The sequence below is a fragment of the Doryrhamphus excisus genome, chromosome 16 (genome assembly GCF_030265055.1).
Source record: "Doryrhamphus excisus isolate RoL2022-K1 chromosome 16, RoL_Dexc_1.0, whole genome shotgun sequence".
In the NCBI taxonomy this organism is placed as follows: Eukaryota; Metazoa; Chordata; class Actinopteri; order Syngnathiformes; family Syngnathidae; genus Doryrhamphus; species Doryrhamphus excisus.
The window spans coordinates 42172-114260 of NC_080481.1; the positions used below are offsets into that span (position 1 = coordinate 42172).

General features: G+C 44.3%; 2 protein-coding genes across 7 annotated transcripts in view; one reads left to right on the forward strand and one right to left on the reverse strand.

Moving 5' to 3' along the window:
* LOC131104045 (CLIP-associating protein 1-B-like) overlaps window positions 1-12744 on the forward strand; it is a 20932-nt gene extending 8188 nt beyond the window's left edge. Inside the window, exons 17-39 of one of the 6 annotated variants that reach the window (XM_058050757.1) lie at window positions 1-106; window positions 188-234; window positions 881-1078; window positions 1214-1240; window positions 1605-1700; window positions 1776-1961; window positions 2605-2709; window positions 3985-4082; window positions 4172-4195; window positions 4416-4663; window positions 4745-4808; window positions 5034-5197; window positions 5266-5488; window positions 5970-6122; window positions 6242-6348; window positions 7079-7226; window positions 7305-7542; window positions 7621-7674; window positions 7742-7941; window positions 8009-8137; window positions 8217-8423; window positions 8502-8618; window positions 9641-12744. The exon at window positions 1-106 is cut by the window's left edge and continues 62 nt beyond it. In XM_058050757.1, the coding sequence (XP_057906740.1) occupies window positions 1-106; window positions 188-234; window positions 881-1078; window positions 1214-1240; window positions 1605-1700; window positions 1776-1961; window positions 2605-2709; window positions 3985-4082; window positions 4172-4195; window positions 4416-4663; window positions 4745-4808; window positions 5034-5197; window positions 5266-5488; window positions 5970-6122; window positions 6242-6348; window positions 7079-7226; window positions 7305-7542; window positions 7621-7674; window positions 7742-7941; window positions 8009-8137; window positions 8217-8423; window positions 8502-8618; window positions 9641-9724 (3023 nt within the window). In that variant the 3' untranslated portion in view covers window positions 9725-12744. Of the gene's footprint in view, window positions 107-187; window positions 235-880; window positions 1079-1213; window positions 1241-1604; window positions 1701-1775; window positions 1962-2604; window positions 2710-3984; window positions 4083-4171; window positions 4196-4415; window positions 4664-4744; window positions 4809-5033; window positions 5198-5265; window positions 5489-5669; window positions 5766-5969; window positions 6123-6241; window positions 6349-7078; window positions 7227-7304; window positions 7543-7620; window positions 7675-7741; window positions 7942-8008; window positions 8138-8216; window positions 8424-8501; window positions 8619-9640 lie in introns of all 6 variants that reach the window. The other 5 variants (XM_058050756.1, XM_058050761.1, XM_058050759.1 and 2 more) reach the window with 5 other exon arrangements.
* An 8562-nt stretch (window positions 12745-21306) lies between these two features.
* Window positions 21307-46566, reverse strand: LOC131104046 (zinc finger protein GLI2-like). The gene is given in 14 exon segments (XM_058050762.1): window positions 21307-21396; window positions 21477-21799; window positions 23177-23437; window positions 24840-25004; window positions 25174-25323; window positions 25488-25618; window positions 27308-27437; window positions 27748-27940; window positions 28029-28173; window positions 29530-29715; window positions 31183-31379; window positions 32586-32691; window positions 39869-39966; window positions 46435-46566. Coding segments are annotated over 12 exon segments (1983 nt in total). The 5' UTR covers window positions 39957-39966; window positions 46435-46566; the 3' UTR covers window positions 21307-21396; window positions 21477-21568.
* Between the last annotated feature and the right edge of the window lie 25523 nt (window positions 46567-72089).

Below are 72089 nucleotides of genomic sequence, written 5' to 3' on the forward strand. Positions count from 1 at the left end.
AGTCGTCCTACCAGAAAGCTCTGCAAGCCCACCTGTGTAGTGGAGACACGTTGATGTCGCTGCCGGCCTCTGATCGCTCCTCGTCCTCCTCACAGGAGAGCCTCAAGTGAGACACACAAGCCAAAGTCAATGCAAGATTTGTCCTTCAGTTTCACATTGACAAATTTTGACCCTTTACTCTTTGCAGTCGACCTTTGCCTGCAAGAAGCGCCACTGGGAGGAGCATGACCAGATGTAAGAATACATTTGCTGCTGTACTAACAATATTTGCTTGGATTAACAGATTAACGGAAGAACACGCACACATGAAAACACGCCACAATCTCTCTTCAACAATTACATTTGATAACCTTTCACAGTAGAAAGCAATAGAATCCAAAGTAATCCACAGTGGGAATAAGGAGCTCACAACAAGACGGCATCATCAGATTTTCTCGGCCTGGCAGCCTTTAAAAAAAAAAAAAAAGCAAAAAAACTAAATGCTGTTGTGAGGATGAAAGACTGAAATGATAAAGTACTTTACAGTTTCAACTATGGATTTATGCTGACGATCTCAATCTCAATAATCAATGAATGAAATTGGCCGATATCAATACCGATCACCGATTACCAATACCGATTTGTATTTCACAATGCATTTATTTCTAGTCTTCTCACATTATTAACTGAACACCTGAATGAAAAGCAGGTTTGCCTGCCTCTGCTTTTTCACTGATATCGATCGAAAACTGACCGGATCACACATAGTTTTGACTTGAAAATGTTTCAGTGTTGACAGGCTTTCAAGTTTCTGTGCAGTTTAACCATCCAGAACTAAATTCTTACTTCCACAATAATATTTCAAATTAAGACTTAATGTCTCCTGTTGCCCCTCTATTAGCCAAAGTGGGCCAAGCCTCAAGACCACCCATTGGCCCCTCCTCTTCTGGATCCCTGCAGCGTTCTTGCAGCGACGTGGATGTCAACGCGGCAGCCACTGCTCGCACCTGGATGCCTGCTGTGTCCTCGGCAGTGCAGTTATCGAATTTGGCCTTCAGTTCGGCCTCTGCTCTTCCGCCTGGATCCTATGCTTCACTCGGTGAGTGGACTACGTGTCGGTGTGGTTAGGTGACACAATGAAATCCCCACTGCTCTCCCATGTTTGATTACTCACCTTGGAAGCCCTGACCTTTAACTCCCCGTTGTGTCTCTCCTGGGTCCCCTTGCCGGTCAGACTGCTTGTGGTGTGTTAAAGCAGATGGTAAGCTGTGTACGTCTGCAGGGTGATGCTCGTCCATTTGTCCCCTCCTCATGCCATCTACCCCCATTAGTACAGTCAAGTTGTCAGTCGTGACCCATGCAAGGTGCACGCTACTCCCAAAAGCAACCTGTATTTTGTTTTGCACAGGGCCGACTGTATGTTAATTTATACCCATCCATTCTGAGACCAACATGTGTGTTATACTGTACCTGTCTCACATGCTTTGTCTATGAGGAGGAAAATATTTCTTGAAGTTCAGGGACTTGACGAGTAGCATAGTGATGCTGAGTTCTGTATGTGTATACAACACCAAGGTAGTCATTTAACCAGCTTTTACTTTTCTTCTGTTGTTATGGCTTTCCAGGTCGAGTCCGAACACAGAAAACAAACACAAGGAACCGTCCAACCGTGCCAGACTGTCGGGGTCGCAGCAAAGGGAAAGTCGTCTCACAGTCTCAGCGTGAGAAAACTTAAATGGGACATCTGCACCGGCGCTGTTCACATGTTGACATTTATTTGAAGTTCTATGTTTTAGCCGGCAGCAGGTCTGGGTCCCCAGGCAGAGTGCTGAGCTCCACCTATGGGAGGATCCCCAGGACAAACATAGGGAGTACTAGCAATGGCAATGGCGCCAACAGCAGCCTGAGGGACAGCAGGCGACCACGAGGCCACCGCAGCCAGGGCTGCAGCCGAGAGACCAGCCCCAGCAGATTGGGCTCTGGTAAGGACTGCTGACCACCAGTCTTTGTGTCGGTTCCCAGAATACACATTGGAGTCCAGCATTCCAGCATGTGACTCAAACACATTGTTCTCACCCCCCCCCCCCGATTTAAAATACTGGCGCAACTGATAACATCTATTCATTTAGACTGTACTTGAAACTGAAACCATGAAAACTTCAAATGGAGAGCATACCAAATGTATTCAAAAGTCAAATTGCATGTTGAGTACATGGCAGGTCTGCACTGAAATGAAAGCCTCTCGCCTATACACAAACATTCACACCAATTTAGAGTTTACAATCAACCTTACGTGAATGTATTTGGACTGTGGGAGAGACTCGGGGAGAACATGCAAACTGCACACAAAGATTCAAACCCAGATCTCCTGACACTTTGGCAGACGTGTTAACTACTGGACCCACCATCCTACCCTGTATGTAGTGTAATTAAGTTGTTTCTTCTTGTGGGCAAGGGACGTGCACCACAACACCCCCTTTCTTACTTTCCTCTGATTAACCCCATCTTTCTTGTCTTGCATGACTAATGCTCTTCCATAGTTGAGCGTGCTAAGAGCTAAAGCTAACAGCTAAACTCTTGCCTGCGCTGCTTTCTGTCTGTCTGTCTGTTATCCTGCCACTCCAGTACGAAGCCGAATCCCTCGACCCAGCATGAGCCAGGGTTGCAGCCGTGAAACCAGTCGGGAGAGCAGCTGTGACACCAGCCCTTCCAGGGGTTTCTCCCCCCTGGGTGAGTACAGCACCAAAGTCCTCGCTTGGTGACTGACGCCATAATAGTTCATCAGTTTCTTATCTCTTTTTCCCCTGCTCTTTTTTTGTATCCCAGTTTTCCACTCTGATTGTCGGCATGCTCATATTTTTGTACCTTCTCCTTAAGTGTGTTTGGAGGAAAGTACAATCATTCTTAGCAGCATTACAGTTTCTCAATCTGTGATACCACTTTGTGTTATCGTCTGATCTACTCCAATAAAGAAAGTCTATCTATCTATCTATCTATCTATCTATCTAGCTCCTCTCCCTCACTGCCATTCAGCCAGATGCCCTACGTCTGGTTGACAGGGTCATGGTGCTGTGTTAAGTCCAGTCAATTATGCGTGTTAACCATAACCATGGCTGGAACAAACTGTTTCAGAAATTTTGATGAATAATATCAAAGTGTGTTTGCCTCTCAAAGCCATTACAGCCAACTAACCAAATCAAAAACTGAATACATTTTTCCCTAATAATACAAATTCCACACAAAAGATACAAACTCCACACAGAGATGGTCGAGGGTGGAATTGAACTCAGGTCTCCTTGCTCTGAGGCCTGCATGCAAAACACTTGTCCACTGTGCAGCCTAAATGAGACGTAATTATGCGAATATTTTTTGTTGAAAACTCAGCTGTACAAAAACCGTGGTACCTCTGTATTGAAAAGATAAATCTGTTGACATCCTAAGTTGTCACCACAATGCTAAGCCCCAAACTTTTGCCCACTGTTACCACAATAGAAACGTGGGGTGGACACAGCAGCATTGCTCCAGGGCTCCTGATCCCTGACATGGTCAGTCATTAACTAGCCATGCCAGATCCTCGAGGTTAGAGCCCTGTGATGTCCAGAACAGCTGGGTGGAAACACACTGCTGGGACAACAATGCAGCATTTAGGCCTGAACTTGGCTCAGTCGTCGCCAATATCCAATGTTTTGTACATTAGATTGCATGTCCTCATCAGTTGTTCATTTATAACAGGATATCATATGGTCTAGTTTTTGGAGGAGGGGAATGGGGTAAAAGCTACCATCTATCTTGATTCTGTGCGTCTCAATATACCTTATTCATGTTAGCATCTTTGTGATGGTGTATTTTACTTTTTACTTTTTTTTGATTAGTTGTAATGAAAAAAAAGACAATAAGCCAAGTGACCTGTGAGTTGATTGAACACTCATAGGGGACCAACAAGCTGAATACTGTGATAATTTGTCCTGCTTGCACCTACTAACACGCCAGCTTTTGCTCTGTCAGACCGGCTATCTCACCAGGCTCGGATCTCGGCCTCCGTCAATGCCATGAGGATCCTCAACACAGGCACCGAGGTGGAGGCTGCTGTCGCTGATGCACTGGTGAGAAACATTCACAATAACCTGATGTGTCTTGGATTGAATAAATTCTGCATTTTAACTTCCTCCCTCCTGGACTTTGTACATTGCAGCTCTTAGGAGACTTGAGGAGTAAGGTACAGAAGCTGATGTGTCTTGTGTCAGCATGAGCATGAAATTATGCCATCTATCATATCATGTATCATATCATACAATGACTGTGACCGTTGCCAGACAACCTGTGTTTTATACCATAGCTGCTAATGTGTCTCACTTTATCGCATGTCGACACCAGAGCAGCACACCTAGCCCTCCAGGTGTCGTTGGCACCAACTTTTGTGACTCTTCCCTCCACAGCGACGGTCGGGGCGACGGCGCTTTGAGTCGCCGGGTATGTACTCTGATGATGATGCGAACAGTGATGCCTCTAGTGCCTGCTCGGAGCGATCGTACAGCTCGCGCAACGGTGGCTTGGCGCCGCATCATGTGCGTCAGACGGAGGATATGGCTGAGGTTCTGAACCACTGCGCCAGCGCCAACTGGTCCGAAAGAAAGGAGGGCCTGCTTGGATTGCAGAACCTGCTGAAGAGCCAGAGAATTCTCAGGTTGGTGACATGATGTTGATCATATCATCAAACAGATGAGAGAAAGGATACGTTCCCAACCTGTGTATGTTTGTGCATCAGTCGTGTAGAGCTGAAGAGGCTCTGTGAGATCTTCACCAGAATGTTTGCAGACCCTCACAGCAAGGTGACAGATGTCAAGTACATACTCTGTCGTCGGTGATAACAAACTGATGGTGTTTCATTACTAATTGAAGGACAACTAACTGTGCTTTTATGTTGCATGGCTCCTCACTTGTATGGACTCTAACACACACCAGAGAGTAAGTCTTTGCTCTCTTCAACCACTCGCTTTGGCACTACATCCCAGATGTGAAGCGCTGACCTTGTCGGATAAACATGTTGCTCTCAGGTCTTCAGCATGTTCTTGGAGACTCTGGTGGACTTCATAGTTGTGTACCGGGAAGACCTGCTCGACTGGCTTTTCGTCCTGCTCACCCAGCTGCTGAAGAAAATGGGCGCCGACCTCCTGGGCTCTGTTCAAGCCAAAGTCCAGAAGGCTCTGGACGTCACACGGTTAGGAAATAAACTTTGGTTTGAAATGTGGGTGGTGCCCGTGAATAACATGGAAATGTTGTCTCCAGTGAGTCTTTCCCGTACGAGCAGCAGTTCAACATCCTGATGCGGTTCATCGTGGATCAGACGCAAACGCCCAACCTGAAGGTGAAGGTGGCCATCCTGCGGTACATTGAGGCACTGGCCCGTCAGATGGATCCATCTGACTTTGTCAACACCAGCGAGACACGCCTGGCTGTCTCACGCATCATCACCTGGACCACCGAACCCAAAAGCTCTGATGTCCGGAAGGTAGGGGCGCCAGTGTGCAGCATTTTAAACACCATCCCCCTCTTTTCCCCACATGCTTCTGTTGTCACTTTCACATTCTTCTTATTTTTATGTTTAGTTGAGGTCTTTGTCTGTTACTTTTTTGTTTTCACATGTTGATTTTTCTCCCCATTCAATATTTCTTCATTCACCAAACCCCCAGACCTTTCATAACTGGGTTGGGGAGGATTTGTCAGGCCGATGCGGCACGGTGACCTCTCTACCTGGAGAGGGCAACCTGGAGGAGAGGTGCAAGCAGGTAGAATCATCTGGCAATAGCATGAGGTTAACAATTGTAGCTCTGCTCCTTTTTTTTCTTATCAGCAGCTTTCACTTGTTTAAACTTCACTGAATGTGCTCTAGGATGGTGTATTGATAGACCACTGAGACCCACAAATGTGTAACACTACTGTAATGAGACCTCTAATGAAGTGTGTGTGTGTGTGTCCGTGCTTGCCTGCAGGCGGCCCAGGTGGTGCTCATCGCTCTGTTTGAGTTGAACACACCAGAGTTTACCATGCTGCTCGGCGCTCTACCCAAAACTTTCCAAGACGGGACCACCAAGTTGTTGCACAACCACTTGAGGAGCACGAGCGCCAACAGCGGCATCAACATGGTACCGCATGCCTTCATACACGCACATTCACACCGTCTTGTCCATCATGGTGAGAGATTATCTTGAGCCAAGTGTTTTGGTGTGTGTGTGTGTGTGTGTGTGTGTGTTGTCACATGCAGGCTTCTTCCAGTAGCCCCACGGGTCGAACAACTCCACGCCAGCCAAGCAGCCGCAGCAGCCCACTAACATCCCCCACCACATGCTCTCGTGGGGGGCTTTCTCCCAGGTACACATACCAAAATACAACAAAACACTTTTATTAAATTCAACATTATTTTTTTATTACCAACAATTGCTGAATTTGAAAAATCACAATCCAAAGGGCAAAAGTTGATCTGTTTATATTTGATAGTGTTCTTAATGTTATCATTCGCTTCATGCCCCTTTTTGCACCCCCAAATGCACTCATTTACGTTTTGCGCAAATGGAGGAAAACTATGTCAACAAACATTTATTATTGAAAGATTCCCCCGAGATCATTGAAATTGTTCCATTTCCATCCCTAGTTTTGATGCTCAGTGCGTCAAGCGTAAGAAATTCTGGCCGGGTGCCAGGCACTATTTCTGGCCCGCTGTAGGCCCAGTTTCCCGCTGCGCTTCCTAGCCTCCCCTGGAGCCCCTCTGGTTGTGTACCAAATGAAGCCCAATTCCCCACTAGATTTCCCCATCTCCCCTGCATCCTCTCTGGGAGTGCTCCAGGCGGACCCGAGCCAACAATCGCTTATGCCAGTTCCACTGCACAGCACTCTAGATCTGAGTGCCTTTTCACCTGAGGATGTGGATGTGTTTTTATTTTATTCAACTCTATCAAAACCTCATCTATGTGCAATGAATGAAACAAAATAGAATAATGGACGTTCGTGCTTTTGCTGTACTCAGAAATACGCATTCATAGCTGTGCATTGCTCTTTGTCGTTTTTAAAGTGGTGCTCACTGACTGAAATGTACCCACTGCAGCATGCTAGAGTACGACAGTGAGAACCTGAACTCTGAGCAGATTTACAGCTCCTTGCGTGGTGTCACCGAGGCCATCCAGAACTTCAGCTACCGCAGTCAAGAGGAACCGGTGGAGACGTACAGGCCAGATGAAAAACGAGACGCCATGGTGAATGGAGCAAAGCTTCATGATGTTCTACACTGATGAGATTCCAAACAATTAAAATGTTTGTTTTGTTTCCCACAGTGTGGAGGCAGCACTCCCTTACACTCGGACTTTAGACTGCATGGTGACATGATGGAGGCCGGGGGAACAGCCGTGGACAACAAGACATCTTTAGTGTACACGCCTTCACCACGCTTGTTTCCAATGGCGCGTCTTCGAGACTACAACCCTTACAACTACACAGACAACATCAGCACTTTGGACAAAGCCAGCCTTAGGGAGACGCTGTTTGATAACAATGCAGAGCTACGGCTAGATGGTACGCCATATCTGACCTTTGTTTGCTAGCCAAGCTCTAATTAACGATGTTTCCTTCATTTCCCGCCGTGCTCTATAGGTTACCAAAAAGAATGTGTTGAAAACAAGATCCAGGAACCCAGAAATGTCCCAGGTGACCACATAAAGCAGACGAGTTCGGTCTTGTGCGGAATTGTGCTACAACATGCCGTCTCTTGCAGGAGCGACCGAGCGGCTGCAGCTGGTGGGGGAGCTGCTGAAGGAGCTCTCCCAAGGGCCGGCAGGTGAGAGTGGCACCGAGGAGCGACGTGCCACCATGCTGGAGCTGCTGAAGGTGGCCCGAGATGACAGTCTGATGGTGTGGGATGAGCACTTCAAGACCTTGCTGCTGCTGCTCCTGGAGATGCTGGGAGACAAAGATGTGAGGAGACGCCATGTAGGAGCACAGCCACTAGAACATTAGTCATCTGTTTTCTGACTTCCCATAGTACATGATCCGGGCGCTGGCCTTGAGAGTCCTGAAGGAAATCTTGAGAAACCAACCAGCCCGCTTCAAGAACTATGCTGAGCTCACCATAATGAAGATGCTGGAGGCTCATAAAGACTCGCACAAGGAGGTGACAACATTGAGTTGGAGAATATTTTGAAATCTGCCATATTTCATTTTGATTAACAATTCTTTGGTGGTCTGTCAAGGTGGTGCGTGCGGCAGAGGAGGCTGCATTCACACTGGCGGGCTCAATACACCCGGAGCAGTGCATCAAAGTCCTATGTCCCATTGTGCAGACCGCTGACTACCCCATCAACTTGGCCGCCATCAAGATGCAGACAAGGGCCATTGAACGCATCATAAAGGAACCGCTTCATCAGCTGCTGCCTGACATCATTCCGGGCCTCCTGCTGGTGAGCCCGAAATTCCCAGTCAAGCTGAATATTTCAGCCACGATGCCTCAGTGAGGGGAATGTGCTGTGCCGCTGCAGGGCTACGACAGCACTGAGAGTAGTGTGAGAAAGGCCAGCGTCTTCTGCTTAGTGGCCGTCTACGCCGTGATCGGCGAGGAGCTCAAGCCCTACCTGTCTCAGCTCACAGGCAGCAAGGTACATGCGCACGTCCATCATTTGCGATAACAAATTTAGCTGCACAATAATAGTCAAATTATTGCAGATAAACCATACCATTGGTAACATTATTTTGAGACATTTTTTAATAATACACAATAATGCGAGTACATCATATCAAAAGCAATGATCTTTTGCATTGAACGAGAGTCTGGTCAAAGTTCATGTCTTGGACGCAGTTTGGTCACAAACTTTAGCATAACAGGTCCCCTTTAAAGCTAAAATATGCTATCTCATCACAGTGCCAGCATCGACCTCGATGTCTGACTCCCCTCACCCCCCAAACTCCAGTGGAAGTTTTACGTGCACCTCTAGCTGCGGCGAAAACGACTTTCATTCGTTCATTCATTTTCTACCGCTTATCCTCACGAGGGTCGCGGGGAGTGTTGGAGCCTATCCCAGCTGTCTTTGGGCGAGAGGCGGGGTACACCCTGGACTGGTGGCCAGCCAATCACAGGGCACATATAGACAAACAACCATTCCCACTCACATTCATACCTATGGACAATTTGGAGTGGCCAATTAACCTAGCATGTTTTTGGAATGTGGGAGGAAACCGGAGTACCCGGAGAAAACCCACGCATGCACGGGGAGAACATGCAAACTCCACACAAAGGGTGGAATTGAACCCTGGTCTCCTAGCTTTGAGGTCTGCGCGCTAAACACTCGTGCAGCCCGTGAAACCGACTTGTCCTCCAATTTTGGATCGACTGACCATTCTCATACATCGAATAGTCCCAGCAGCAACAACACTCGCCTTCTCTTTTTGACATCACATCAGCGCTCAACCTTTACAAGGAGCTATAAAATCAAGGGTGTCCACAGTGCAGCCCAGGGGCTATTTACCAAATAGGAAACAACAAACCTTTCCTTGGATGCTCGGGGTTGTCAGGTCTGATAATCCAGGTTCAAGCTTTCATGAAAAACGAGCACCAGTTTATATTGGAATCTTGGAATCAGCCCAACTGATGCGTCGTCTAACAGCCTGTCTCCTGCCGCAGATGAAGCTGCTCAACCTGTACATCAAGAGGGCCCAGACGTCCACCAGCAATAGCAGCAGCTCCTCCGACATCTCCTCCTACTAACACTCACCTTCCCACCATTTACCACCTTTTGCTCATCTCGCATTGAAAATCAGCTTACCCGCCATCTTGAAAGCAAAGCCCCATCCTGAGCTTATTCCTTGCTACGCATAGTTGATGGCGAGGCCATGTGCCAGAACAAAGTCCTCCCTTCGCTTGTACATCATCTGTTTTGCATCAGTCAGTGTTTATGCTCACAAGCTTCCAGCTCTTTCTTTGTTACTATGAATAACCAACTGCTGCACTCCGCTTTGGAACTTTGGACCACGACAGAAAATCTTTTCAAAACTGACTGGAATCATTTGGCTGGCCAATGATTTGAAGCTCAGCGCAAGAACATCTCCATATCTTTGTTTAAACATGGAATATCATTGTGAAAAATTGGAACATTTCAAAGAAGAAGCAATATTCCATTCTTCTTGGCAACACTAAACACGCAACTTGAGCGTCTTAGAGATTCTGCAGTGAGAAACTCCACATACGTATGCAAATGTGACGTAATTTCTATGTAAGATGCACCTAAGCTTGTAGCGGGAGAATGTTACTTTTCTTATATTCCACTATGGAGGAGTGGATTAGCATCAGAAGAGTCCAGGTACTCTGGTGCACTACTAAGTGAAGACTACTGTCAACATTTCCTGTATTATAGACAGCATAAAGGTCAAGGTGAAAAAAGCCTCCAAAAGCCGTCAGTCAGTGTTTTGTGGGAAGACGTTACAAACATGCTTTAAAAATGTGTTACATAAAAGACCTAAAAAAATGTGAAGCATAAAACGATCACCAGCTGCAGCAGAGAAGGTAGCTCATGACGAGAATCACCTTTGCAGTGAATGTCATTGTGAGACGTCATGCGTGTCAAATCCAGTACTTCCGTTAGTACACTTCAATATATATATGTACTATGTACGCTATGTACTTAGTTCCTGAGGGCACACGTTTTCAGTACAGTGCCCTAGTGGGTATTTATCTGCTTCTTGTTTTTCCTTCTCTCCTTTTTAATGCTGAATTGCAACCACTCCAGTTTGTCCCTCCCCTTCCTCTACATACTACTATGACCGAGGACCGAGGACGGTGTCTTGAGTGTACTGCGGTCGGCTGTATTTTGCTGAACACAATTATGCACTCGAAATGTGCACGTACAGAGTTCGCAAGTGCTCCGCAAGTGGCCGAACGTTAAACCACTTGTCGGGTGCTGAATGTCACGCTAATGATTTTAGAATGATCAGTAAAGTCCTACTGAAAGTCTGATAGAGTCTTTAGACTTAAGGTGTCACTATGTAGTGGGAAGTCATCACACAGCGTCACCGCATCATTTTGTATTCTTGTCAGTGTTTTGAAATGTGCCTCACCCCTGCTTCAGAGCTGCACATCGTCTCATCACAAGCTTTGACAGGACAGGCCCATACATGTTCCATTGTCTAACCCCAACCTGGCCTGTTCAAACCCAGCAGTGGGCGGAATGTTGTCCGGTCCTAGCGACCCGGTTTCACTGTCATCCCACATCTTGAACATGTGCCTTTAGTTGAACATTAACAATCTTTTCCTATGGCCTAACTAAACCCATTTTAGAGCAAATGGGGGTGCATCAGTGATAAGAAGTTGTTAGTGTGATGCTGAGAATTTAAGCACCCTGATGCATGCCCCCCCAACACCCCCCCCCCACGCAATACTATATTTATACTATATGTCACCAGTGATGCAAAATTGAAATAAACTATTAGATTGTTGTTGTCTGTTTACTTGTATACCTTATCTTCAAATACTGTAGAGCATGTATCATTGGCCACCAGCAGATGGCGTGCTGAGCCTTTTTTCCCCAAGACATACTGGCGGATTATTAGAATTATTTCATATAATTATTTTGCCCCCCAAAATACTACTGTATATGTATATGTATATGTTGATATACAGATGATATACAGTGAGAAAGTGTCCTGACTGATTTTGTTTGTCACACTTAAATGTCTTGGGTCATCAAATGAATCAAAATAAATTAAATTAAGATAAAATAGCCAAGTTTTTAAATGAAACATTATTATTTATGGAGGAAAAAAAAATCCAAACGTACATGGCCCTGTGTGGAAAAAGTACAAGTGATTGCCCCCTATCAGTCTGGAAAAGGTTATAAAGCCATTTCTAAAGCTTTGGGACTGCAGCAAACAACGTTGAGAGTCATCATGTACAAATGGTGAAACCATGGAACGATGTCGTGGCCGGACAACCAAAACGACTCCAAGAGATCAGCGACGACTCACCCAAGAGGTCACAAAAGGCCCTAGAACAACATCCAAAGAACTGCAGGCCTCAGTCAGTGTTCATGACTCCACCATAAGAGACATAAGACAATCTGTTTCCACCTCTGTTGTCATTGAGACACCATCCAGATGTTTGTGTTGGTATGGTCCAGGTCCTATTGTGGACTCTGCTATAAGTCTTTAAACATGGCCGTGGATCACCGGAGCCTAATGGGCTGTTTTTCCTAGTACACTCGTGGAGACGCATCCTCCGTCTGTCTTTCACCAGCCCATGCTCCCGCTGCTCCAAATTAATTTCATTAAGGGGCCTATTTGCAGCCCCCCTCCGTCCTCTGCTTGTTTAAAAGCCCTCATTGCGCATGATTAGCGCGCGGTTCCCCAACCTGGCAGCGAGTGGCGGCTGGGTCGACAGGCCACGCAAATGAAAGAGAACAACTTCATTGTGAGATGACTGGCCCATAAATCATCGGCCCTTTTCTATAAATCACGGCAGATGGCAGGGAGCGAGCCGAGGCTCGGGGGAGCTTTGCGCCGCCCCCGGTGCATGATGGGAGAGGCCGGGCTCGGCGTCAGCGAGGCTAGCGGAGGAGCGGGGTCACTTCCAGTTTGCGGATGGGAAGACGTGAAGTGGCAGAGGCCGAAGCGCTCAACTTCTCCCATCCACGTAGCTGATGAGATGCAGACCCCGCAGGTCCTCGCAGCGGGCGCCGTTTAGCGGGCCTCAGCTGTCTGCTTAATATGGAGACAACTTCATGGACTGTCGTCCCTGAGCTGCACTGACACCTGTCAGCTTGACACCCTGCGTCCACCTGGGGGGACGCCCGCCTTCATTATTCATGAGCGCGGTTCTTGCACTGTTTCACACAGAGCTCATTTCTGCTTCGACATCTTCATCCCACCTTAACAGTAGCCCACGTTCATGATGGTGCATGATGATCTTGCAGCGAGGGAGGATCGTGGGAGGCCAAGGACAGTGGGAGGTGTCCAAGGTCGACAGGCGTCTGTCATCCCCCCGTGCACGCGGACGTCTCAGCTGCCATCGATGCAAATGATGGTTTGATAATTTAATAAGCGAGCCGGCGTAATCGGTCCCTTTTTCTTCCAATTCTCGTCAGGCGAGGGTTGCGTTCCATCATCAGAAAATAAACACCATCCATCATCCTTTTCATGATGATGCCGCTGACAGGCCGAGCTGTGCCGTGCATAAATATTCTGGAACGTGCCGGCAGAACGCCTCACACGGTTCCACTCACTTTGTCGTGCCAATGAGGAGAAACGTTGGTCGAAACGGCGCCATTGCTAACTGCAGAGGAAAGTCATTCCCCCTGAAAGAGAGCAGAATGTCAGCGAGGAGGCGCAGAAATAAGCAAACTTCAGACACAAACATCAGCCTTGCATCAGGTGCTGAATGTTTGATGCTCTCCTCATCTCGATGTTCTCTTCACAACTCTCAACATGGGTTTATGACTTCCAGGCATCGAGGAATTTGTTGTGTCAAGGCTTCAGGCTTCCAACCTGGGGCTCCGGGTTGGAAGCTAGCCATGTTGTTTTAGGTTGCGTCTGTATTTACGTTTTTTTTTTGACATTGTGACATTGTGTTCCCCGACCACACGCCTGTGGTGGATATGTAATCAGATGGCTTGATAGACGGAGCGTAGGTGTTAGGCCCAATGCTTTGAGTCTCACCTCTCAGTGTTACAATATATACAGTAACAATGGGCTTATTTCAGACATAATTGTTAATTGTTGGTGATTAATCATGATTAATTATTTCCAATTGTATGTAGTTATTGTTGTAGTTGTGCATGGAATGGTTTACCACAAAGAGGTTTCCCATACTTATTGTAGGTAAAACTTTTTTTCATATCCCGATTAAATGTGACTAATTTCAAGTTAACTGTGGACAAAATGTAAAGTCGTTAATTGATTGAAGAGTGCACTCTGGGATAGGCTCCAGCATAGTTCCGCAACCCCAATGAGGATAAACACTATTATTATATATTATATGTTAGGGTTGCATGGCGTTTGAGTGTTTAGTGCGCAGGCCACACAGCTAGGAGACCCAAGTTCAATTCCACCCTCGGCCATCTCTGTGTGGAGTTTGCATGTTCTCCCCGTGCATGCGTGGGTTTTCTCCGGGTACTCCGGTTTCCTCCCCCATTCCAAAAACATGCTAGGTTAATTGGCCACTCCAAATTGTCCATAGGTATGAATGTGAGTGTGAATGGTTGTTTGTCTATATGTGCCCTGGGATTGGCTGGCCACCAGTCCAGGGTGTACCCCGCCTCTTGCCTGAAGACAGCTGGGATAGGCTCCAGCACACCCGCGACCCTTGTGAGGATAAGCGGGAGAAAATGAATGAATGAATAAATATTATCTATAAAATCTGTAAAAGTTTGGGAAACCCCGCTTTGGAGAGCTAATTGAACAGTCCTCACCCATTTCAACCTCGGTGTTGCATGCCAATCAGAAGACGTCAGCAGGCTCCTGCGCTCTGCTGGCCCACCTTTGGAGGTTTGAGGCCGACAAGGAGGAGAGGCCACTGCTGTGGGAGGTTTTAATAAGGACCTCCATCCGCTAAGCCCCCGAGAAAAGAGACCCTGAAGGTGGCGCACTGACCCTGTTGACACCCACATGGAAGCATTGAAAAGTCCCCACAGCCTATGGAGACACACGAACGTCTCACAGGGGAAAATTTGGGATTTTGGCTTTAGTGATGTTTTGTGCTCCTGTGACTCCCTGACTGTGTCTCAGATGGAATACTTCTATCAGTCTACTTCATGTACACTTACTTCCTGGGGACGCAATCTGGGACTCATGTTCCCATTCTATCAGGATCGTTCAAATCTTTTTATTTTGATTCCTATTTTCATTACCCATTTTGCTAACCAGAAAAAACAGATTAATGATGCCCACCAAGGTTTGAGAAGTTATATGAGAAGTTATATAAGTACGATATAAATTAGTAGAATAAAAGTGACGGATGTCCCATATCGATCTGTTCACAATGTTCTAATACTACACAGAAAACTACAAATCCATTCAAATAGAGCTGTTTTGTTGGAGAATCGCCTCCCCGGTAGTACCATGCTTGCCCCGACCTTCCCACCTTCAAGAAACAAGTCAAAACCTACATGTGTAAATCCGTTTTTAATGTCTAACTTTTTATACCTGACTGCTGCCCCGCTTTTAGCCTTGGTTTTAGCTCCGAATGCGCTATTTTTCTTCACTGTAAAGCGACTTTGAGTACTCTGAAAAGCACTATACAAATAAAATGTATTATTATTATCATTTATTCATTCATTCATTCATTTTCTACCGCTTATCCTCACGAGGGTCGCGGGGGTGCTGGAGCCTATCCCAGCTGTCTTCGGGCGAGAGGTGGGGTACACCCTGGACTGGTGGCCAGCCAATCACAGGGCACATTTCTTCTTCTTCTTCTTATTATTATTTGTTTTCTACCGCTTATCCTCACAAGGGTCGCGGGGGCGCTGAAGCCTATCCCACCCCAGCTGTCTTTGGGTGAGAGGCGTGGTACACCCTGGACTGGTCGCCAGCCAATCACAGGGCACATTTATTATTATTATTATTATTATTATTATTATTATTATTATTATTATTATTATTATTATTATTATTATTATTATTATTATTATTATTATTATAAACGAATCAAGACAGTGCTAAGCATAATTCAGGCTTTTGTACCTCCCTTTCCGCTACTTAGCCAAAATGGTGACAAATGACCAGGGTGTTACTTGCAACATTCGGGTGCTGATGCCACCCTGAGCGTGCTTGTCCGTGTGTACGGCCATATCCAGTCAAAGTACTAATAAAGTGTACTGTAAGTACCGAAGTGTGCGAACGGAGGAGGTGTTGTTTGTCAAGCAAAGCGCTTTAAAAGTGTTTCAAAGTTGAAAGCTGTCAGTTTGGTTGTTTTCTCTGTGATGAGCGGCTAATACGGCAAAGTTGGCCAAACAGATGGCATGTTGTTGTAAAGCAGATGTTATTTTGCATAGCGACACATGATGAATATGCATGACTGTGAGTTCAGGACACCAAGGTGCCACCGCTCTGCTTGTTTCCTGACATGCAAGTTTGTTCAACTCCCGTGTCGTGTTGTGATGTTGGACGTTAAACGAGTTACGGATACCATAGGCTGCAGGTCCTTACAGAACCATATGCATCTTTCTGACGTAAATGCAGCACTGACCCCGGTTTGGAAGGATGACGATTATTCCGAGGACCTTCGTTAATATTAAGCAGGCACTCACACGGGGTTCGGACGCTGGCGCCTGGCAAGGAGGTGGCCCTTGTGCAATGAGAGCAGCTTCAATAATGCATGTGTCCCTCAGGGGCCACCATGCAAAGAAGCGCAAGGTGATTTAGATAACATTTGACAGACGTCGTTTATCCACTTCTGTGCTGACTTTATCAGATCTGCAGACGCGCACCTGTGTTTGTATCTCTGCTCCGTGGTGTTGGCCTGGAGCGCTCACCCAGAGGCGTGTTCTGATGCGCTAAAACGGATCAGTAACTCAACCCGTGAGATGATTTCCATTTCCCCCTAATAGAAATGAATGAGGCATCAGCGTGTGCCGAGCACGATCCATCATCGTCTTGTCAGCACGGCCATGTTTGGAATATGGTAACGACCCGGCTGGGTGACGTGTGATGGCGTCATCATGAGGTGGTCACAGAGGCTCCTCCATGTTCAAAGTACTTAGAACGTTGGACGTCTTGGACTGATCTGCTTGACGTGTTGGACTTACTGGCTGGGGCTTACTTTGTTTTACTGATTTCCTGCTTGACACATATACCTCCAGTCTGAGGTGGGTTTCTGCACCTCCTGTTGCTTAATCCTGTAGCCAAGCTTCGAAACTCCCTTTGTGTGAATCCTATGCTCCGATATTGGTTAAACTTTGAACCGCCAATTGTGTCTTCCTGTTGCACCTACTAGCTCCTTGGGACGCTGTCCTGCTCACCTGTGGGCTGTCCTTTCATGTCCTTTCATGCCATTTTCTTCAAAAATACAAATATAAGGCATTCATAAGATTCATTGAAAGATGGTCACTAGGTGTCAGTAATGGTACATTGATGAGACAAGATCCACAACAAGAAGTACTGCACAGAAACCAGATGGAAGGAACAACAAACTCCCAGTCTACCAGTCTTAATGTATATCTTATTTATATGTCTTATTTAGTCTTATTATGTCCTTTGGTAATATGAGTGCATAGGTATAAAAACTGTATTTAGTAGATCATACATCGGTTTTTGATGCTCTATCTAAACAGATCTTTGATTGACAGATAATGAATCCTACTTTGCGCTGGAAGCTTTAATTGGACCCACGGCACAGTGTAGACATGCTATAAGAACATATAACAATTGTATTTTTTTTTTTTTTTTTGGCTAATAATAATCTCTGTGTGGAGTTTGCATGTTCTCCCCGTGCATGCGTGGGTTTTCTCCGGGTACTCCGGTTTCCTCCCACATTCCAAAAACATGCTAGGTTAATTGGCAACTCCAAATTGTCCATAGGTATGAATGTGAGTGTGAATGGTTGTTTGTCTATATGTGCCCTGGGATTGGCTGGCCACCAGTCCAGGGTGGGCCCCGCCTCTCGCCCAAAGACAGCTGGGGTAGGCTCCAGCACCCCCGTGATCCTTGTGAGGAAAAGCGGTAGAAAATGAATGAATGAATGGCTAATAATAATAATACTAATCATAATAATAACACAAGCTACCTAAACCCCAAATGTCCAACACTACTTGCACCGCAACACCATCCATTTTCTATGCCACTTATCCTCACTTGGGTCGCTGGGGTATGCTGGAGCCTATCCCAGCTGACTTTGGCCGAGAGGTAGCGTACACCCTGGACTGGTCGCCAGTCAATTGCAGGCACCAGAACACAATTTTTAGTTTTATTTCTTGGTCGGGTCTGGAACCAACTAACCGTGATGAACTTGGCCATGCTTTTATTTGAAGCCGCTGTGTGCTCCCATTCAGGCCATGTGACTCGTTGCAACAGGTGGATGTAATCTGACCCCATTTCATCGAAGCCACTTTGGATCTCAAGTTTATGTTTGACACAAGCAGGCGACCATGTTGTATGTCGATGTCAGGACTTCCACTGTAGTTTGTGTGTGATGTTTGTGTAGAGTCGCTGCCGGGCTCGTGCCCACCACGAGTTGAGCTTGTGAAAGGTTCTTCTTTTCAAGCAGTCCATGAAACAAAAAGCACTTTTGTCAGCTGATGAATTATTGGGGTGACACGAGTCGTGACACGGCCTTCACGAGCATTGAATATAATAATTAATATAACAATTAGAAATTCAGAAAAGTGTTGATGAAGCTTTTTATTTCAGGCAGTGATGAGTTGCTCCTGACAAGTAGGTTCTGTCATCAATAAATGAGGGCGCCGTTAGCGAGATCTTACAGCATCACCACCTCCGCTTCGACTTGTGCCCGCGGCTATTTTCCCAGCTCTCCCAGAAGAAGGAAGCTGAGATCAAATGTGTCCGCTGCGCTGAGCTCTCTGACGGATTCAAATAATTTGTTCCTGCAGCCGGCACCCGAGCGCCGCCTCCCCAGAAGCGCTCAGCCGCTTTGTTGTGTGTGTTTGAGCGGCGGCGTCCTCTGGGCCGCGCTGTCACAGCTCATATTCAAGTACAGCCTAGCTAACAGGGCTCGTCGCTTCCCTCCAGTTTTGCTTCCTTTTCCATCAGCTTCCCAGCCACGGTTCGACATGATGCTAATATTTAGCGAGGTAGGACAAAGTACATCCAACAAAGGGCAACCGGAATAAAAAGAGAACCATTGTTAAATCCAAAACGATATGGACCGATGGTGTAACAAACTGAACAAACTGACCAGTGTGTGTCTAAACTGTTTCCACTGCTATATAGTATTAATATTGATATGGATGAATGCTACGTTTTTTTAAATCAAAGATGCTCAAACAATCCAAATTGGATTACAACCTGAAAAACACATTGACATCTTAACTTTGTTACAGGTGGCAAAGGAATTAGTGCCATATCTAAGAATGTACCGTGTGTCCACTCCGGTTAGTGTGTTCTTTGTTTACCTCACTTTAACCGGTTAGGCTACCATATGGTGCGCATCCGGAGGTATTGATACACTGTTTGAGTTCAACTGGGTTCTTAGGATCGGCAGTGACTCCAGAGGTAAAGGCGATCATCCAGAATCCGGAAGGTTGGCAGTTTGATTCTCGCTTCCTGCACTTAGTCACTCTTGTTTTGTCCCAGATACAGATGTTACAGGTGTGGCTTACTCAGTGTGTGACAATATCGATATGCCGATATTGTCTAATCTCAATTTCCGATACCGATATCAGCTGTCCAAGTCTCAATTTCCGATACCGATATCAGCTGCCCGGGTCTCAATTTCCGATACCGATATCAGCTGTCCGGGTCTCAATTTCCGATACCGATATCAGCTGTTCGGGTCTCAATTTCTGATACCGATATCAGCTGTCCGGGTCTCAATTTCCGATGCTGATATCAGCTGTCCGGGTCTCAATTTCCGATACCGATATCAGCTGTCCGGGTCTCAATTTCCGATACCGATATCAGCTGTCCAGGTCTCAATTTCCGATACCGATATCAGCTCTCCAAGTCTCAATTTCCAATAGGTATGAATGTGAGTGTGAATGGTTGTTTGTCTATATGTGCCCTGTGATTGGCTGGCCACCAGTCCAGGGTGTACCCCGCCTCTCGCCCGAAGACAGCTGGGATAGGCTCCAGCACCCCCAGTGACCCTCGTGAGGATAAGTGGTAGAAAATGAATGAATGAAATTGTACTTTTGTTTTTGCTGCCATCTAAACAAATGTTCTCTCAAACATTGTTCACAAATCTGTCTCAATCCGTGTTAGTGATCACTTCCCCTTTTGCCGAGATAATCCATCACCTCACAGGCGTGGCAGATCAAGATGCTGATACACACAGACGTGCCTTAGGCTGGCCACAATAAAAGGCTGGTGCGTTTACATTTTGGGTAAGTCATTATAGTAAGAATTATAGTTCTTAAACAAAATTGTTAAAAGAGCTTTAATGGCAAAAAAATAAGCTGTAGGAAATGAGTGATCTGACATCACATTATAACTACTCCAAAACGTTCCCAACCTGTCACGTCAGGATAAATCGAAGCACAAATCTGTATAGGGTCCTTTTTATCACATTTAAAGTGGGTTATTTTGGGTTTAAAACAATACAAGAAAAACCACAATGAACCCATCATTATTAACTGATTTGTCCTTAGAAAATGAAAAATGACATTTGCATGTAAGCAGTCATCACTGCTCCTTTTCTCTGAAAAACTGAGGATGATGAGCCTTGAAGGAAGGGAAGCTCAGGTGCAGCTGGGATAGGCTCCAGCATACCCCCGCGAGCCTAGTGAGGATAAGTGGCATAGAAAATGGATGAATTGGTGAAAGTACACACCAGGCACTTGGCAGCACACCTTTGTGGTTTACACTTACAAATATGGCTTGCAAGTGGACTTCATTGGACAACCAGGGGGACTCCGTTTCATAACCACCGCTTCAGACCCTGGTGGTACAGAGTGGCTGGTCGTCATCAGCCGGGTGGAACTCTTAGACGAGTTTTGGAGCAGACCTAGATTTCCCAGCATGACTGGAGTAGTCCTCAGCTCTCTAAGTCCATCTGGGCCCGTTCCTCACTGCTGCACTCCTCATCTTGAGGATGATGCAAAGCATTGCTACAATGGGAAGGTGGACGTCCAATGCGTTCATTTCTGTCAGTGCTTGGTTTTTTCTGCAAAGACGTCTGAGAAGTTAAAGTTCCACTGGACTTGAATCTGAAGCGATCCGTCATGTCCTCACATCCAGTTTTACCTGCAAAGTTACTTGCAATTATGGTTCTGTTGCGGGTTGGTCTGGGTCTGAGGGTTCCACCGTCCAGGGGGAGGTGTAAACATTTAAAGACCCTCAGTCGGGCTGGAAGCTGTCAAAGTCACATTGTTGACAGACTCCAAAGCCCCCCTTCAAATTGGCTCACTGGTTCGACAGGGCGAGTTGGACAAGACTTGCCAAGGCCACAAGACCAAGTCGGTGTTGCCCAGCTGGATGAAATAGGATTCCAGGATTAGGATTTTTGCCTTGAGGCGTTAGCGCTGGGCTGGGTTCAGGCGGGATACAACCCCGGTCTGACCGCGAGATGGGGTCGTAGGTGACGACAGAGCTGAAGTGTGAGCTCTGAGTGGCGCAGCATAGGGAGGCGCCAGAGAATCGGTGTCTAAAAGTGTCACGTGAAACCAAAGTGCTGCCATGGGTCTGATCGACCTCCCATTAGACCTCTTGTTCCAGAGCTCAGACCAAAGCTGGAACCATAGACAGACGCAGGACCACCACCCACACTTGGCCCAAGAAACGCTGAAAAACAAGAAAAACACCAAGACATAAGCTGTTGGAGCGGCGATATCGACTAAAGTATCACTAAAGTATTCACTCACTGTCTGCTGGTATGGATGGCATCTTGGTGCTGTTGGCAGGAGATGTTGGGTTGGTGGTCCACTGTCGGAGGTCCCTAAAAGTCACCCATTCCTTATACAGATGCTTCAGATGTAGGTAGGAGCAGAGCTGCTTCTGGGTGCAGACACCAGCTGCTGAAGCTCCTCCAATGGTATCCCACGAGGAGCACCACTGTGCTGAGGTCCCCCAGGCTTCCAGCGCTTAACCCTGCAATTTCTACTCCACTGTCATCGCTGGTAGCACAGCCAAGTGGTGATGGTTCGCTGTTACATGATGGCTGACCTCCAGGACTGGACTGACGCATCTACGAGCGAGCGAATGGAGATGAGCATGTCACCATTTGTCTTAGTAGCAAACACAGAGGAGGTCTGAGCGATTCGGTGGTGGGTGGTGGTGATTCATTGTCAAGCTCAATGATAACGCTGAGCTCCATCACAGAGAGCAGTCGCTCTTTTATCCCTACCCAGCTTAATTGTAAATAATGAGTGTTTTCTTTGGAAGGGGGTGAAGAGGTGGGGGGGGGGGTGTCTCACAGATTACAGCCTGTCTTAGTCTGTCTGTGAATAGGAAATGAGCAGGATGAAAGGAGGCTTGAGCCCGAGCCAGAGCAACGGGCCAATCATCATGAGAGGCGACCATGTTTTCTTTATTCAACTTTAAGGCACCAGGCTCACATTTGCTATGCTAAATTATATTTTATGAACATCCTGTTTGTTCTTCTTTGAGTTTAACATCATCTGCTTTGTTACCTTTGTCTGGAGGCCAGTACCAGCATCCCTGTGAACGTTCAACTGCCTGACACACTTGAATATATTCAGGGTTAAAAAGCTGTCTTGATCACAGCTTGATGGTTGGCTATGTTCGCAGAGAGCAGCAAAACCAATTCCCAGTGTTTGAATATTAATCCTGCAGTGGCTTTTATCATGTTCAGATTTTGTGATGGCTCTCCGCTGCATCTTTCAACTGCAGCCTGACATTCTGCCTGTCTTGGATATTTAGTCTTCTAATCCAACTAATGATTACATGGTCCTTCAATATTAATTAGGGGGGAGGCAACAAAGAGGCTGTTCTCCCTTCGACACATATCGGTAATGGTAATGGTAATGGTAATGGTTTTATTTCATTTGAACATGCATCAGATTCCAATTGAGTGCATCCCATAATCAGTTCCCAGTTCCACATGTCCAAAAGGAGTAGGAAGAAGCAAAGCTTATTAAATCCTACCCCTCCATCTGGTACTTTTACAATCACTAACTCTTACATTTGTTCACTCCTTGCTTTCCTAATATAGTTTGTTTTTTTTTGTTTTTGTTTTTTCAGGTACTGAAGTATGAAGTGGTATGACCATACAATGGCATAATGGGATTATTATGTATTCAAAGCAGGCCAGAGCCGTACTAGTGTACAGTAAAATTGCACATAATGTTAAAATATGGCAGAAAATGTGACGGTGTAGTCGACAAGAAATGGTATGGGCAAAGCCGAGCTCACCTTAACAAAGTCTGCCCATGAGGAAAGAGAGAAATGAAGACGGGTTAAGATTAATAATAAGTTAGAATAAAGAACCAATCAGACTGCACATCCAAATGAACATAGACGATCCAACATGCAGAGTGTAGTCACGGTACCACTAAACTTTACGTTCATGATCCATCCGTCTAAGAAATGATGAACGTCTTACCACAGAATTTTCTGTCTTGATGGCTTTGACATGCCGGTAGTCCTCCACGCCTCCGGGGGAGCTGCTGTTTGCTATCTTATCATGAATTCTATTCACAGTCTCATTGCTGCCGTCCCTGGGCGGCGTCCTGGGCGGCAGGTCACTGCGCTGCTTCTTGGTGATGTGGGCCTCTGGGCCGTGGACGGTCTTCACGTGCTTCCTGAGCGAGCTGGGGTCGGTGTAACGCTTGGTGCAGCCCGGGATCTTGCACACATATGGTTTCTGTCAAGTCAGTCAAAAGCGGTATGGTTATCTAATTTTAGCGACCACTTGAGTAGAGTTAATGAGTAGAGTTAATGTTGTTGTTCCTTATTTCCCATAGCAGTAGGAATGTATACACAGTGGTGTGAAAAAGTCTTTCTGAGTTCTTATTTTTTATCACACTTAATGTTTCTGATCTTCAAGCAAATCTAAATACAGTATTGCCTCGTTTCTCGGGGGGGCGATAGGTTCCCAAAATAGCCTGCAATAAGTGAAATCGGCGAAAAAGCCAACCTTATTTGTTAGCTGTAAAACCCATCACAATACACTTTATTCCCGTTTCTCAGACAGGCATAACATTTTGTCACATTTTCAAATTTCTTTTGAATTTTAATGATCCATCACTTGGACACAGCAATTATTAAGTGACTCACCATATTCAGTCCTGTCACTTGCTTCCTCTGATACCTTAGCACGGAAGTGTTAAGGTATCGCTGTTCAGCTGTAGCATTTTTGTATCCTCGTTAAAACATATTGCTCCTGTTACTGTTATACTTCTCCTCATAGTCCTCCATGAACAGAAGATTCATTTACAGTATTCCGTAGTGGCGCCCTAGCCAGTTCTTATCAGTTCCTATCAGAACTGGCATACTACATACTACATACTACACATACTACGTATATATACGTATATATAGACAAGAGTCAAACTGGACATGTCTGGACACGTGTTCAACTGTCACATGAGTATATAACACCCTCTACTGGTAGCAGTAGTGAATACAATAACACTCATACAACAGAGCATGGATAGATCGCTCTAATACACCCCAAGGATGCAGAGCACAACACAACACAGCAAAATTGCACTTGAACCCCTCCCGCAAGCCAGCAAATCTGCCAAAGGTGATGCAGCAAGGGATGACAATGACAACACAAATGAACACAAAATGCAGTTTTTAAATGAAACATTGACCCCTAAACCTAATAACTGGTTGGGCCACCCCAACCAGTTGTGTCTCTTACAGAGCTGTGGAGGAATTTTGACCCACTCAGCTTTGCAAAATGGTTGTAATTCAGCCACATTGAAGGGTTTTCCAGCCTTTTTAAGGTCATGCCACAACTTCTCATCTCAATAGGATTCAGGTCAGGACTTGGAGAAAGCCACTCCAAAGTGTTTATTTATTTAGTTATTTATTTATTTAAATCGGGAAGGGTGGAAACACTTTTTCACACTACTGTCTACGTACAGTATTTATTTTCCCGTTACGTTGTGCTGTTATGTTGCGTATTGGCACCACGATTGTAGGTAGTGTTCTATAATCCCTTTGTTTACTTAAATGCTTGCTCTGAGGTCACCCTGGCTTCTTAACCGTACTGTACATGGACTAGGAAACGTCTGTCCATGTCAGATGATTTTTACCTCATTTGAGTGTGTGCGGTTCTGGTGTTTGGCTCGGTCCGAGGCGTTGGAAAAAGCCTTGTTGCATCCGTCGTGCTCGCACACGTAGGGCTTCTCCCCGGTGTGAGAGCGCAGATGGGTTTTGAGATTCTCCAGACGGGAGTAAGCCTTAGAGCAGCCCTCAAACTGCCGTGATCGATGAGACACAACAAGTATGGGGTCAGCACCGCTCTCGTGAAAAAAAAAAAAGCGTGGAAGTAGTCAGCGCTTAAAGAGTGCGAGTGGCTATCCTCCGGGGGGTGGGGGGGAATCCACCGAGGCCCCCACAGGGGAGGCCAGGCCATCTGTTACCCACCGTGCACTTGTGTGGTTTCTCTCCTGTGTGCCGCCGCATGTGAACCACCAGCATGTACTGAGCCTTGAAGGGCTTCTGGTCCCGAGAACACTCATCCCAGCGGCACACAAATTCCTTCTTCTCCCCGTGGATGTGGTCGTTATTGATGTGCTGTGGGACACAAAGCTTTATTTACAGGTGCAAGTCATATCAGTAGAAAACCTATTGATCATGTCAGAAGGCGAGAAGCCCCGCCTCTTCCTCTAAATCCATGTGCAATAAGTTTTCTGCAAATCTCTGACCTCACTGACATCCAACGTCACCTCAGCCCTTACGTGAACAAGCTGGTCTTGTGTGTCGTACTCGGTGCTGCAGCCCTCCCAGTGACAGTTGGTCTCGTACACCAAGTCGGGCTCCGCTGTGCACTTGTCATGGTCCACATCGGTTTTTGGCTCTGACATGCCGCCTTGACGGTTCTGTGGAAATACACCGCGTTTTTTTGACAACAGTATGCACTAAATCGTGCTGTGAGATTGATTCTTGTCTTTGTGGTTTTCCTTAAGATTCCTGATTGTGGTTGGCTGTCATCCTGTGACAGCGACCCAGTGTGAGATTTGAGGCTATTCACCAGTAGTGGACTTGCTAGCCAAATTAGCAAAGTAGCTGCTAACCCGGTGCTTCCCAATTATTTTCTGTCATGCCCCCCCCCCCCCCCCCCCCCCCCCCGAGGGACAGAAATACTAAAGAAACTGATAATATTTATTAATTTAAAAAATTCATATGAAAAATAAATACATTTTTTATTTATTTATTTATTTATTTATTTATTTATTTATTTATTTATTTATTTATTTATTCATTTATTTATTTATTTATTTATTTATTTATAGTTTGGCTTTGAGATATATCATTCACCATTTTGAACTGCATGAATACATTTCAGATGGAAGGCTTTATACGATACACGTGTTCTCTCCGTCTTTCGCAGTTCACTTTTTGCAGATTTTTAAAAAGTGCTTTGAAAAAAATATATTAAAAGTGTGTGAGACCTGTTACAGGCTGAGCCTGGCTCTTTCAGAAGAATTTCATTGCGGGAATTTGAGTGTCTCCCTCTTCCCGCTGTCATCTGCTTGCCCCGCCCATTGTTTTCTGTGTCCTGATTGGCTGTAGATCATTGTCAATCAATCTCCTTCATATTGCCCTGCCGTGTCCCCTGCATATGTCATTGCCAGCTTGCTTGTAAATGAATCTTTGATTCAAAGGAGGAAGACAGCAGCAATATGTTTTAACAAGGATACAAAAACGCTACAGTACAGTGGAACGGCACCAGGACAAAAAGGCACAGTAACCGGAGTAAAATATGCGTGAGTGACTTAATAATTTATTTGATCAGAACTGTTGATTGATCATTAAGATTCAAACAAAGGTTTGAACTTTTGTTTAAGTGTTTAAACAAGAAAGAAATGTGAGAAAATGTTATTTCCTGTCTGATAAAAGTGTGATAAAAAGGGTTTTACAGACTTAAAACATATATTGAAAAATTTGGCAACGGATTTCACTTATGTGAGCTATTTTGGGAACCCGTATCCGCTATAAACGAGGGAACATTGTATATTTCGAGTGTAAACTTAACCTTACACAAGTTACCTGATACATGACAGTGTGTGTGAGTGACATGGACTCGCACCTTAACCGAAACGACCTCAAATACTTGAAAAATATACAAAGGACCTTCTTTTTGCAAAAATCTGAAATGAAATTTACAGAAAAAGTTCATCAAAATCCGGAGACAACACGTACACACGTGTACAAGAACGTGCTGACTGCAGCATGTTTGTGTCTGGCCCAAGAGCACTATCTTCATCAATTGTGGTGGCCCCAAGACGCCTGTGCACGCCGCCGTGCTCATGCATCACGCACAAAGCTGCCTCGCCGTCCACAAGCGAGAGAGAATTTGTCATGGAACCGGAAAAAAAAATCCCTCACATGACAGCAAAGCTGCTGGCCAATATTTCATGAAAATGAAGTGCACTGGCACAGTTTACGCTGGCCCGGGTGGGGGGAGACGGGGGGTGTTGTGGGTGAGGTAATGGGGGCTGGGGGCAACGCTAAGCTCTTCCGCTGAGGACTTTTTCTTCACTGCGATGCGTTTCACAAGCAGGTCACAGGAGGGAATGATATGTGCGTACCGGTGAACTTGGCGCCTGGGATTCCGTCTTAACCTTTGACCTCTTGGTGAGGACAGGTTCAGCTGTGCAGCGGATGGCTGACTCGCTGCAGGGGTTCTGAAAAGAAGAAGACTTTCAGGCTGACTTCAAAGGTGATACACGTTGAAATCGACATCCATCGGATTGGCTGAGTCATGTTGACAGAAGCGGTTGTTGACATATCTGACTCAATAGCCATTGCTATTGAGTCAATATTATGTCTTGTATGACTTACTTTCCCTTTCACCTGAGCGGAAATGATGAAGGTAAGAGTACTCCAGCACATGTCAACATAAACTGACCCAATTTGACATTTTATGTTGGCAAAAGTTATGAAGTCAACTTAAACAGGTTCCATTGTACTAAAATGTTGCTTTTTTCTGTTTACTTTGGCTGTCGGATCAGTGGCGTGAACGGCGCTGGACAGTGAGGAAAGACCAAGGCCTGACTGGCGACCGGGGAACATGGTCGTCGGCTGGATGAGAGGCGGAGTGTGGCTGAAAGCGCCGATGCCTCGCTGCTGGGAGAGGAGATGCTGGTAGGCAACGGTGTTGACGGGATGCGGGAAGGCGAAGGACGGGCTGCAAGCGGAAAGATCCCAAGGCCACATGTTAGGTCCTGGTCAATCCAATCATATAACACCTTTACTTTTCAGATGAGCTACAGTACCTAAGTCCTCCGACGGAGCTGTTGATGTACGGCACCAGTGAGCTTGGTGAGGTGCGGATCATCGTCTGGAGGTCCATGCTGGTGTCGGACAAAGGCGATATGGACAGCGCCCTCTTTCTGCTGAGTCTGGGAGTCAACCGTGGCACTGTGTACAAAGAAAAGTCTTTTTGCTCCTTTGTTTTATAAAACAGGTATAGGGAACCTAAGCCAGATGTAATGGTAATGGTAATGGTTTTATTTCATTTGAACATGCATCAGATTACAATTGAATGCATCCCATAATCAGTTCCCAGTTCCCAAAGCTTATTAAATCCTATCCCTCCATCTGGTACTTTGACAATCAGTAACTCTTACATTTGTTCTCTTCCTGTTTTCCTAATATAGTTTAAGTTTTTTTTTTTTTTGTCCTGTACCGAAGTACTCTGTGATATGAGCATCCAATGCCATAATGTGTACCATAGTGCGTGTCAATATAGTGATATATATAGCACATCATGACTGGTTCAAGACTCTTCATCCTTGGATTTAGCAAACATCAACTGCTTGTATTGTTTCTTGAATTGGCTCATCGTTGTGCATTGTTTGATTTCCTTACTCAATCCATTCCATAGTTTGATTCCACATACTGAAATGCTATGGCTAGCATAACGTAGTCCTAGCATAGAAGTGTTTCAAATGTACTTCTTCCCTGAGATCATATTTCTCCTCTCTTGTAGAGAAGTATTGGATGACATTTTTAGCTAATTGCTTATTTTTAGCCTTATGCATTATTTTAGCTGTTTGAAGATGAACTATATCAGCAAGTTGAAGTATTTGTGATTTTACAAATAAGGAGTTAGTATGTTCTCTGTAGGCGGCATTATGAATTATCCTTACTGACCTTTTTTGCAGTACATTTAGCGAGTGAAGATTGCTTTTATAGTTATTAGCCCATATTTCCACACAATAAGGAAGATATGGTGTCTATGTGTCTTTAATAGCGCTCTTAGCCAAAAAGGTTCCCGACCCCTGTTTGAAAGACTTGACATTTTCGGTAAAGGTGATCTTGTAGGCTGGCATCTGCACAAAATGACGTCATACCAAGCACCCCCACATACGGTGACCTCATTAGGATTCAGACATAACTAATTGATAATTCCACATAATTAGCTCGGATAAGCATCACACGGACAGGCTGGCCGCATCGTGTTTAATGAGGCCAATTTACCGAGAATTGATTTCAAGTAGGAGTAAATGCGCAATGAGATCAATTTCGACTGGGAAATGAGCGGCGACAACTTCTTTGTTGTTGTGTCGCTGCAACAACAATACTGCGAGGAATAACCCTCTAAATCAACACCATTGAACATCACATGTAAGAAAAGACAGCTAGCCAGGATGCCGATGTCCCCTGATGACAAGAATATGATGATCATATCTATATTATATATATTTCATGTGTATGCCATGTTATTTATTTCTACCTTTCCTGCAGTCCTGGCAGTGGAATTCAGTCACTCACCATCAATGGGGGCCATATAGTCTGACAAGTGGGCCCCCGCGCTTAACCCAGCCCCCTGCATGAACAGATCAGCACAGGGGTTGTGGTGGCTCGCCATCAGCTGGTAATACTCGGTCGGACTTGCTCCGGGAAGAGGAGGTGGGGGGAGGCCAAACAGGCAGCCATCTTTGAAATGCTCATGAGCCACTGAAGCACAGAGAAAGAGTCCGTGACGGCAAGTTTTCCAGAAGAAATCTGACACGTTTCTGGACGTAAAGCCTCTTTTTGCAATCTCTCCACCACTTAGGCTCACGTATTTCTCTTGAAACTTTTAAACCAGGGGTGTCCAAAGTGTAGCCTGGGGGTCATTTGCACCCACCAGCTGTATTTATTTTAAAAATAAGAAATCTAACCAACCTTTTTCCATAATGCATTTTGTTTGCACAAATGTTTCATTGGAGGACAAGTGGCATAGAAAATGAATGGATGAATGGATTGATGGCGCTGCTGCCTCCATCCACCAGAGGGAGCCAGAGAAGCCCAGAGGGAGGCTGACATCAATGCATCATGGGAAATATTTAAAAGAGTTGTTTTTTGTAAGTGGTATCATTTCTTAGGTATACCTTTTGAGCGTTAAGTTGCTGTGTGATGAGTTTTCTGTTCTTCACCGGGAGTCAGACTGTTACATTGTTATACTCTTGTTATATCCTGTGATATTCAGTGGGTTAACAAGCTTGTTGTGAGTGCATTGATTGGCACAGTATTTAAACACCTATAGCACAAAGATGGTGCATATTTTCCTTGAAATATATTAACTTCTTAGCATAAGTTTATCCAAATATCAAAGTTGCTTCATTTTTCAATATGTGGCATATGTATCCAAAATGAACAAAGTTTGATCTACAGGGACGTACAAGGACAGTATCAAAATAGAGTGAAACCTCAGTTTTTCATCCAAAATCTAATGTGTTTGCCCTTTACTGTATACTTGTACTGAAAACAAGTGCCCAGACAAAGCACCATAAGCGTCACTTCTTACTGAGCTGTGTTTGAGTTTGCGTTAGACCTTTTGAAACAGATGAATAACAAAAAGCAAAGTACCGGTGTCTCGTATCTCTGCTGCTGGATATGAGTAAATGAAGCTGCTTGGTTGGTGAGTGTTAGTGGTTGAATGATGATCCAAGAGTGACTTGGAAGGGCTACAGTAATTGTTAAACATTAGCGTTTATTTCATATGCTATACGTATATGCTAATGCTATATATATATATATGCTCTTTTTCCTGTCTAAAATTGGTTTGGTTGTCAGACAAAAGTCTGACGTTCTTCTGGTTACATGGATGCATGGCATGTGATGTGCATAATTGATATAGGCTTTGTATAGTGGTTACCATAGCAACATAAATGCACCCCTGTACTGGGGTCGTATGTGTTTTCTGTGTGATTCCAATCATTTTTTAACGTTTTCTTCAGTAAGAATCGCTGAATTTGCACATTCTCTGGTCAGGAATACCGGGCACAAACCTAAGAAGGCATCCAATCACGTACTCTTATTTGAAGCGACATGAAAAATCCAACTTTCTTTGATTATTGCTGCATCTAAGATGTCGATGCCATGTCACCTTAGTGTCTTTCTTCAGCGCCACGGAACATATTCCGGTGGGGTCAGACTTACATTGGGTGGGGCTCAGGCCTCTGGCTGCTGAGATCAGTGCAGGGCCGCCATGCACGGAGCGCAGGTAGTGCTCCATGTGAGGGTTGATGTACACGTGCGGCGGGCTGAAGGGCGAATCCCCCGTGGCCATGGCAGCGGGAGAAAGGCGAATCAAAGAGATATCAGAGATAACAGGGCTTCCCGCCAAACCTGTAGGCCTGAGAGACAGGAAGGGGAGATTTGGTAATGGTAATGGTAATGGTAATGGTAATGGTAATGGTAATGGTAATGGTATTGGTAATGGTAATGGTAATGGTAATGGTAATGGTAATGGTAATGGTAATGGTAATGGTAATGGTAATGGTTTTATTTCATTTGAACATGCATCAGATTCCAATTGAGTGCATCCCATAATCAGTTCCCAGGTCCACATGTCCAAAAGGAGTAGGAAGAAGCAAAGCTTATTAAATCCTACCCCTCCATCTGGTACTTTTACAATCACTAACTCTTACATTTGTTCACTTCCTGCTTTCCTAATATAGTTTAAGTGCAATATAGTTTTTGTGAGTGGAATCAGAAAGGACCTGTGGTGAAGACTAGAATTCCCCTTATCTTGTGGGAAATGTCTCTTACTTTCAAACGCAAACATTGACAGATGTAGGGAGCACCACATCTGCACACCCACGGGAGAAAGTGAATCAAAACCGATTCCATGTTGTGCTCCACTTTTATTGGAGTCTCATGGTGTGTGCAGGGTTAGACCAGACCGGTTCCACGATGCTTCCTCTCAGCCGCTTTTACCGTACGAACGCACTTGTGCTCACAGTGCAGGCACACGGTGATGAAGGGGCTGGCACTGAGGTGTCATGTTCGGCAATCAAGGAGCGGACCCCTGACACGGTGCGAGGAGCGCAAACAAAGTGGCACGCCGGGCGACAAATGACACAACACTTAATTTGCTGCTCAGTGTTGCTGTAATTAGGTGAATTTGGCACCGGCAACGGGAGGGGACAGCAAGATCAAGGTTTTGATGAATGAGGGGTCCACTGTCAAGATCAAATCACATTAATCAAGTTGGCTGAGTCTGTGGACAGGCGCAAAAACTCCCGCTCACATCCCCTCCCCCGCCCGCCACCTTCCTCTGCGCTGTGATGAATGACTCTACTATGGCGAGGCGAAGTCTGCATCACCATCAGGCGTGTGCATTTCAATGGAGGAGCGCTTTAAGCGGACTTTATTGACTCTTCACGCCAACAGTTTCTCCTCGCTCGTCATTATCAGATTTAAAATTCATAGCCCAAACATTTCACTTTCCCCCAAAGCCTCACAAACTCTTGAAAGTGCTTGAGAACTGCCCTGAAAAGTTTCAAGATGGTGGTGGCGTCGCAGGTATGCGGCGCTAGGGCCGATTGAGGGTCACTCACCCATGCACGGCGTGGAAGGCGTGTGGCTCATACTGGTAGCGCCCTTCGTGGTGGCGCATGTTGATGGCGATGGGCTTGTAGAAGGATGAGAAGATGTGCGGGGTGGCTGAAAGGAAGCACATTAAGACACATTAACTATTTCTTTTAAAAATCACCAGGGCAGAAATGTCATGCAGCGCGGAAATGTGACCATTTCTTCATTGCCGTCAACATTATTTGACTGCGTTGTGTGGAAATATGGGCTAATAACTATAAAAGTAATCTTCACTCGATAAATGTACTGCAAAAAAGGTCAGTAAGGGTAATTCATAATGCCGCCTACAGAGAACATATTAAATCTTTATTTCTAAAATCACTAATACTTCAACTTGCTGATATAGTTCATCTTCAAACAGCTAAAATAATGCATAAGGCTAAAAATAAGCAATTAGCTAAAAATGTCATCCAATACTTCTCTACAAGAGAGGAGAAATATGATCTCAGGGAAGAAGTACATTTGAAACACTTCTATGCTAGGACTACGTTATGCTAGCCATAGCATTTCAGTATGTGGAATCAAACTATGGAATGGATTGAGTAAGGAAATCAAACAATGCACAACGATGAGCCAATACAAGAAACAATACAAGCAGTTGATGTTTGCTAAATCCAAGGATGAAGAGTCTTGAACCAGTCATGATGTGCTATATATATCACTATATTGACACGCACTATGGTACACATTATGGCATTGGATGCTCATATCACACAGTACTTTGCTACGAGGTACATTATTAAAAAAAAAAAAAAAAAAAAAACCTTAAACTGTATTATGGAAAGCAGGAAGTGAACAAATGTAAGAGTTAGTGATTGTAAAAGTACCAGATGGAGGGGTAGGATTTAATAAGCTTTGCTTCTTCCTACTCCTTTTGGACATGTGGAACTGGGAACTGATTATGGGATGCACTCAATTGGAATCTGATGCATGTTCAAATGAAATAAAACCATTACCATTACTGCCTGAAAAATGTGTTGGTGATGGTCGGTTGATGTTTTGTGCACAAAGTAACCAACACGGAGCTATTCCCGTTCATCCTTCCCAGCCCGTTTTCCGACCCTGGAATCAAGATCAAGACAAACCACTGGTGGACGTGGATTTCACGGTTTGCATCATCACTGCTGGTGAGGGTTTTGGCGTAGGCACCGATGATGGTGATGTGTCAATTAGGAGCGAGAGGGAATCAAACTTTCACTAACTGCCCACTTTTGCCGATGAGAGAGCTGTTAAATTGGAGTGGTATCTATTGGAAAGCCAGTATAGTATAGCACCCACAGGTTCGCAGATTCAGCGTAAATATTAAGTAGTTTTCTCCACCTCTAGCCAGCTAGGGTATACTGGCCAGTCAGTGGTACAGGGCAGGATTTGACCTTTTCCAGTCCATTCCTTTGGTTCAGGATAAGCTGGGCTGTCCTGAAGCAGCTGCCCAAGACTGTTTAGTCGGCTAGGATGCGACTGAACTTCCTTTCTGACCCGGATTGAAAGAAGAACGACCACTAGCCCACAGGCCGCCTACGTCTACCGATTTTGAAAGTCCGACTGGCCACCTGCCACCTTGCCCTATCCCATTGGTGCGGGACTTTGTTTGAAGCAGGGTTATGGAGATGTTGATGCACGCTGAGCTGGAGGAAGTCTTGTGCTACAGCAGCCCCAATCCTTCAGCCAGAAGAAGCTCAAGTCCAGCGACATGATCATATGGGAACTTCCGTGAACAGCGTCCTTCTATGTCTTGCTGTTCCTGGTTCACATTCCAGGATGCTTGGGTGGTTTGTCTTTCTGCCCATTGAACCCGACTACTGGTTTAATCCACTCAGGTTAGGGTTTGGGTTAGGGTTTGGGTTAGGGTTAGGGTTAGACAAGCCACTGGAGGATTTGCTTCCCAGGCTGAATCCGGCAGGTAGTACTAGGTTACATTTTACCAGCAGCAGGAGAAATTCCCTGACCTGACATGTTGGATTCTTACGCAAAGTACATTCCTTATTTTCTGTTCGTCAACTTCCAAACTCTTAAAAATGTCCTCACTGGACAATACAAGACTTTCACTTGTATAGCTCTTTTCTATCCAAGGTAGTCGACACTGCTGATGACTCAGCACCGAGAGCAACGATTGGTTCAGTACCTTGACAACATCAAGTTTCTTTTTTAGTACGCTTTTCTCCCTTCATTATGTCTCCCAAGTGAGAGGCAGACTCTCAAATAATAGGAACGTATTTGGTTGGTATTCTTGAACATGTGAAAGGATCTGCTCCTATGAATTTCATAGTGATAACTATCTTATATCCTTTGTTATGTTAATTTAGTATGTGTACTTCACGTATGAGTTCCGACTTACACTAGGCCGTAGGAAGCCCGAGGACCTTCTATGTCATGTTTGTTTTCATTCAAGTATCTCATATAGTAAAATTATAGCCCCCAAAAGTTGGTGCCCATAATTCCCACTTCACAAGGCTGATGTGTTGGCGCTCAAATGGCGGCGAGGCCATGCAGCGCCGACGGGCATCTTGTGCTTGCTGTGTATTGTTAGCATGCTGTTGGTGTAATTTAGGTACTTAGAAGAGTGCATATGTTGAAAGAATGATTGCGGCCAGGAGTAATCACCTCCAGCACAGCTGATTGATGACCGGCGGCCTTAATCGCGCTGCTTAACACACAAGTTTGTCCAGATTAAGTAATTACCTCATCATCCCGGATGCGGCGTGATAAAGAGACGGCTGCGTGCTGGGGAACGAGAGTGATAATTAAAATACGATAAATTAAATGGCGCTTGTAGGCCTGTCATGACACTCCCCGGCTAACATCCATATTAGCCCGACGGCACCCTCTCCAGGGGGGCGCCTGGGATTATGGAAAATGACTCCAATGTGCCATCTGTAAATTAAACAAAGACCCAGTTCTTCTCATGCTGTGGGAGGCCGGTGGAGCTAAAAATAGCAACAGAAGGTTCTGTGAGGTTCTTTGTGAGGTTCATCGACAGAACATGACGACAAAATGTGTCTCTCAAGTATAAGTAGCCTCATTTCGCTGCTAAATGAATATTTACTGCTAATTCCAGACGAGCAGTCGTCACGTTGTTACGCTTGATGTTTTTGACCCGCACAAAAGTTGCTTGTACTTGACCTGAGTTAGTACTTGACCTGTACTTGAAGATGATATGCTCCAGACGTGTAAGTGAATTCCTTTCATTTACTTCATTTAATTTTAAAAAAAAATTAAAATTATTAAAAAATTGTATTCATTTAATTGTCTTTTATTCCTCAATGAATAAAAACTCTTGCATGGAGGATTGTTTATCAATTGTGTCAGTTATCAGTTAGCAATTTCTGCTCACTCAGAATTCAGTTATCATTTTCTTTATATTATATGATATACACAGTAAACCCATTTTTCACTCAAAACATCAAAATATATGAATTAAAAGATGTTCTTTTTTATTTTTAGTTCATATTTTTTGTATAAGTATTAAGTATTTACAATCATAAATCATAATATACAAGATAGCATAAGGCATTCAGAAGACACATTCAAATACGTTGTGATGACATGTAGTATTCTACACTGGTAACTACGTGTCAGAAATATTACTGTAATGTACTACGAGCAGGCTGCATGGCGTGCGAGTGGTTAGCCGGCAGGCCACACAGCTAGGAGGCCCGAGTTTGATTCCACCCTCGGCCATCTCTGTGTGGAGTTTGCATGTTCTCCCCGTGCATGCGTGGCTTTTCTCCGGGTACTCCGGTTTCCTCCCACATTCCAAAAACATGCTAGGTTAATTGGCCACTCCAAATTGTCCATAGGTATGAATGTGAGTGTGAATGGTTGTTTGTCTATATGTGCCCTGTGATTGGCTGGCCACCAGTCTTGTGTTCAGTTGTGTTGTCACTGGCTAATATTAACATTTGTTTGATTATCTGAAACATTTAAGTGTGACAAACATGCAAAAACGTAAAAAATCAGGAAGGGGGCTTTTTCGCTTTTTCACAGCGCTGTAAGTGGCGTGGTTGGTAGATAGCAAAATTGTTCCATTTAAAGCAGCAAAACAGCCCCAGACCATCACACTACCACCACCATATTTTGGCTGTGTTTGGCTGGCGACAAGTCCAGGGTGTACCCTGCCTCTCGCCTGAAGTCATCTGGGATAGGCTCCATCTCACTCATGAACCTAATAAGGCCAAGTGGTATAGAAAAAGAATTGAACTGGAATCAAAGCAAGATTGCCACAGTAAAGCAACGACTGTGACTTGTCTGTTTGGCTATAAATGAGCATCGCTAAAACAACCTTATTTCACTCCCTGCTTGGCCTGGTTTGGTAGCTAATTAGCTCTAGCTAACATCGCCCCCAACGACAAGACAAAGCATATCAGCACAACAATTAGTTTGAAGGCGCTAATGGCTTCCCGTGCAGGTGTAAGACACACCTTCCACAATCCATGGTGATTATGTTAACACGATGCTCAGATGTTAACACACTGAGTAAATACTCATAATTTCTAATTATTTCACATTAAATGTCTTACTTTCTCTGATTATGTCGACTATATTAGGAAATACAAATGGAAAGGTGACTATAGGGCTGTTATTTCATGTCTGGAGGACTCTAATAATGTTAAAAAAAGCAGATTTAGAAAGTTGTAAACAGGTTTTCTATGCTCTAACTGTGATAATATTCCATTTATAAAAAAAAGAATCCTACGTCACGGAGGTTCACTTATCATGGGCGGGTCTGGAACTAATGAACCATGATAAAGTCCCGCTACGTGTGAATACTTATGCTACTCTCTGAGTCTGCGTCCGAGTAAGACATCCTGGTTATCGTCATGGGCCTATTTTTCCACTGTCTTCCTCCCTCCCCTCAGGAAGATAAGTGGTCCTCTCAGTGAGGGAACGGGACGGTGACTTTTTTTTGACCACATTTTTCTCTGCCAGAGGTCTGAAGCCCTCCCCCCGTCTCATTCCTCCCAGCAGTGTGAGCTTGCAGTTGCGGCCTGAGCTGCTTTCCATTGTTTTTCACTGGGTGTTTTTGTGTTGATGCGATATCTTTATTATTTACTTCATGTAGAAGCTGGATTTACCATTCACTCATTCATTTTCTAATGAAACCGGAGTACCCGGAGAAAACCCACGCATGCACGGGGAGAACATGCAAACTCCACACAGAGATGGCCCAGGGTGGAATTGAACCCTGGTCTCCTAGCTGTGAGGTCTGCACGCTAACCACTCGCCCGCTGTGCAGCCCCTGAATTTACCAATTAGCTGATATTATGTTATACATAGGGTTGTCAATCAATTTAAATATTTAATCGTGATTAATCACATTTTTGTCCATAATAATCACATTTAATCGCAGATAGAAATAAGTGTGTGATTGCATCAAATTTTATGTAAAAGGATATCAATTTGGAGACTACGGGCCATTATTTAAAACAATACAGTCGGCAAGCATATTTGTGTATTCGTATTTTTCTTTATTATTAGCATATTAGTGCTTAAAGTCACCCACAAACGCTCAGCAAATACAAAATGTGAGCGAGTGAGACCTCTCACACTGACACAAAACACAATACCCTACTGTGTGAAAGGAGACCTCGTGTCATAGCACACGTATGGTGCATTCAAGGACCACCGAACAAAAGTGTTAAAGGTGAACACTCGATAAAACACAAAGAAGGCAAATTTGCTTCTGAAAGTTTGACTTGGCCGGGTGGTAGTGGGCCTCTGGCAATCGGGGGACTGGGGAGAAGGCCCTGACGCCCTCAACTCGAGACCCAGTCACCATCAGGTAACATTGTCTCTGGCAGACTCGTAAACGTCAAAGTACCAGAGCTTGGACTCCATGAAGCAGACTAGACGGGTCCCAAACGCTGGTGCTTTAGGTGGGACAACACACAACCCAGGTCACTCGGCCCCTTTTATTTCACTTCAGATTTCCTGCATGCTGAAAATACAATTCAATTAGGGGGGTTGTTTGTGTTTGGGGTGGGGGGGGGGGGGGTAGACGGGAGCACCTGGGTCCATTCTAATTGACTCAGAGCACGGCGTCTCCACTTTTTAAACAAAGTGACTCTCACTTGAGCGTCATTACATGCACCCCATTTCCATAGGCCTCTGGGACCGAGACCCGGGCCGCTCCCTTGGAATAAATGAGTGCTCCATGATAAATGGTTCTATTAGCAATCCAGATTGTTAAACTGTGATATAACAGATCGGAGCAGCGAGTGGGGGTCCATTCATTTTGCTCCCTTCTGCACACATTTCCATGTGTAAATAATGTATTCAAACTGGGCATTAGCCGCATCTTGCGCTACGGAGGAAATTGTTCCAAATAAATAACCCGGCCGGCGAATATAAAACAGACGGCGTGGCGGCTCGGAGGTGGGCATGACTTAGGTACCATCCCGCCTCAATAAAAGCGGCCGCCGTATATTAGTTTGGGCCTCAAGGACCTCGCCCTGTCTGGCAGCACCCTCACTTATCAGGCGCCGCCTGAGAGCTACAATAATGCATATAAGTGCCATAAGTAATTACTCTGTCACCTGCTATCTGATTGGCCGCTGTGGATGTTGTTCCTTTCAAATTAAAACACAGAGCTGATAGGGAGGAGGATTTTGCTTGTGAGGCTCATCAGGAATAGAAAACACAAGGTGGGTACTTTTTTTTAAAAGTGCGAGGTCTATAGGAAACGTCCCAGCATAGATGTCACATGACCTTCAGAACACACGAACTAACATGTGTGATGAAGACAGTCCCGGTTGGGGGGGGGGGGGGGGGGGGGGTGGCCTTGTTTAAATATTGAAGAAGGTCGCGTCCGGCTTCGTGTGCAAAAGCTCCATTTCTTCATCACAGATTGTCCCGGACTCACGGGCTGGATTTCCACTTCAAAAGTGCTCCACCCATGTATGGCTATGTGTCACCTGAAGGCAGCGTTCTACCGGGTGGGGGTTGGTGGGGGTGGGGGGACGAGATCTTTTTAAAGCTCATTAAGGTTGCCTTTCATCACGCATGTCCTGGCATGTTGCACAAGAGGGTCCTCAAATGCGATCCTCACATCACGACGGCAGCGCACCTTGAGCTCCTCAATCCAAACGTTCACGTGAACGTTCTTAAACATCAGTCATGCACTTTCAGGTCAGGATTCCTAAATGTGACGCCACCAGCCTCCGAGGTGGCGCTTCATCTTTGATATGCACACGGCATGATTTCATCACCTGAACGCCTCACAGACAGCATTCATGGCCACGCTAAAACGTACCTCTCGTCTCCAGCGGCTTCTTTAGGAGGTCTCCAAAACTGCCGCTGTCCGTTTTGTCTTTCTTCTCCTCTGCTCTCACCTTCTCCATGGCCGAGCCGCTGAAGGACAAACACGAGAGAAGGCCATGAAGTTCTCAGAGAGTCCATGTGTCCATCTTTCTGCGTTCATATATAGATCCATCCATCCATTCCATTCATCATCGACCCTTGAACACATCATTATTGTTACCCTTAATAGAACTCATTCATGAACTTCAATCGTGTTCCTCACCTTCTTTACCACATTTAATTTCATGTCAATCTAAAGTTAGACACCCAAAGGGTTCATCTGTTTATGTTTATTATCGTCATCGTTATTACTGAGCAAAATGAAATAACTGTCAGTAAAACGTGCACTTCCTTTTCATTGCTTGAAATCATTGAAAATATTAATAACAATGTATTCATCAAAATGAAAATAATTATTAATGAATAATAATAGAATTATTTAACATACAGCAGGGCCTGGGTTAGCATGTTCTTTGCTTAGCGCCAAAAACGCCTTGGTTTGCGTATACATCCTTCGGTTAGAATGCTATAGTATATAGTATAGTATATAGTATATAGTATATAGTATATAGTATATAGTATATAGTATATAGTATATAGTATATAGTATATAGTATATAGTATATAGTATATAGTATATAGTATATAGTATATAGTGTATAGTATAGCGTGCCTTGTCTCGTCATTAATACAATGCTGGAGTATCAATACGTTTTTATCACAAAACGTCTTCCCTTGTTAGCATCCTGTTAGCGAGTTAACAACGTGGCAAATCGAACAAGAAGTCGGCGACCTCACGTCGCCCGTCTATGATGTCATCAACCGTTCATTCATTTTCTACCGCTTATCCTCACAAGGGTCGCGGGGGTGCTGGAGCCTATCCCAGCTGTCTTCCACCCTGGACTGGTGGCCAGCCAATCCCAGGGCACATATAGACAAACAACCATTCACACTCACATTCATACCTATGGACAATTTGGAGTGGCCAATTAACCTAGCATGTTTTTGGAATGTGGGAGGAAACCGAAGCCTTTTTAAGGTCATGCCACAGCATCTCAAGTCCTCAGGTCAGGACTTGGACTAGGCCACTCCAAAGTCTTCATTTGGTTTTTCTTCAGCCATTCAGAGGTGGACTTGCTGGTGAGGTTTGGATCATTGTCCTGCTGAAGAACCCAAGTTGGTTTCAGCTTGAGGTCACCAATAGATGGCCGGATATTCTCCTTCAGCAGAATTCATGGTTCCATTCATCACAGCAAGTCTTCCAGGTCGTGAAGCAGCAAAACAGCCCCACACCATCACACTACCACCACCATATTTTATTGGTATGCTGTTCTTTCTCTGAAATATAGCGTTACTTTTACACCAAATGTAATGGGACACACACCTTCCAAAAGTTCAACTTTACTCTCGTCAGACCACAGACTATTTTCCCAAAGGTCTTGGGTAGTGCTTTTAGTCTTGGAACTCTGCCCTGAAGGCTGCTATTTTTACTCGTTTTCCTTCTATCTTGGCTATGGATCGTTTCGGTTTATATTTCGGGTAAGTCAGCAGCCGCTTTTAGCAGCGTCTGTTGGCAAGGCGTCGACATAAACAGATTCCGCCGTGGCCGTCTGTAGATTTGAACAAGCTTCTTACTCCGCCGTTGGCATTCCTACTTCCTCCTCAATGGAAGCCATCCATTCACCGCCAGTCAATGCACGCATGTACGCACGCAAATGTTCACAACGATCCCGCCAGTGCACAATCGCGGATCCAGATAACTAGTCAGATGGGGTCGGGCTCGGGAAAATAAAGCACAGTTTGGCTGAATAATTTCAACATTGAATTATGAGCGCCGCTCTTGTCATGCTAACAAACGACTCCGTCTCAGCCCAAAAGGTCACGCCGCCGCCGAGTAAAATCTCAGTCAGTTCCTCGCCACTTCACCACTTCACAAGGGCCACTTGCTGGAATTTATGGTCGTGCCCGCCACCTATTCTCTTTTGAATAATAGCGGTCCCGTAAAAGAAGCCCAGTTTAAAATAGACTGGAGCTGGAGGAAGGGGGTTGTTTATTGCACAAGCAGCAGGCGTGCAAATGAAGGCGAGCGCTGACGTTTGAATTTATGGCACAAATCAAACATGATCAGATGTCCTGTTTGGACCCCATGGGGGGGGGGGGCATTTTCATCTTAAATTGGTGTTTTTTTGGGCTGAAATTTAGTATAAATATCTTCCTTATCCAAACCAAGTGGAACACTTAAAACACATTTTGGATGTTTTTTTTCATTTTTTTCTACAATTGTGTTCATCCCTGTCAAAAAAATTGTGGGTCATTAAAGATTTGCATAGAAACTTTAAGACTAAAAGTCATGTATACTCATAACAATATTTTTGTAGCTTGTGGTATATGAATTCGTATATAAATATAACAAATATAGTCAGAAGAGTTTAATTGGAATATATGTATTTATTTGAATATTTATTATTATTATATGTATTATTACTATTTATTAAATAAAATCAATGTAATAATTTGTCATTATATTATTATTATAAATTATAAATTAAATATAATTAAAATTAGCCTATTAAAATATTGTTAAATGTTGTTAAATGGGTTTAAAATGAGCTTTTAATGGCAAAAAAATATATTTTGGATATTAGCCAGCTTGCCTAACACACTGTCATTTTGGGGAAGCAGTATCCCAGGAACCGTGAGGTCACATGACAAACACTCCAAAATGTTTCCCATACATTGCTTAGTGACTTAATGGTCGTAGACCAGGCGCCACGCCCACACCACGCTAAAGGGGTGTGGCCAGCACACTGGTTGAGTTGCCATTATGCGTGATGTTCTTCATCTTACATCAGATTTGATGGAACGATATAAAAATGTACATGCTGGTTCTGCGTGTGAAGTTTTGGTGACCTGTGTGTACACCGTGCGCCTGTCAGCTAATTTACCAGGCCGCAGGGTGCGCTTCGCCTGCACCAAGAATAGACCAGGTCGGAGCTAGCGAACTTTAGGGCACCTTTCTTGTGCTGTTTTGTCATGGAATTGCCACTTTGCCAAGCTGAAAATGTGGACACCTCCCCTGGTGCGCCGCCACCAAGTCTACCAAGTCCACCCTGCGCCACCTTGCGCCTCTAAAGAAAGTGTGGGTTAACTTTTTGACTCAGTAAAAGTGTCACACAGTTTGCTGTCTGTGTTGGTGTCCCTTTTTTTCAGGAGCACTTTAACCAGCAGACCACATCAAATAACAAAATTGAAATTTTCAGTTATTTTTGTTAAATAAACAAGACATGGAATATACAAGGATGTGTGATATACAATATGAACTATAATTATATGTGAATGAATGATATGATATGATATGAATCACATACAGTACATGTTGACGTGAGATTGGCACTATGGGTGAGGAAGTGGTCTGGATCACTGCATGTGAAACGCTACTTCAACCATCAGAAGCTTGTCTCAGATTGACTGACTCCGACTACTTGCAAGTCATTTGTTAAAAGTTTAAATTAAATACTTTGGAAGCAACTGGAGGACCAGATTCAAACACTTGGCGGGCTGTATGTGGCCCCCGAGCCTACATAAAATATAGGTAATAGTAATGGTTTTATTTCATTTGAACTTGCATCAGATTCCAATTGAGTGCATCCCATAATCAGTTCCCAGTTCCACATGTCCAAAAGGAGTAGGAAGAAGCAAAGCTTATTAAATCCTACCCCTCCAACTGGTACTTTTACAATCACTAACTGTTACATTTGTTCACTTCCTGCTTTCCTAATATAATTTAAAGGTTTTTTTTTTTACTTTTTTTTACGATTACTTTTTTTACTCATTTTGTTTTATTATTTTAATTTTAATTTTAATTTTAATTTTAATTTTAATTTTAATTTTAATTTTAATTTTAATTTTAATTTTAATTTTAATTTTAATTTTAATTTTAATTTTAATTTTAATTTTAATTTTAATTTTAATTTTAATTTTTTTGTCCCGTAGCAAAGTACTGGGTGATATGAGCATCCAATGCCATAATGTGTACCATAGTGCGTGTCAATATAGTGATATATATAGCACATCATGACTGGTTCAAGACTCTTCATCCTTGGATTTAGCAAACATCAACTGCTTGTATTGTTTCTTGAATTGGCTCATCGTTGTGCATTGTTTGAAGATATTCATCTTCTTACAGGCCTTTTTTCATCATTTTGTCATCTTTTGCTTCTTGGACATATCTCGCCAAGGATAGTTCCTCAGCACCCTGTGTTGTGTTCATATGTGTCATCCACATCCTTTGCACAGTACACGGTCTAGCGACTTTGTTCTTCTAGATCTTTCTATGGCTATGCCTCGTCGTCATTAATCCACGTTTCTCAGATTGAATTCAAATATTGTTTAATGCTGTTAGAATTTGCATACATGCTATTGCTGTTTATGTGAATAATTGACTATTTATTGAGATATTAAGATCATTGTTGTATTGCTCCTCTGTGTAATAACTACTGTCATTTGAATGAATGTCTGATTCCAGATCTGTAAACCAAATGGTGTCCAATGGTAGATCTTCTGCTGGCATATTGAGGTGGTAGAACTATTTCCCCTTTCCATGTTCCATCTTAGTATTTATCCAGATCCTTGATATGGCCGCAAATGCGTTCTAATGTTTGTTGTATTTCTAGCATTGTATGACACTTGCAACATATTGTTGTTGTTTTTATATCTGAAGGATGTTGGAGCATCTTCAACACCAGGAATAGCATCTCCCAGCACCATGGTATGAATGTGGGAGGCGGAGCTCTGTAGTTTGTAGTCCCTCAGAAGTTGATCAAATAGATATAATACCGCGTATTGTTCCATCGGACCCTGACGCCTGTATTGGACTTTTGCAACTCTGCACAGTATAGCCTGCAGCTGGTTGATCAGGTTGACTTCCTGTTTGGCCAGCCTGTTCGCCATCAAGCTTATTTCACGAGCACATGCATGTGGTTGGCGGAGAACCAGCTCAGCCAACCACATTAGATTCAGTGGGAATATTAGAAAAGCATCTTTGATATGATCTGTGATGCATAGATTGATGTGATTTGCAGGATTTGCATCACCACAAGGATTTACTTTCCGGCCACCCTGTATCGTTGCCTTCAAACAGGTTAAACACCATTTTATATGACCTCTGACCCACCATCGGGCCTTCTCAATTGGGCATCATCACCACCAGAACAGTTTGTTTGTTTAAAATGTTTGCATGGCAATAGTCTGATGGCACCTTCAGGTGTTCCTGACTGTCCGCCTCTCAAATGTGCACCTGCTGCATGCTTGTCCTGGAGGCGAGAGAGCATAGATGGGGGGCCTCTGGGGTCCCCGACCTGGAATACCGGTGTCCAGTCCACGAAGTCAATGGTTTACAAAAAGAGACACGGGGTGCACTTTGAAAGGGTTGCAAAACGTACTGACGAAAAATGTAAAAAAACAAACAAAAAAAACATACATAAATTCATTGATTAATTAATTTAATGCATTTATTAAAATGTATGTATTAAAAATAATAGATAAATAAAGTAATTAATTAATTTAAGTTTAAAAAACAAATAAAAATACATTATATCGGGAAAGCAGGAAGTGAACAAATGTTTGCCAACAAATGATTGTACCAGATGGAGGGGTAGGATTTAATAAGCTTTGCTTCTTCCTACTCCTTTTGGACATGTGGAACTGGGAACTGATTATGGGATGCACTCAATTGGAATCTGATGCATGTTCAAATGAAATAAAACCATTACCATTACCATTACCATTACCATTACCATTACCATTACCATTACCATTACCATTACCATTACCATTACCATTACCATTACCATTACCATTACCATGCAGTCCAATCTGTGTCCGGACCTTGAAGCCACACTGTCATGTATTATGAGAGACACAGCAGCATATTTTACCACCAATTAATATTTCTATCCATCTCTCTGCAGTGCGGCTGCTAACGAGCGTGTGGAAATGACAGTGAGGATGAAACACATTTGTTCGGAATCATTTCGGGACCGATTATTTCTCCTTTGAAGCCTGATTGACATCATCGATTGTGTGCCAACCTTCCTCTGTATTTCCCAGACATTTTGCTCCAGTTATTGCTTTGGTATTTTGTCTTTGAGATATGATTAAAGGTTAGAAATGTTAGAAACTTTTGCATGTTGACATTTACAATAGTTATTTATTGTCACACCACATAAATATATTTAGTAATCAGAATATTTTAAACATCATTTCCTGGATGTATTATGTTTAATAAAACCATACCTTGAATTGATGGTGACAGCTTTTATATTATTTCAGATATCATAATTATTGCATGCATGTAATTTGCATGTATTTTATTTATTATGCGAAATACATAAAATTGTATATTTGTATAATACGTTTTTGAATTTTGCCGTAATTTGATTGAATTGAACACCCATGCGTGATTAATATCAGCCGCTAAGGTTTATTTTTTTCCCAAAAAGCACCCTCATCCCGACTCACCCGGTGTGCACACTCTTCCTCGTCAGGTAGGTCTCCTCCGGAGTCAAACTTCACAGCGATCAGGAAAATTCCTACAATGTCAAAAAAACAAACAAACAAAAAAACGCACCAAGTCCTTGGAGAAGTTGGAGCCAGTGGGAATCTTCCAGCAACTCCCGAACTGGACCCGCCAAACTTTTCCTGCACTGTCGGTTAGGATGCTTGGTTAGGATCCTGCGAGCACGAGATCACACCCCCCACCCCACGCGCACACTCACACACTCACACACACACACACACACACACTCACACACACACACACACACACACACACACACACACACACAACCATGTGGACATCGTCACTAACCAATCACATCAGGCGTCACTGGATGTGATATGATTTTCATTGAAAATGAAAAAGATGAAATATTCTATTAGGATGACAAAGGAATGTATTTTTGTGTCTAAGTCCTCGTGCGCTGCTCCCATGAATGTTTTTATTCATTTCATGATCAGCATAATGATATGCCATTTTCCATTGAAGCAGCCAAATATGTTTATTTAAATGACAATAATTTACTGATTTTTCAAATAGAATTAATTCATTTTAATGTGCCTCGTATAAAGGAAAATAACCCAGACAATGTAACTATATAAATAGGCTACACGACATTAAATTTAAAGTTCTAGGTGGTTAATTGTTCCTTAAACCCCCCCTCAAAAAGTATTACAATATTTATCTCTCTGTATATATAAATATATGGTCATATCAACGCAGGTTTCGTGTTCAAATATTAAGTAAGATATCTTTCATGACACTTTCGGCCCCGTTTCTCCGCATGGCCTCAATGAAACACTGCCGCCTAGTGGTGGAATATTTGTACTGCATTTCAAATTCAAATCAACAGTTTGGACAACATGCATGTTAGCGGACACGGCGCTCTCTAGTGGACAAAGTTGGTAATTGCAAGGCTTTTTCATCACCACTTCAGCCCGACTTCGTCATTGACATGACTCGATTGTGGTAAATACGATAAGTTTTTATCTGCAGCTGGCAGGTCATGTTCCCGATGATAACATGACTCAAATGAAATGAAAATAAAAGCCGGAAGTTGGATCGTAACTCTTCATATCCGCCATCTTCACACACGAAACATGTTTTCAACGTTTTCAACGCCACCTGACACCTGGCCGGATCGGGACGGGTACTTTTCAGCCCGGGAGCTACAGGCCCCAGCCGGCCCATTTTTTCATGCTATTGAATAAATAAGCAGAATCGTTCCTGATTCTCCTTGCCCGACACTGATGACTTCTCCAGAGACGCCACCCTGCATGTCTGCTCGCCAAATGGAGGCCGGAGAGCCACGAGTCATAAAATGTGAGCTACATGTTAGCCACATATCAGGCACTTGTATTTTCTACTTTATTGGATGGCCCTCGAACACACCAAAGTTCGATTCCATGTCATGGAATTGGTAAACAGTGGAGCTGATTAGCGGCAGGGTATTGTTTGTAATCTAATTCATGACTATTTTGTATACCATTTTGTATTTTTGTATATTTTGTATAACATTAACACCGTTGGCAACAGTAAATTGATATCAATATCGGCGATCTGGATGTTCTGGAAGATTGTTCGTGTTTCCTCTGACAGTCGTCCCCAACCCTAGGTTGCCCAAGGACTATACCAACAACATCAGATGCTTGTTTTAGGTGGATGTTGGTTCTATTTTAGTGTCACGTTCCATCATGTTCCATCACGTTCCATCACGTTCCATCATGTTCCATAACGTTCCATCATGTTCCATCATGTTCCATCCGTGTGTGTCTCAGCTGCGACTCGTCTGCTTTGGCCATCAGCGCGTCTGTGTCAGAAAACACATGTTAGACGACCCTTTGACCTTTAATATCCGCAGAGTTTATTTGGTAGACACCCCACCCCCACGCCCACGCCCACGCCCACGCCCACCTCTTCTTCTGCAATGCGTATTAAATCAGATATGTCGTTTGTGGAACATTTAACCCCATGGCCTCGTCTTTTCCTCTGTGAGTTGGGTCTCCAGGCCTGCTTACTCGTCACCCGTCTCTCCTGCTCACTGCTTGCATGTGGCAAAAGAATGCTAATTATTATTTTTAAAAAAGCTAATATTTGCATGAATTTGTTTGAAAACTAATTTTTAATATCATGAAAGGAACATTTACAAAGATTAAGAAAAAAGTTGTAATATTCAAAAGGGTTTTTTTCTTCAACTTCTAAGCATATGCGGCATATATCTAACATGTGCGGCTTTCCCAAAGGGGTCCTTGCATCCTTTCATGTGTTTATGATGTGGTCCTTGCTGGTCCTGCACCTGGGAGTCTGAGGTTGGTTCAGTATGAGACCACTAGAGGGAGCTTGCAACCTGCTTCCTGTTTGAAAATTCATTTCTGTGGTAAAAAAAAAAATGCATGTTGCAAAATTACAGCAATTCAATTAGTTTAAAACAAAGTAAAATCTATACTTCTAGATATACCATAACTATTACTATACTATTACTATATGTATTAGTAAAAAATATTTTTTTCCAAAATGAAAAATTAAGTTGTAACAAAGGATAAAAATAGTTTACAGTCTTTGTTATGAATTATATTTTTACTTTGTATGAATGCAGTTTCTGTCTTTGTCTTAAGGTTGAAAATGTATTTCCAGTAAATCAAATTTTATGGTTTCAACCACATCATAAATTTAATTTGAGAAAAACGAATCAATTTAGGTGTCACAAATTACAGCAATTTTTTAAGTTGATCCAAAGTTTAATTTTTTTCAGTGTATGGTCATGAGCAGCTGAAATTCCTCCGTAGTGTGTTTCGTTTATGTCTACTATGGATTATGGCTTATGTCTCACAGCTGGCCTTGGAGTCCTCCTGGTGGAGCTGGAGGGGCAGGGGGACCGGGAAGTCTGGGCTTCCCTACTGAGGAATATGGAATAAAATGGACTATAGGGGTGTTAGTTCATGTCCAGAGGACTCAAATAATGTTAAAACTCGTATTTAGAAGTTTTTTTTAAGCGCTGCGAAAATATGCCATTCATAAATAAGGAAGCCTGTTTGGTGAACATTCACTTATCATGATTGGGTTGGAACCAATTAACCGTGATAAACGAGGGATTACTGTACTAGAATTCAAGTAGTAAATGTAGGTCAGTGCTTCTGGCCCTGCCATCTAAGCATGAATAAATAATTACTTTCTTTGCACATGATTGCTTTAATTTACACATTAGTTATTTGAATGACCTCTACAATATTCACCACAACGTTGCTAGTACATCAGTAAGTTTGTGGTTAAGTTACCATGCAAAGACGTACATTTAAAACGGTGAAGTTGATCTATGATGATCTTTATATATGTCACGATTGGGCTTCACCCCCTCGTGACAGCTCTTACTTTTCCTCTTTTCCTCAGTTCCTAGTCCATGCCCTTATTTTGTATTGACTTCCTGTGTTGCGCTGTTCTGTTTTCAGTTTCTTTCCATTATCTCCCGCACCTGTTTCCCATTATTTGTGATGCTTATTTAGTTCTGGTGCGCTCTCCTGTCTTTGTCGGGTCATTGTCCTTTTCAGTTTGGGCATGCTAGTGCTTTGTGCTGCTGCATTGCATCTCCAATAAATACATTTTTACCTGCAATTGGGTCCTCATCTCTGCATCCTGGGGTGGAACCGGAAAGCCCCCAAGCCGCAACGTGACAATATAACTTTACATTCATCAATGCACAACGATGAGCCAATTCAAGAAACAATACAAGCAGTTGATGTTTGCTAAATCCAAGGATGAAGAGTCTTGAACCAGTCATGATGTGCTATATATATCACTATATTGACACGCACTATGGTACACATTATGGCATTGGATGCTCATATCACACAGTACTTCGCTACGGGACAACAAAAAAATTCAACTATATTAGGAAAGCAGGAAGTGAACAAATGTAAGAGTTAGTGATTGTAAAAGTACCAGATGGAGGGGTAGGATTTAATAAGCTTTGCTTCTTCCTACTCCTTTTGGACATGTGGAACTGGGAACTGATTATGGGATGCACTCAATTGTCTCTCATCTCATCTCGTCTCATCTCATGTTCAAATGAAATTAAACCATTACCATTACCATTACCATTACCATTATCATCTGATTGACACACCTTTCACAAATAGTCCAAATGAAAAGCAAACATACAAACATGTTTGTTGTGGAAAGACAAGGACTGATTTGATGACGTTATTTTAACTTGCCAGATAAGACAGTTGGGGTCGCCATTGGTGGCCACCAGCAGCCTTTGAGGTTCCCATACAGCGCAGGGTGCCACGGGCATGGGAATGTTTGTGCGTTTGGCCTTCAGCCAATGAAGATGTGTCACGGCCGTCAACCAGCAACCGGCAGGATGCCGACTCCCCCCCGATGTTGCTGTCACGCTCACTGGTAACACCGATTCATCGGCGGCCCAGCAGAGGCTCCGCCCTCCGACAGTTGGGCTGAGCTTGTATATCAACAACACGAGCCTATCTAAGTCCTGCATGACATTTCTATTATACTTCAATAATTCAGCTTCATTGTATTTTGTCAATGGTCCAACTATTGCTAATAACAAGGGTTTTGCATATAGACAAACAACCATTCACACTCACATTCATACCTATGGACAATTTGGAGAAAACCCACGCATGAACAGGGAGAATTGAACCCGGGTCTCCTAGCTGTGAGGTCTGCGTGCTAACCACACGACCGCCGTGCAGCCCCTAACTGCTACCAGCGATATCAAAATACCAAATAAATATAACTTATAAGAAAGGAACGGCTTCCATCTTTCCAAGGGTCCTTTTACCGAGCCTTGTGGACTTCCACAATGATGATTCATTCATTCATTCATTTTCTACCGCTTTTTCCTCACAAGGGTCAGCTGGCGGGCGAGAGGCGGGGTACACCCCGGACTGGTCGCCAGCCAATCCCAGGGCACATATAGACAAACAACCATTCACACTCACATTCATACCTATGGACAATTTGGAGTGGCTAATTAACCTAGCATGTTTTTGGAATGTGGGAGGAAACCGGAGTACCCGGAGAAAACCCACGCATGCACGGGGAGAACATGCAAACGCCACACAGAGATCACAATGACGATGATGTGTTTAAAGGGGTGCGGTCATTGTGACGCCCTCTCCTTGGTTCCAGTGAGGTCCCAATGTCAAGGTGACATCATTTAACATATGTATCTCCCCTTTCACATCATTGGACCTGAGCCGGGTCAGCGCCCAACTTCCTGCTCAGGTTGATGATTACACAACTGATGACCTCACCTTTAACCCCACCTTTCTCTCTCTGGCTGGGGTCTACAGTGGTATCACGTTGCCTCTGCCTCATACATTAGTCATCTATTAAAATCATCCTGTGATTGACTGAAGATGTAAACAAACCCCACGTCCACATTTGGCAGGAATGAAGCCAGCAAAGGTCAAAGGTCAGCAAATGTAACACAATATCTTTGTGACCTCAGGTGCTCAAAGCCGAGTGTCCTGATTTATGTCACTGCGGAGTGATCTTTTGGGAAGATCCTTTTTGTGTTCCTAAGCAGAAACAAGTCCGCTCTTTACACAGTGGAACCCGTTGAGGGGTTGACTGACATTGTCAGAAGCCGTCGTCAACATAACCGAAACTGGCCATTATTGCACTTTTACTTGTGCCTTTGACCAGCGATATCAGGAGATATTAGGTTTTCAACCTAGCAACCCATCGGTCTTCGAAAACCTTTTTCCTTTCTACCCGGTCCACTCATTTTTTTCCCACAAAGAACATGGTGGCCGCTGCCTCCTCTCCCAAGTCTCCCATCAGCGCTGCGAGCCAGACACCCAAGCTCCACTTGACGCTTCGCCCGCAGCGCTTCGACTGGCGCCTGCTCTGCTCCTGTACTGCCGTGTTTCACTTTCAGCTTTTGTTCGGCCGGCAGCTGATTGGCCGCCGTCAGATCAATGAGTGTCGCGCTTTCTATGGTGAAGGAACGTGAGACCCTGTTCCTGCTTCCCATCTGTATCGCCATGGAAAAGGCGAACTGGGAGTGGCCCTCAGAGGCTGGGAGCCTCGGGCATCAGTGACGATCTCTGAAGAGGACATGGTTGCCACCATGGGATGTTTTGGGACCTGGGCCAGGTTTACAACAACTGGAAAAATGCTACCTTTATTCTTCAGATGGGCCGCAGATATTACGTTTAGATGACTGAAAACAGACGGCTCATCAGCACATCGCCGTGTGTGCTGCGTTCACGGCTGCATGTGTTTGAAGGTGGTTCCCTGAATGTGTTCTGGAAGTTTCAACACAGCCAAGATTGCGTTGGTTCAGAAAAGCCGCTGGAGGGTGTGTCAAAATCACCACTTCATTATTCCAATCTGGTTGACTGTTGATAATGCCTGCTTTCATTCTGTTACTGTTTTTGGTGTCTTCAGTCTTTTAAGGAAGTTCTAAGTAGAGCTTCAAAATGCAAAACTGAAATCATCACCTCCTCAAAAGTTTGATGCCCCTGCACAACCTGAAGCTCCATTGTTGCAGTCACGAGAAAACATCTCAGGAGGGATCTCTTTGTCATGCCAATAACGTCGGAAGCTATCAGGATCATCAAGGTTCCATTTTCTTCTCAGCAAAGAATTCCAACTTTCATTAGCGGTAGAAAATGAATGAATGAATGAATGAATGAATGAATGTCGTACTGCGTCCAACCTCAGCAATGGCTTCCTTGCTTTTATGCAGAACACCTTTTTGTCTTTGCCATCAAGAAGAGTGTGAAAACCTGACAGAAACGACAGAAAGTGGCACTCGATCTACGCTATCTACGCTACGCTATCAATCTACTCAATCTACGCTATCTACGCTACGCTATCAATCTACTCAATCTACGCTATCTACGCTACGCTATCAATCTACTCAATCTACGCTTTTGCCAAGATTTTGTCTTTTCAAAGCTTTTAATCATCTGACTCAAATAAAGACTGACTATGCTGACTAACAGCCTGTTTCACTTGAATGCTTGTTTGCTATGAATTACTGACTCAAACTTTGTCTTACTTCAATTTCTTCAGCCATTTTGAAGCTCTACTGAGAACCTCCTTAGGATCCAACAGAGCAAAATCTACATTCTTGAATTTTTCAACTGGTCTTAAAATTTTGATCGGGAGCTTACCATGAATAAAATATTTGTTTTCGTATTATAGATTCTTTGCTCATAACATTCAACATTATTTTTTACTCATAACATGTTTTTGTAGCCCTAAGCCTTCGGACCAACTAGCTGTATTATGTGTTTTTCTTTTGATGCTTTTGGCTTGACCAATGATAAAAGTAATGATAAATAATACATATTAAATCATTAAAAAATCATCATTTGCAGCCCCCAGCATTATGTGGATGATTAATAAATAAATAATATGTGCCAGCATGGTTCCACTCACCTCTTATGAAGAGCAGCGCATATGTATGTAATATGTAATATGTAATGTATGTATGTATGTATGTATGTATGTATGTATGTATGTATGTATGTATGTATGTATGTATGTATGTATGTATGTATGTATGTATGTATGTATGTATGTATGTATGTATGTATGTATGTCTGTCTGTCTGTCTGTCTGTCTGTCTGTCTGTCTGTCTGTCTGTCTGTCTGTCTGTCTGTATGTATGTATGTATGTATGTATGTATGTATGTATGTATGTATGTATGTATGTATGTATGTATGTATGTATGTATGTCTGTCTGTCTGTCTGTCTGTCTGTCTGTCTGTCTGTCTGTCTGTCTGTCTGTCTGTATGTATGTATGTATGTATGTATGTATGTCTGTCTGTCTGTCTGTCTGTCTGTCTGTCTGTCTGTCTGTCTGTCTGTCTGTATGTATGTATGTATGTATGTATGTATGTATGTACGTATGTACGTATGTACGTATGTACGTGTGTACGTGTGTATGTGTGTATGTGTGTGTGTATGTGTGTATGTATGTATGTATGTACGTATGTACGTATGTACGTATGTACGTATGTACGTATGTATGTATGCATGTAGTATGTATGTATGTATGTATGTATGTATGTATGTATGTATGTATGTATGTATGTATGTATGTATGTATATATGTATGTATGTGTAAGGCGAGATGGGCCGCGTCACCTGGATCAGGTCGTCTAGTCGTGCCGGCAGAGGAAACGTGTTCCAGGCTCCAGATGCGTGTGAGCGACCCCACCTCATAATTCAGAGCAGGCCTTTCGTCCCCTCCCCCATCTCTTTCATGAAGCCGCGACAGCGCCGACAGCGTGGTTGATTCCACGCCGCTTTTAGTGTGACGTGTGCGTCTGTGGCTGCAGGCCACGGTGGAGTTGGGGTTGTTGGCCATCTGGGCTGGAGGAAATGAGACAAAACTCATTCCCGACTTTCTCAATGTAACGTCCGTGTTCATATGTGCACTTCATCGTGAATGAGTGTGGATGTGCGCTTCTGTACGTTTGGAGGAAAAGGTCAGCAGGTTTCCCTTTGTGACCCCCCCGCCCCACCGCCACCCACTGCCGGTGTTCCCACCTGGCAGTAGTGATAAGCGGATCACACTGGGCCACTTTGAACTTGATGACAAGCGGCGCTCTACTGCGTCTATCACACAATACTGTTATATGTCACGGACCTATGCCCCCCCCCCTGCAGCTTTGTTGAAGGCCACCAAGCTTCATTATTGGCTGGAAAGGTCACGGCGAGGCAGAGATAAGCTCCTGTTTGACCTTTGATGAGTTTTGCAGGATATGAAGGATGAAAAGAAACTTATTGCAAAATCTTCTTCCTTCGGTGGTTCACCTGTCAAGTCCATGTCCAAGGCTGGGGGGTTACGGTGGAGGGGGGGCAGTAAAAGACCGGGTAACCTGAGAGGGCTGACCCAGGGTGCAGCCTGTGGGGCGAGGTTATCGTTCCTAATCTCAAGACATTTAGCAACCCACTTCACCTCAGCTTGACCCCGAGACCTTTCCACCTCTCGGCAACACTTCATGTGCCGCCGTCACCAAGCGTTGTGTGTGTGTGTGTGTGTGTGTGTGTTATTGTGTATGAATGCTGAGAAGGACTTCTCACATATACTGCAAATACACAATTGTTTAACATTGGGCTTATTCTACACGTAGATGTGGCTGAGGAGGTACAGTAGATGTTTCCCAGCCCGCTGGAAACAGTCACATTATTTTAACATTCAGTTGCCTTTTTTCCTTTTCCCTGCCATTTCAAATTCCGCCGTTTTTAGACAAATTAAATGGTTCATTATTTGATTATTGTAATAATTATTTATAATAACATTTTTATCAACTTGTGTTTTTCTGCTGATAAACAGCATATTTTTTATAACGGCAATTAAAAAAAAGAACAGCCTGGAATGCAGAATTTTGGGGGGATTTACTGTATATTCAAAAGTGAATGCCTTTTAAATTCAATATTAGAATTATTATGAGCTAGTTTGTGATCCATGTTGTGTGCTCATTGTGCCACGGGGGCTGGCCCCCAATTTTCATGTTAACATCTTTTTAAATGAGGACTGGTTTATGCTCCCCTGGTAATGACTGTGTCGTTGTCTGTCGGGACCTCCTTCTTCACAACACGTGAATGCCTCCATGACTTCCTGGGTGACAAGCTAAGGTTGACAAGCTTCTCTCTCAGGCAACCTCAGTGAAGGAAACTGTCGACAAAAACTTCCATGTCAGTCCAAACACACGTGAGGTTATACTCTTAGAGGATTAGATGACTCGTGTGTATGGCATGCCATTAAAAAGGTCAAAGGGCATGACATTGTGATCTCATGACTGCCAATAATTCCCTAATGACTGCATTGCATCGCATTGCATCGCATTGCATCGCATCGCATCGCATTGCACACGATGCAATCTATCGCTGACTATTTGGTCATCATATAGATAATCATTACTTCTGTTGTGTGCGTGTTATCTAATCTAATATGATCAAATAAGTTCATATTCTTATTCTTGCTACCAATCTTTTATGCATTCATGGCTTCCTCATCTTCATTTATGGCTGGCCTCCTCCTGAAGCGGATGGATGGCAGTGACAAGCACCTTCCAGCTCCCGCACCCCCCCATCCTTTGAGGAAGAGGAGAGTACTGCAAGGGCCTCCCGTATGACATTTATAAGATGACTTGCAAGAATAAGACCAGACCAGGGTGGACCCCGCCTCTCGCCCAAAGACAGCTGGGAGAGGCTCCAGCACCCCCCCCCCCCCCCCCCCCACGACCCTCGTGAGGATAAGCGGTAGAAAATCAATGAATATTATGCCCGGGTTAGCATGTTAACATTAGCATGTTAGTATTGCTAGCATGCTAACATTAGCACAGGAGCATTTCTGGCCATTTTAATAGAAAGACACATATACCGTATAAACACTTACCACAATTATGCTAGGTGTTAGCATGCTAACATTAGCACAGGAGCATTGACATTTTAATAGATAGACACATATACTGTATAAACACTTATTACAATTATGCTAGTTGTTACAATGCTAATGTTAGCATGTTCGTATTTCTAGCATGCTAACATTTGCCTCATCGCATTTTTAGCATTTTTGACCCAAGTGTTTTGACCGTTTTTTGTGGAGTTATATGCACAATTGCTGAAAGTGGTCCTATCTCGCAAAGTGAAATAATCCATAAAATATTCCTGGATGCAGACAACGATGGAACTTTCCATTCTGAACTTTTTAAGTTATTTTGAACACAAACAAATGTCAGCAAAAACGTTTGCACTGTGCTTGGCGGAGGTAATAAATACATTTTGATGATTTCTCACACATTGTATTGTCTCACAGTATCGTGTCGCCACGGCACCGTGAATGGTTCCTCATAGGCCCATGAGAAGTAAATCTAAGGAAATTCCATTAGTCTGGACTCTGACAATGCAGTCTGAATGTAAAATTGGCGTTTTCTGGACCTGGAACTGGTCCATTTGTGGCCAGCACAAACACTGATTAGCAACCGTAATCCCCTGCAAATGTTTCACTTATGTTATGTAACTTATGTTATGTTTCACGCGTAATAAATCCTGCTGCTGTGCAGCGACGTGTACGTAACTCTGCCGCATGCGGGAGAAACTAAGATATGCGCTATCTTGCACAGCTGGACCATTCCGCCCAAACTACCACGAACGCAGCACAGCGCCACTTCCTGAAAACCAGACCATTAAAGAAAATGCTTTTGTGATCCACTGATATGAATGCCAGCTGCAGCTGCCGCTACTCAAGAGGGACGCCGGCCCACTTGAGCCCGCCACAACTCAACAAGGCTCAAACCCTTCAATGAATCTCTCTTTCAGGCCAAACAATCACCGGGCTTTGACTGAGTGGAGTCATGTGACCCAAGTGGCCTCCCACCCAAAAGACAAATGTCAGCCATGTCAAGGTGGAACGCTGGACTCGCTCACAAGCCTCCACGCTTGAGCTCCCGGGCGTCCGTGCGGCTGCCTCCGCCACTGAAGCTTCTTATCGGCGCCATTGCCATTGAGGTGCTCTGAGTGCTTGTCCACTCCACCTCATCATTCCTCCTGGACCCAAACACATGTTTCCCTTTTGGAGGCACTTGGGGGAACATTTGTACGCTTTGCGTCAACATTTGGACAGACCGTGCCGTCAATCAGTTTCTTGGCCCGCCCAGCCCGGCTCTGTGAAGCCAGGTCAGAATGGGTCGCATGGGGGGGGGGCTTAAAAAGACACACATAAACGTCATGTAAACACAGGTTCGGGACAGCTCCCACATTCAATGATCCAATCGTTATCCTGCTGTAAAATGTTCATGTTCGTCATTGTTATTTCTTATCTCTATCCAAAATGATATTTGTGATACCAAAAGTGCTGCACACGATAAGTTGGACACTTGGGGCTCTAATTTCCTGAACTAGGCGGCGCACCTGCCCTGCGCCATGCTGCGCCAACGGGGTGTGGCCAGCACACTTTGCAATTTTTGTGAGTGGTGACGTCCAGCGCAGCTCAGCACACCCACGCCTCCTTCCCTTTAAGAGGGAGGAGAGAAGGCGTGACAGGGTTTGAGACAGCCGAGTGTCATCTTAACCAATCAAATGAATGCCTTTAAATGTGCGTCACCGCGTACACCACCTTGCGGGACACATGTAATCCGTCCCTGACAGTTACCTTAAACACAGCAGCAGGTTAATCCAGGCATGGCGCTTGTCATCCACCTGCATTAGTGCTCTGTCACCGCCAAATAGGAGAACCTTTGATGCTATATTCTCAGTAGCTCCTCCTCATCCATGTTGTCACACTTTTTGGTTCTTGAATGCACCATACTTATTGTGAGACACAAAAGCCAAACTTACCATATTTCCTGTATTTTGCATCAACTTTAAACTGAAATTATGGCCAAATTCTAATCCTGCGACACCTCTTTTTCTTCCCAACTACTGAGCCAGTAGGCAGGAACCAATCATCGGGAACTCGTGACATTTTGTCAACACATTGGAAATCGCATCAGGTCTTTACTCAGTACAACAGTCAGACTCACGGTGTCGTCTTTCAAAAAACACTAAAGTCATCACACAGTCATTTAACACTCAAAATGTAGCTAGCAAATATACATGTGCCAATACGAGTAAAAAAAATACATAGATATTAATGTTTTCACATAATCCATTTTGTCTGAGCAAAGCATTTAATTGGCGGACAATGGCATGGAAAACTGGATGCATGGATGCATGGATGCATGGCTGCACGGACGCATGGATGCATGGACGCATGGCTGCGTGGATGCATGGATGCATGGATGCATGGATGCATGGCTGCATGGCTGCATGGACGCATGGACGCATGGCTGCGTGGATGCATGGATGCATGGATGCATGGACGCATGGACGCATGGCCGCATGGACGCATGGACACATGGATGCATGGATGCATGACGCTGCAATGCTGCCTCTGTCCACCAAAGGGATCCAGAGGAGCCCAGCGCACAGAAGGAGGCTGACATCATTGCAGCCAGGCAGGCACCATTAAATGTGTTATGTATTTGCTAGCTACATTTTGAGTGTTAGGTTGCTGTGTGAAGAGTTTATCATTTTTTGTAAGATGACACCATGAGTTCGACTGTTGTACTGAGTAATGATCTCCTGCCATTTCCAATGCGTTGATGAGCTTGTGGTGAGATTTTCATAGTCATGACTGAGCTACTTCAAGGACTCGTATTTTATGCCGTTTAATGATGCGGACATGTGCAGCTTCTAGTCCGGTGCGGCTTTATTACCAGAATTGATTTGGATACAAGTTCTACTGCTGTTCTGACTCTGATTCCATCTGCTCACGGCTCATCTTACGTTGTCATCCATTGGTGGGGAGGATACGTTTGATACGATGCAATCCCACACAAGGATCAAAACAAGTCTGCCTTTCCTACGATATAATAGAATTATAATATATATCATTTTGTCATGGTCACGTGTCTAGGAGACACGCCCCTCACTGGAGGCGGGGCCGGGGGATGCGGTCGAGGGGCTTTTTCTGTGATGAATTCATCCAGAGGTCAAGTTCACGAGGTTGGCGTGCATAGAAATCCGTGAGGCTTATCTCTCTAAGAGTCCAGTGAGACAATGCAGATTGAGTTGGGGGCACTTTGTGTCCATCTGCTATGGGGAGGGGGGCGGGGGGCAGGAGACTGAGGAAGGAGGGCAAGAAAGAGAAAAGGAGAAAAGAAGACAAGGATGAGGAAGTACGGAGGAAGAGGAATTAAAGTGTGAATCTTCTCCCCTGAGTTCGGGGTGTCGGATGCCAACACAGCATCCTCAACTCCACACTGTTAGCTTGAACCGATGGATGAACATGTCACCGACACGTGACCCCACGGGAAGTTTGGACCGTGATGGACTGGATCACAAAGATGTGTGGAGGTCATACTTTGTGTGGGGGAGGGAAACTGCAGTAAAGATAAACAAAGACACTCCTGGGAGTCAAACTTCACTGTTCAACATGATCAAGTTTTAACCCCCAAGAACCAGTAACCAACACTTGAAATGGTCGCTCCACAGCTCTGTGCGTGACTTCCACGAAGGTTTTTGTTATTCATCTGTCCCAAGCAGTCCGACGTCACAAAAAAACAACACATTTTTCCCAGAGGAAATCATGTAAATCTATCAAGTCCAGACTTCCCTCTCCCAGTTCCACCTGGAGACATCGAGGCATTCCCAGTCCAGCTGTGAGAAATAATCCTGGGTCTGCCCCGGGCCCTCCTCCCGGCTGGGCTTGCCTGGAACCCCTCACCGGGGAGCCATCAAAGTGTCACCTGGACGAGACGCCCAAGCCACCCCAACCGCCTCCTCTTTGAGGTGGGACCAGGTCTCCATCAAGTCCCAAGTCACTGTGGTTACAATCATTTGTCATTTTTATTTATTTATATCATTTACTATTCTTTTATTTCAGTCAATTTGTAAAAAGAATTGTTCTTTTTTATTTTATTATGATGTGTTCATTTTCTACCGCTTATCCTCACAAGGGGGTGCTGGAGCCTATCCCAGCTGTCTTCAGGCGAGAGGCGGGGTACAACCTGGATCAGTATTATTATTATTTTATTTAATATATACTATATTTTGTACACTTTTATGTAAGTCATTTTATTTTATTTTACTTATTTATTTATTTTTTTATTTTTATTTTACACTTGTGTGCTTTTATGTAAGTAAGATGTATTATTATAATATTTAATATTTATAAAAATAATAATTGTTATTATTATTATGGTACATGTTTATCTATCAATCTTCAAATGAAGTATCTCTCTCAGCGACTCACCCAGAATAGAACTGCGACCCACTTTTGGGTGTGGACCCACCAGTTGAGAAGCACTGGTGTGAAAATGTGATTTATGTGTTCCACTTAGTCCGTGGTCAATCATTTTCCTTCAAGCAGAAAAAGGCCTGGGATGTTGTGGGTTAAACTGCACTTAGTTGACCCTTGACCTCTGCTCGACCTGAATGTGAGCCTCCTTCGCACGGTGGTGGAGTGTGGGAGTCATTCACACAGCGGGTGTTTACATGCACTTGAATAGTGCGGCGTGAAGGGAGGTTGTGATGTCATTAAAGCTGTCAATCTCGGGCTGATGGCGGGGATGCCCTCCTCATGTTCGCTTTGTTCTCAGGAGTTTTCCCCAAACCTGATCCGTCAATGACGCTCCGTATCAGACCTCAGGTAACGTCTGACTCGGGTTGCTTGTGTTGTTTGTTTTTCTGGACCCTCAGTTCCCCCCTTTTGTTTTTATTTGCGCTTTAAATCGATTTATACTAATCAGCTAATGCAGGTGTGGGCAAACATTTGGACTCGTGGGCCGCATTGAGTTAACAAAATTGTCGGGGGGGTCAGAACATATATTTAACATACACAGACACACTATTTTATGCTTATAATTTTCCTTGAATTATTTGTCTAATTTTATGTGTAAAAATGTTACACTCTCGGCTGTATGTTCTCATGTCCCTTTTTCAGGAACACTTTAAACATCAGACTACATCAAATTATTAAAATTAAATTTCAATTGACTTAAATTGTTTAAATTTAATTTTACTTTTAATTTTTAATAAAATTGTAATTTAATTTAATGATTAAAATTTAATGTTACTTTTCATTTTTAATTAAATTTTCATTTAATTAAATTATTCCAATTTAATTTGACAGTTTTTTTTTTTTTTTTTTACTAAATAAGACATCCAACTCGCAAGTCATGTTGCCACTTTTTATGTTAAAAGTTGAAATATTTAGAAAGCAACTGGCGGGCCGGATTCAAACACTTGGTGGGCAGCATGTGGCCCCCGGGCCGTAGTTTGCCCACCCCTGAGCTAACGAATTGTTTAATCCACCAACAGATTACCGGCGCCAGAAGCCGCTGTCTTCACGTCGCCGCCATGTGACCACCCGTTCGCTTGCGGCGTCTTGAGTACCGTTGAACGCTGGAAGTTGAAGTTCTGGTCTCGGCGCCGTTCTATCAGGCCTTTGTGATCCACTGGTCCTGGCGTGCAGACAGCTGGCACGTCTGATCCTCCCAGATTGGTTTTAGTGGCGCAAACAAAGCTGATTAGCGCCACGCCACAAGCCTTGCTAACCTGTCACAGACACCGCTGTCCTCGCTGGCGTCGTGGGCTTCGTCTGCGCGTGATGCACCTGACTGGACGTAGCGGCCCAATCAGGACAGGATGTCTCCTTAGTTTTGTGCAAGTAAAAAAAACCGTTGCCATGCTCCACCCACGCCTTAAAAGGGAGCTGGTAATGAGGTAACACTTCCACACCTCTCCAAATGAAGAGATGAGCAGGGGTGACAACCGCGAGGAGGCGGATGATGTCAGCGGTTGTGGAGGAGGGGCCAACCAGGGGCTTCATGAATGCTGGTCTGATACCAAATCATGAAGGAAAATCAACATGCGGCACGTTTCCGTCTTTCCGTGCAGGTTTTTTGTGCTTTGGGGGATTTTTGTGAGATTGGAGAGATCAGTGAAAGGAAGTCGGGGCTCTCACACGGAGAAAGAAAGCGTATCCGGTGTCGTCACTTGAAAGGTGAAAGTCTTCACAGAGCTCCGCTTTGTGCGACGCTTTACAAAAGCCGCCTCGGCGCAGATAAAGTTTAAAGCAGTCGGTGCGGATCGAGTTCCTGTGTGCACGCCACGTTGCTGCCAACATTGCAATTGTGTTTCAAGTCTGTTTTTAAAGTGAACAAAGCCCGCCACAGTTGGAGTGCAGGTTCTGACCCCAGCGAGAAGGGAATTGTGTAAATGTACAGAGAGATATTCATCACCGCCATGTGAGGAACTTCAAACATCAAAGGCACACAAAAGTGATTGCGAGGTGGATTTTATTACACTGACAGGACCCCTCCCGATAGACCCCAACACCTCCATCTCCTGTACTGGACTTTAGGCTTCTTCTTTAATCATTCAACCGTCCATTGTCTGCACCGCTTATCCTTTCAGGGCTGCGTGTGAGCTGTACCCAATCCCAGTGGACACCAGTACCATACCACCATACCTAATAAGAAGAAATGAAAACTGTAGAAATCCTCCCCATGAGGACTCGAATAGAGGATAAGGGAATCTTAAAGAACCAAATCATAGAATGAGAACCACATTGTTTATTCCTGACAACAATACCTAATACAGACGTCCGGCCTTATCTGCAGTCCCTGTATGCCTACAAGTAAGCGGGTCTTATTACAGCGCAGCTGCAAAAAAGCACCCTTCCTTTCCCTGCCCGGCCTTTTCTACACTCAAGATTGTGTAAGAGGCTGGAGTCCTGGACCAATCAGCTTTCGCCACTGCCCTTGCTTTAACCGCTTTCATGCTGTTTCTGGTTTCTGGTTTTGTTGTTTGTTCGCAGGGCATCAAGGCACCTTTTCTTTTGTTTGCAGGGGCATCAAGGCACCTTTTCCTTTGTTTGCAGGGGCATCAAGGCACCTTTTCCTTTGTTTGCAGGGGCATCAAGGCACCTTTTCTTTTGTTTGCAGGGGCATCAAGGCACCTTTTCCTTTGTTTGCAGGGGCATCAAGGCACCTTTTCCTTTGTTTGCAGGGGCATCAAGGCACCTTTTCCTTTGTTTGCAGGGGCATCAAGGCACCTTTTCCTTTGTTTGCAGGGGCATCAAGGCGTCTGGAACATTCTTTTTTTTCCTTTGTTGCAAAGCAAGCTGTCATATGCGTCCTCGATGTTTCCACCTTAACTGTCAGTTGTCGCGGTCATGCACTTTGGTTCGTGACAGAAAGGAAAAGATCACATTATTGATCAAAAGCAGGATTTGCACATGAGGTAGAAGTCTTTAACCTAAAATCCAAGTCAAGTCTCTGGTCATGACAAAACAGGTAGAGTTAAGTCGGTCCATAGTCGTTGGTTTGAAATTTTGGAGTCCCAGAAGTCATAGCTAATGATGATCACGTCGGTTGAATGCTTTGAGTCGGGACACATCGGTACTTACTGGAAATCAAAAGTATTTTCAAGTCATCAAGTTCTGAGTCACTGGTGTCCAACTGTCTTTGAAAATATTGCCAATATCATCCAAATTGTCGCGACTCGAGTCCACACCTCTCGAGTCCAGGATTCCAGGACTGGAGCTGATCACATTCACATGGTCAAATTCAAGCTGACCATATTCAAGCTTTTTGGGGTCTTTATGTTTGTCTTGTACGCTAGGTCAGGTGATGCTATTTTCACCTGCCATCTCTGAAATAGACTCATTGGTCCGACATGGGCTTGCTTTCTTGACTCTAGTCCCTGTTTGGTGTCGGCCTGCGACATTGCTTGCTAACGTTAGCCCTAGACGGACTGCAACACATTAAGAGGGACAAGTACATTGGTTCTGGTTCCCAAGCAAGCATCTTGAAGCGGACCTTCCTGCATCAACCGGAATTCCTGTGAAAGACACCACGTCACCGAGCCGCCATGTGAACGAGGATGGACCAGTCTGTCACCTTGACCGACGCAGACATGGTAATGCTAATCAGGACTTAGCTTGACAGGCGGTCAATGACTTCCCTAGATGGACTCGTTGACGGATGATTACTCTGTGATAAGATTTGAATGGCTTAATGTTGCAGCTATTAATCTGCTAAGAAGCGTCTTTGTGCTGATTTGAACAGCAGGATCCATTTAATTAATCTTCCGCCATATGACTGCAGTGACCCCGCCCCCTGCGCTCCAACAGGTCTCACCAGAGTGGAATTTCAATTGTTTTTCTTTCTGTTTGCCGTTCACGTGAAGGCTGAGCTGGGGACAAAGTTTGTCCTGAGCATTGGGCGAAGGCAACGCCATGACCTATTTGGGGCAGCGAGCCATTGTTTGGACAACTGATCTGATCTATTGGAGTCCGCCTCAATCTGGGCCAGCGCATTAACAGGCCAGGATTATCCGTGTTCAAGCAGACTTATGCTTTCACATATGACAACAAGCATCCTCCACAAACAAATAAACAAACAAACACGCATAAACATCCCGTAAACATTCCATAAACATTCCATAAACATCCCATAAGCATCCCATAAACATCCCATAAACGTCCCATAAACATCCCATAAACATTCCATAAACATTCCATAAACATCCCATAAACATCCCATAAGCATCCCATAAACATCCCATAAACGTCCCATAAACATCCCATAAACATTCCATAAACATTCCATAAACATCCCATAAACATCCCATAAGCATCCCATAAACAACCCATAAACATTCCATAAACGTCCCATAAACATCCCATAAACATCCCATAAACATCCCATAAGCATCCCATAAACATCCCATAAACATTCCATAAACGTCCCATAAACATCCCATAAACATTCCATAAACATTCCATAAACATCCCATAAACATCCCATAAGCATCCCATAAACATCCCATAAACGTCCCATAAACATCCCATAAACATTCCATAAACATTCCATAAACATCCCATAAACATCCCATAAGCATCCCATAAACAACCCATAAACATTCCATAAACGTCCCATAAACATCCCATAAACATCCCATAAACATGCCATAAGCATCCCATAAACATCCCATAAACATTCCATAAACGTCCCATAAACATCCCATAAACATTCCATAAACATCCCATAAACATCCCATAAACATTCCATAAACATCTCATAAACATCCCATAAACATTCCATAAACATCCCATAAACATCCCACAAACATCCCATCAACATTCCATAAACATTCCATAAACATTCCCTAAACATCCCATAAACATCCCATAAACATTCCCTAAACATCCCATAAACATCCCATAAACATTCCATAAACATCCCATAAACATCCCATAAACATCCCATAAACATCCCATAAACATTCCATAAACATTCTATAAACATCCCATGAAAATTCCATAAACATTCCATAAACATCCCATAAACATTCCCTAAACATCCCATAAACATCCCATAAACATTCCCTAAACATCCCATAAACATCCCATAAACATTCCATAAACATCCCATAAACATTCCATAAACATCCCATAAACTTCCCATAAACATCCCATAAACATTCCATAAACATCCCATAAACATTCCATAAACATCCCATAAACATCCCATAAACATCCCATAAACATCCCATAAACATCCCATAAACATTCCATAAACATCCCATAAACATTCCATAAACATCCCATAAACTTCCCATAAACATCCCATAAACATTCCATAAACATCCCATAAACATCCCATAAACATCCCATAAACATCCCATAAACATTCCATAAACATCCCATAAACATCCCATAAACATTCCATAAACATCCCAGAAACATTCCATAAACATCCCATAAACATCCCATAAACATCCCATAAACATTCCATAAACATCCCATAAACATTCCATAAACATCCCATAAACATCCCATAAACATCCCATAAACATCCCATAAACATCCCATAAACATCCCATAAACATTCCCTAAACATTCCATAAACATTCCATAAACATCCCATAAACATCCCATAAACATTCCATAAACATCCCATAAACATCCCATAAACATTCCATAAACATTCCATAAACATCCCATAAACATCCCATAAACATTCCATAAACATTCCATAAACATCCCCTAAACATCCCATAAACATCCCATAAACATCCCCTAAACATCCCATAAACATCCGGCTTGGCTTCTTTTGCACTGATTGGCTTAAAGGTTTTGTTGTCCAGTGAAGACATGCATGTGTCTTTCACCAGTATGGAGAACTGGCACTTTAACTCTGCACTGGTTTGGGTGTTGTCATTGTGCGTGTGTGCGTGTGTGCGTGTGTGCGTGTGTGCGTGTGTGTGCGTGTGTGTGTGTGTGTACACACGTGTGCGTGCACGCTGTCCCCTTCGTGCCAAGCCAGTTGCCTTAGACCCAACAAAAGCCTCTAATACAGATTTAGATTTTCAATCCTGCGCCACAATTGTTCTCCCTTGGACAGGTCAACATCAACAATCTGTTGTTTCCTCCTCTTCATCACTCCATCACTTACTGAGGAGGAGGAGGGCGAGGAGGAGGAGGAGGACGAGGAGGAGGAGGAGGGGGAGGCTGACAATGAGGCAGCCAAGCCAAGATGGTGAAGATCCTAATTACAGGTTTCAGCAAAGAACACTACGTAATCCGCACTGCTGCTTGCTGTGCACGAGCTGCGCACATCAGGAGGTCGAAGGTTCAATTCCCTTTGTGCGCATTTAGGCATTTGCATATTCTTTGCGGCGACGTGCAATTGGGGGGGTGCCATCACCATGAACAATTAAAAAATGAATAATGATAACACCAGTCCAGGGTGTACCCCGCCTCTTGCCCGAAGAGAGAGAGACAGCTGGGATAGGCTCCAGCACCCCCGTGAGCCTCAGGGCTCGGGCTCCTGCTGCTGGACGCCAGAGGCGGGGCACAATATTTTCATTCATTCATTCATTTTCTGCCGCTTATCCTCACGAGGGTCGCGGGGGTGCTGGAGCCTATCCCAGCTGTCTTCCACCCTGGACTGGTGGCCAGCCAATCCCAGGGCACATATAGACAAACAACCATTCACACTCACATTCATACCTATGGACAATTTGGAGTGGCTAATTAACCTAGCATGTTTTTGGAATGTGGGAGGAAACCTGTGATTGGCTGGCCACCAGTCCAGGGTGGACCCCGCCTCTCGCTCCGAAGACAGCTGGGATAGGCTCCAGCCCCCCCGCGACCCTAGTTGGGATAAGCGGTAGAAAATGAATGAATGAATGAATGAAAGTGAGCAACCCTCTTCTTTTGTCCTCTGAGCAAACTGCACAAGTCAGTCCCTCACCAACCGTGAAGCTCGCCACACATCACTGGTCCTCTGTAATGTTCACATCAAGCCGACAGCGCCAAATGCCCACATCACCTTTTGCTGACTCATCAAAGACTTCAAAAACGACTTTTAAAATCCATCTAACCGGACACGAGCAGGAAACAAATGCTAACCCACAAGGCCTGAGTGGCGCAAATGAAAACAAGATTATGGCTAGCCTGCGCTCCTTAAGCCCTGCGTTTCCCTCCTTTTTCTGCTTGGGGCCCCTACAAGCCTCCCCACCATCCCCACCTGGGGAGAACAATAGCCTCAGATCATCTTTGTCCAGCAGATGGTTCCTCAAATCCTCTGGTTTTCCTCCCAGCTTGAACATGTGTTCACATACTCCTGCCCTAAAAAACATGCATGCATGCGTGACGCCATGCGGCCGTGGGATCTGCCGACCATCATTATGTGATGCATGCAAACTATTTGGGATTTTAACGCTATTGGCTATGAGTAGTGGTTGATGTCACTCCAGGCCACACCTCATCAGGTGAGGTCATGTGATGTACGGGAATAACCGATGACCCACGGTCGAGGGAGGCCTACCTCATGAGGAAAAAAAATACAATCAAAGAAATTCATTCTTCATTCTTCGCCACTTTCAAGTTTCATGCTAGCGTGGTGCTTTCCATCATTTGACCTAAATGAAGCATTTTCAAGAATATCTTTTTCTACATGAACCAAAATACAAATATATGGTATTCAGAAGACATGTAAAAAGTCCGGGTCCGGCTCACAGGGGCAGCAGAACGGAAGTCCAGACTTCCCGTTTCACAGCCACCTCCTTATGAGGATCCCTCCCTGGGCAGGAGGCATCAGGACCAGGTGTCTGAGCCCCATCAAAGGCCTCCTCTCGACATGAAGGAGCAGCGGCTCTACTGTTAGCTTCTCCTCACAGTGGAGCCAACCTACGAAGGAAACTAGTTTCAGCCGCTTCTTCCTTCTTTCAGCCATGACCCAAAGACCCACGACCTTGCGTGACTTTGGGAACGTAGGTCAGAACTTTGCCTTCCGACTCATCTGTCTCTTCACCACAACAGTCTGATACCACGACCGCATTGCTGCAGACTCTGCCTTGGTCTGTCTGTTGAACCAACGCCTCCGACCTCACCCCAAGATACTTGAACTACTCCACCTGGGGCAAGAACTCACTCCCACCCTATCAGTTCCCAGTTCCACATGTCCAAAAGGAGTAGGAAGAAGCAAAGCTTATTAAATCCTACCCCTCCATCTGGTACTTTTACAATCACTAACTGTTACGTTTGTTCACTTCCTGCTTTCCTAATATAATTCAAGTTTTTTGTTATTTTTCATTATTTCTTACAATTGTTTTTATTTTTTATTTTTTAATGTTTTAAAGTTAAAATGTTTTAATTGTTTTATTTTTTACAAGAAGAGAAGTTGATATATATAATATATATAAAATATATATAACATATAATATACCATATAAATAATAAATAATGCCTAAATAAAAGCTAAGCATGTGATTACTTTTAAAATGAAGAAAAAAGGCACCAATTGAACTATTGAACTGTTTAAATATAAGTGGAAAGTATTTGAAAAGCAACTTTGTAACAAAAGCAAATTATTATTTGATCCTTCTTGTTAACCAGTAGAGTAGAGTATTAATATTCAAAAATATAAACCTGACGTGACAGAGAGTGTCTTCTAAGTGGCGGCCGTTTGGAATAATCCCTTTCTCTTTTTGAAAGGAGACGCTGATGAATAAACTGGTCACAGAAGAAATCGGGACTGGGAAAATGGGTTTCATGTGGTCATGCGAAGCTTTGACCCTTTTTTCAAAATTTGGACCTTGACCCTCATTAAATGCAAACGGCTTCCCAGTCAATGCGCTTGTGCGTGCGTGGGGCAAAAACCAGCAGATCATGCCCAGACCCGATGACCCATCGCTCCTGCTGACAACGTAAGAGCCAAAAGTTGCCATTGTACTTGTTTCCAGTTCACCTCCTACATTTTACGACACATCCCTCCCTCCTTCTTCTCTCATTGGCCAATTATTTCATTATCAGAGCCGCCACCCAAGCGGCACGCTGCCCTCGGTGCATCATCCACGCAGTAAAACCCGACAAGAAGTAGCCTGTACTTATACCGATATCGCTATTCATCGCTGCAGCATTTGCATTTGGGCAGGAGGCGGCGTACACCCTGGACTGGTTGCCAAGCCAATCACAGGGCACGTATCAACCGACAGCCGTTTGGAAGAAGCCTGAGTATGTGGAAGAAGACAGCACAAACTCCACATGCTAACCACTTCCTGTCCATAGGAATCATTCAGGAAGGTCCTGAGAAGGTGGGCCCTCAGGAGTGTGAGTGATGCGAGTGCATGCGCCACTAATTAGATGCAGGCTATTGTCCGCAGAGGGTCAGCGGAGTGAGATTTTGGGGGATTTAGTGCTGCTTGAGCGAGCCGATTCACTGCTGACGCTGATAGGAACTCAGCAGGGGGCCACTCCAGTGACAGGGTACATTAGTGACACACATGCGTTCACACACACATTATTATGCTCCCAGTCATGCAATGTCCCATCTCACAGCATCACTCCATCGCAGTGTGAAGCACTGCAGGGGGTCTGTGACATCCTCAGTTCGCCACTAAGCTTGTCTGTGTGCTGGGGGGAGGGGGGGGGGGCGTGCATATGTGTGTGCATGAATGTTCTATGAAGGAACCCTGAGTGCATGAGCACGTCAAGGCCAAATGCGTTGCGGTTCTTGTCAAGCCAGCATACCTGCTGGGCATCCTCATGTAGCCTCTGGTCCCGTAAGGATGTCAGCGACGTCATCAGTAGAGCTCACCACGTCTTCTGTGGGCGTGCCCCCAGCATGCAACAGGAATACAGGAAGTTGGGATTGAACAAATCAGTCAAGAGTTCTTTGCGTTCTGGAGAGGGATGGGAGTTTCCTTCAGATCCATCAGATCAAACATCTCATTGGAGCTTGGGGACATCCTCCTACATCCTCCTTGTGTCCTTTTTTTGGAGAGGAAATGATCTATATATCGTCACATTTTCTTACACAACAATAAGCTGAACCTCAGGAACCTCAGAACCTTCCGAGCATGTCTTGGGTCCCAGCTGCCATTTGTGTCTCCCACCATTGCTGCAAAACATCAAGAAGTAACGAGTGTGACTGCCGCCCATTGTTTTGCCTGCGTAAAGGCTTTATAATGAATCTAAACTGGCCGGCCATATTATGCATGTCAGCCTCCAATGGCCCCTCTGGCTCCTGAGGAGTGATGGAAAGGAAGACAACGGATGGCTTGTGATGCCAAAGACATCCTAGCGCGTCCTCTTGCCGTGCATGTGGCCAAACAAAAGCCTCCACCCCGCCATGGTTAGCTACGCATGCTTCCATGTTGCTGTGGTTCAGCCTGGAAGGTGGAGGAGCGCCATGTATACATTTTCACTGCTGAAGGGCGGGTGGGCGCAGGGGTGCTGCAGCCTATCCCAGCTGTCTTCCACCCTGGACTGGTGGCCAGCCAATCCCAGGGCACATATAGACAAACAACCATTCACACTCACATTCATACCTATGGACAATTTGGAGTGGCCAATTAACCTAGCATGTTTTTGGAATGTGGGAGGAAATCGGAGTACCCGGAGAAAACCCACGCATGCACGGGGAGAACATGCAAACTCCACACAGAGATGGCCGAGGGTGGAATTGAACCCTGGTCTTCCCAAATTCCTGACAGTGTGGCCAACATGCTAACAACTCGACCACCGTGCGGCCCATTTTTATTTTGAAATAAACAATTTTGGTCCCGATAT